Raw genomic sequence first — 72,089 nt, 5'->3', positions numbered from 1 at the left:
ACAGGAAAGGCCTCAGGGTCTAGTCCTGTGACAGTTGACCCTACCCAGGCAACTTCTGGATATGACAAACTAACCCGCAGAGACTTGATTGTCTTGTGCAAAGCAAGAGGGTTAAAAAGGGGCAGAAGCCCCACCTGCCTAACCCTGATAGGACTCCTAGAACAGGATGACTTAGAGAGGGCAAAAGCAGCTTCCCTAGATACAGGAACTGAAGGGAACCCCCCTGCAGTTGATCCCCCTGAAGAGGAGGATGATGATGACTTGGATGAGGACTCAGAGGTTGAGGACTTAGAAGTACAGGATCAGGGTAGCCAGGTTCCAGTTGGTAGGCTTAGCCAGGCCAACTTGGACCTACTGGGGAATGGAGAGGGCCAGCACCTCCCCAGAACCCAACATGTGATTCTCCCAGGCAACAGAAGAGTGAGATCTCCCTCAGGGGACTCTCATCTTTCTAGTGCCTCCAGAGAATCAGAGAGAGGCATGAGTGCTTCTCAGAAAGCTGAGCATAGGGCTAGAATGAGGGCTGTCAGACTCCAGATAGAGAGAGAGGAGGTAGCCCTGAGTCAAGCTAAGCTTACCTTAGCTCAAGCTAAACTTGCCTTGGCAAGAGAGCAGAAATTAAGTGGCTTAGATGTCACTGGTGGCAGCAATTTTCCAAGAGAAAAAGACAGGGCCTATGATAATAGAAACCTGACCAAAATTGTGCCCCCCTTTAAAGAAGGGGATGACATCCACAAATGGATGACTGCTCTTGAGAGAGCCTGCATGGTACAGCAGGTTCCTGAGAACCAGTGGGCTGCAATTTTGTGGTACTCCTTTTCTGAGAAAGGGAGGGACAGGCTCCTCACAGTTAGACCTGAGGATGCCAAAAACTACTCTGTTTTGAAGAGTGCTCTCATTGAAGGGTATGGCCTAACCACTGAGCAATACAGGTTGTTGTTCAGAGACACCCAGAAAGCACAGACTCAAGACTGGACTGATTTTGTGGAGTGTGCCACTAAGGCTTTGGAGGGTTGGTTACAGGGAAGTAAAGTTTCAGACTATACAGGATTGTACAATCTTATGATGAGAGAACAGATCCTTAATAACTGTACAAACCAGCTGTTGCATCAATACCTTATTGACTCTGATCTGACCTCTCCCCAAGAATTGGGAAAGAAGGCAGACAAATGGGTCAGAACAAGGATTAAGCAGAAACCCCAGAACCAAGGTGGTGACCAGAAGAAAACAGACCAGAAGGGTGGTAATCAGAATCAGAAAGATAAAGAAAAAGACCAGAAGTCTTCAGGCCCCCAAACTAATAGTAAGGAGGGTGGTTCCCAAAATGGTAACAAGAAGAAGAAGAACAAAGGTCCAAAGACACCTTGGTGTAATACCTGCAAATCAGTTTCACACTGGGGCAGTGAGTGCACCAAGGCAAATCCAGTTCCCACCACTACAGCTCCTAAAGCAACTGCAACCCCAAGTACAGTAAGCAGTGGTGGAACACAGTCCAAGGGTGTAGCTGGGTTGACCCTGGGTATTGAAGTAGGATCTGGCCTAGTCAGAGTCCCTACACAGGCAGTTCTCCTGTATGATGTGGACATTGAGTTGCCCACTGCAGTAAGCCCCACTAACCTGGGCAAATACAGGCAGACTCCCTTAATAAATGAGAAACTGGCTCAAGCTTACAGGGACACATGTGCTAGTGTCACCATGGTGACCCCTGGCTTTGTGGACCCTGGACAGATTGTACTAGGAGAGAGCTACCTAGTAACCAATGCAAGCAACTCCACTACCTCCCATAGTGTGGCAGTTGTGAACTTCTCCTGGGGAGGGGTTGATGGCCTAAAGAAAGTTGTGGTGAGTGCAGACCTACCAGTAGACTGTCTGTTAGGCAATGACCTTGAAAGCTCAGCATGGTCAGAAGTGGAGTACAGGACTCATGCAGAAATGCTAGGGATTTCAGAGCATGTCCTTGCCATGACAAGGGCTCAGGCTAAGAAGTGCCTTCCTGAACCAGTGGTGGATCTTGAGACAATAGACCAGCCACAACCCAAGAGAAGGAGCAAGAGAGGAAAGGCCTCGCCTTCCACCTTGCCCCAGGTTGAGGATCAGGTTTCAGAGGAAACTGATTCTGCAGTCCAAGAGGAGACTGTCTCTGAGGAGCTTGAACCTGACCAGGTTGAGTTTCTGGGGACAGGGGGACCCTCAAGGGCAGACCTGAGGCAGGCTCAATTAGATTGCCCTTCCCTTGAACCCCTCAGACAGCAGGCTGCTGCTGAGGCTGCTGGGGATGCCCAAGGTACCCATACAGTGTATTGGGATGAGGGACTCCTTTACTCAGAGGCTAGAACCCCCAAGCCTGGCATGACCAGGAGGTTGGTGATACCTCTGCAGTTTAGGGGATTCCTCCTTACCTTGGCCCATGATATTCCCCTTGCAGGACACTTAGGCCAGAACAAGACGTGGGACAGGCTTGTTCCACACTTTCACTGGCCTCACATGTCAGAGGATGTCAAGGAGTTTTGTCGCTCCTGTGTCACTTGCCAAGCCAGTGGTAAGTCAGGTGGCACAACAAAGGCCCCCCTAATACCACTACCTGTGGTGGGGGTCCCCTTTGAGAGAGTTGGAATTGATATTGTGGGTCCAATGGACCCCCAAACAGCATCTGGGAACAGATTCATACTGGTGGTAGTGGATCATGCCACCAGGTACCCAGAGGCTATTCCCCTAAGGACCACCACAGCACCTGTGGTGGCAAAAGCCCTCATTGCAGTTTTCTCAAGAGTGGGCTTCCCTAAGGAGGTACTATCAGATAGAGGGACAAATTTTATGTCCAGCTATCTAAAAGCAATGTGGAAGGAATGTGGAGTAAACTATAAGTTTACCACCCCATATCATCCACAATGCAATGGGCTTGTGGAGAGATTTAACAAGACCCTTAAAGGCATGATAAAAGGACTACCAGAGAAGCTCAGGCGGAAATGGGACATTCTTTTACCCTGCCTGCTCTTTGCTTACAGAGAGGTCCCACAGAAGGGGGTTGGCTACAGCCCTTTTGAACTTTTGTTTGGCCACCCTGTGAGAGGTCCATTGTGTTTGGTGAAGGAAGGATGGGAGTTACCTCTCAAAAAGCCCAAACTAGACATAGTGGACTATGTACTTGGTCTCCGCTCCAGGATGGCTGAGTACATGGAAAGAGCATCCAAAAACCTGGAGGCCAGCCAAGAATTGCAGAAAGCTTGGCATGACCAAAAGGCTGTACTGGTAGAGTTCCAACCAGGACAGAAGGTATGGGTACTGGAGCCAGTGGCTCCAGCAGCACTCCAAGACAAATGGAGTGGACCCTATCCTATTATTGAGAAGAAAGGGGAAGTCACCTACTTGGTAGACTTTGGAACACCCAGGAGCCCTCACAGGGTAATCCATGTGAATCGCTTGAAAGCATTTGTAGACAGGGAGGACATGAGCTTGCTCATGGCCACAGATGGGGAACAGGAGGAAGAGAGTGACCCTCTCCCAGACCTGCTTTCCCAGAACCCTGATGATGGTTCAGTTGATGGAGTAGCCTTGGCAGGCAGCCTCACTGACCAGCAACAGAGGGACTGCAGACAAGTTTTGCAGGCTCACAGGCAAATGTTTTCACTCACACCCAGCCAAACTGACTGGTGTACCCATGTTGTGGACACTGGTGACAGTCTGCCTGTCAAGAATAAGATCTACAGGCAACCTGATCATGTCAGGGATTGCATCAAGGCTGAGGTGCAAAAGATGTTGGAGCTTGGAATGATTGAGCCATCAGAGAGCCCATGGGCCAGCCCAGTAGTCCTGGTGCCAAAACCTCATACCCAAGATGGTAAGAGAGAAATGAGGTTTTGCGTGGATTACAGGGGTCTCAATGCTGTCACTAGGACAGATGCTCACCCCATTCCAAGAGCAGATGAGCTCATTGACAGATTGGCTTCTGCCAAGTTTCTGAGCACATTTGATCTGACAGCTGGCTACTGGCAAATCAGACTAGCTGAGGAGTCAAAAGCCAAAACAGCATTCTCTACCCCTAGTGGACATTATCAGTTTGTGGTAATGCCCTTTGGTTTGAAGAATGCACCTGCCACTTTTCAAAGGTTGGTGAACCAAGTCCTTACTGGGTTGGATGACTTTTGTGCAGCTTATCTGGATGATATTGCTGTCTTTAGCTCCACCTGGGAGGATCACCTGATCCACCTGAAGAAAGTTTTGGAGGCCCTGCAAAAGGCAGGCCTAACTATCAAGGCCACAAAGTGCCAGATAGGGCAGAGTAAGGTTGTATACCTGGGCCACCTAGTAGGTGGAGGCCAGGTTCAGCCACTGGAAAGCAAAATCCAGGCCATACAGGACTGGGCTCCTCCAGTTACCCAGACACAAGTCAGAGCCTTCTTGGGCCTGACTGGGTATTACAGAAAGTTTGTGAAAAACTATGGGTCTATAGTGACACCATTAAATGACTTGACATCCAAGAAGATGCCAAAAAAGGTTCAGTGGACAGTTAGCTGTCAGAAGGCATTTGAAGACCTGAAAAAGGCCATGTGCTCTGCACCTATCCTAAAGAGTCCTGACTACTCCAAACAGTTCATTGTTCAGACAGATGCTTCTGAGTTGGGGGTGGGAGCTGTACTCTCACAACTTAATCAAGATGGTCAAGACCAGCCAATTGCTTTCATTAGCAGGAGGCTAACCCCAAGAGAAAAACGTTGGTCAGCCATTGAGAGGGAGGCCTTTGCTGTGGTTTGGGCATTAAAGAAGTTGAGGTCCTACTTGTTTGGAACTCACTTCCTGGTGCAAACAGACCATAAGCCCCTCTTATGGCTTAATCAGATGAAGGGTGAAAATCCCAAACTGCTCAGGTGGTCCATTTCCCTACAGGGGATGGACTTTACAGTGGAGCACCGCCCAGGGACTGACCATGGTAATGCAGATGGTCTCTCCAGGTACTTCCACTTAGAACATGAAGACTTATCTGGTCAAGGTTAGTTTAATGTCCCTGCGTTTGGGGGGGGGTTGTGTAGGAGAGTAGGGTCTGCTATCCTATGGTCACCCCAAATTTTTGCTTTTTGCTTCACTGGTTTTCGACTACTGAGGCTGTGGGCCTGCTGATCAGACCCCCAGCCTGCTGTTCTCTCACTAAATTAATGACACATGTGCTATAGGCACATACCAATTGGAAATGGACTCCTTGTCAGCCCCTGTAGAATGCACTATAGGTGCACAGGGCACAGGAGCCACTAAGGCCTACCAGGGGCTGCAGCATATCTTTTGCCACCCCTGGCTGGTTCTTAAATTGACACAACTGGCTGATCACTCAGCTGGGGTAAGGTGGTGTACACACCCCTTGCTTAGATATAGTATACCTATGTCTAAACCTATATCTGGACACATGTAAACCTGTGAGCCACTCCTATAGACAGGCCTCACCAATCCTGGAGGCTGGGTGCATGGTTTTTATGTGAGATGGAGCTCTAGCATGAGCTGAGCCTGTCTGCAGCCGTCGGGAACAAATCCCTAAGCTGTTTCAGGATAATGCCATACCATATACTATTAAGTGCCTTATAATCCTCGCGGTTATTTAGCAACTCTGGTTTGGCTTTATCAAAACATGTCGTGTAAGGTGTCATACGCTTTGGAATACCATCCCCTCGCCAGTTCTGGCGACGGGGATGGCATTCCACCCCTCTAGAGGGGTAAGACATGTTACTTCACTTTAATGCGGTTGATTTCTCCAAAGGCCTTAAGATCCACAAAATGGATGCCTCTGCCACAGACAAATGTCTGGACCCCTGGAGCTGACCGAAACCCAGTCAAGGGGGTCCTGGACAAAGGGTTTCCTGTCACAGGAGGGTGTCACCGCCCTCCAGACAGGAGATAGTGTATTGTAGCAGGGAGGTTTGAAAGAAACCAGACACTGCCTGGGGCGCACAAGGCTGCCCCTTGCATAATCCGGCCAAACCGGTTCTGGGGCACTCCAGCCCTCGTGCCAGGGCGGCCTGGATCAAAGGAAGGGGGTGTATCCACCCACTTCCTGGGTCCCACCCATAGGAGGGGACCTAGCAGGTAATCACGCCCACCAGATTCGAATAAGAGTGGGAGCAGTGCCAATGCACATCAGATTTCCTGGAAGAAACATTTGAAACGATATTCTGGACCCTTCGCCCTCCATCTCAACGTGGAAGCCCGAAGAATCTCCCTTGTGGTCAAGGAGTGACCACCCTGCAGCAGCAGGCACCATCCAGCCCTCGACGTCTACTTGGTTGCAGTTCCCGCCGGAACTCGAGCGACTGAGATCGACGAGATCAAGCCTGCCCAGCTTCTAACAGCCCGATCCACAGTCCCTGCAAAGCTGAGACCCGTGGAGGCGACCGGAAGCGTGGGGCACGCCATCTTGAAGTGACCACGAGACGCTGACCGTGCAGCCCACGAGTGACCCTCGAAGCTGTACACCGGGGTTTGAGAAGCCCCCACCCTGAGCTACTCCTGAGCCGAAGTTCAGCCCTCCACACTCGACGAGTGCTGCGTGGGGCCCTTTGGCACGATTTGGCTCAACGCGTTGGCCCGGTCACTTGCCAGCTGGCTTGTGGTCCCTGTGCCGACGAACTACAAAAGAAGACTCGTGATTCTGGTTGCTCCAGATCCACACCAGCTCCCCTGAAAGGGAGCCCCGACTCTGACCTTCCTGGTCCGAGTGAGACGCCATCTTCCAATCCCGCGTGGATTGCTCTTACCAAGGCTTGTTTGCTCCAAACCGGAAGCCGACTGCACCGACGGTGAGAGCCTGCGTGGGACAGATCGTGACCTGCTCCTGGACGTCGCAGATGCCCCAGAGCCCACGTGACAGCGAAGAGAAGCGCCTCGACGACCACCCGATTGCGCCCGACATTGCCTGGTTCCGTCCTGGTTCCACCCTGGTCACTGCTGAGTGACCCAGACTCTGTCCCCTCTGCTTTCAGGTACTCTACAACTTGAGTCCACCCTTGGACTCCACCGGACACTTCGTCTTCACCCTGCCTGCAGCCCTTTCAGCTTCAAGCACCAAGAGCCTGCGTGTCAAAACCCGACGCCACTTCGACCCTGTGCACCCACTTCCTGTGGGTGAGGTAACTTTGCTCCGCCGGTGTTCCCACACTGGTGCACACCTCTAGGGTCTGTGTGTTAAGTTTTGTTCCTCTAGGTTCAGCGGAAGTGTCCTTAAACTTTAACTATTTGACTTTTACGCACCATTGGTTAACATTGGTGCATGCGTGCGCTTTCCGCACATCTCCCGAATCCCGAGGGCCATTCCCGACTTCAGCATTGCTTGTCCTGACTGCTCCCAGCGATTCCCTAGGCCCTAGGCCTAACCACTGTTCGAGTGGCCTCTCTTATACCACTTGTTTAGTATATGGTTTGAGTGGCCCCCTGTCCTCATCCATAATTGTGCAACTTTGTATGTTTAAACAGTGCTTTTGATTGAACGCTTGTGCCCCTTTATTCATAAAGAATACTGGGGATTGTTTTTAGTAATAAACACATATATTTTTATAATATATACTTGTGTGGTGTCCTTTCATTTGGTATTACAGGATTGTATGTGGTAAAACAGCTCGCTTAACACGACCTCTTAAGTTAAGCCTTTAGGCTGCTTAGTCCATGCTACCACTAGGATAGCTTGTCTAATAAGGTTGACTTACAACCAGACACCATAAGGGGATTGTTTGGTCAGGTAGTAGGTGGTTCCAGAATTGGAAACATCCCCTACCAGGCCAACTTCTCACAATATACTTGTGTGGTGTCCTTTCATTTGGTATTACAGGATTGTATGTGGTAAAACAGCTCGCTTAACACGACCTCTTAAGTTAAGCCTTTAGGCTGCTTAGTCCATGCTACCACTAGGATAGCTTGTCTAATAAGGTTGACTTACAACCAGACACCATAAGGGGATTGTTTGGTCAGGTAGTAGGTGGTTCCAGAATTGGAAACATTCCCTACCAGGCCAACTTCTCACATTGGTGGCAGCGGTGCGGATTTGAGCTTGCTGTTGTTTTACCATTGCAATCTTTATATCAAATTGAAAGATCACATCAAGTACCTCTAGGTACATATAAAATCAAAAGCTTAGTGTGAGAAGTTGGCCTGGTAGGGGATGTTTCCAATTCTGGAACCACCTACTACCTGACCAAACAATCCCCTTATGGTGTCTGGTTGTAAGTCAACCTTATTAGACAAGCTATCCTAGTGGTAGCATGGACTAAGCAGCCTAAAGGCTTAACTTAAGAGGTCGTGTTAAGCGAGCTGTTTTACCACATACAATCCTGTAATACCAAATGAAAGGACACCACACAAGTATATATTATAAAAATATATGTGTTTATTACTAAAAACAATCCCCAGTATTCTTTATGAATAAAGGGGCACAAGCGTTAAATCAAAAGCACTGTTTAAACATACAAAGTTGCACAATTATGGATGAGGGCAGGGGGCCACTCAAACCATATACTAAACAAGTGGTATAAGAAAGGCCACTCGAACAGTGGTTAGGCCTAGGGCCTAGGGAATCGCTGGGAGCAGTCAGGACAAGCAATGCTGAAGTCGGGAATGGCCCTCGGGATTCGGGAGATGTGCGGAAAGCGCACGCATGCACCAATGTTAACCAATGGTGCGTAAAAGTCAAATAGTTAAAGTTTAAGGACACTTCCGCTGAACCTAGAGGAACAAAACTTAACACACAGACCCTAGAGGTGTGCACCAGTGTGGGAACACCGGCGGAGCAAAGTTACCTCACCCACAGGAAGTGGGTGCACAGGGTCGAAGTGGCGTCGGGTTTTGACACGCAGGCTCTTGGTGCTTGAAGCTGAAAGGGCTGCAGGCAGGGTGAAGACGAAGTGTCCGGTGGAGTCCAAGGGTGGACTCAAGTTGTAGAGTACCTGAAAGCAGAGGGGACAGAGTCTGGGTCACTCAGCAGTGACCAGGGTGGAACCAGGACGGAACCAGGCAATGTCGGGCGCAATCAGGTGGTCGTCGAGGCGCTTCTCTTCGCTGTCACGTGGGCTCTGGGGCATCTGCGACGTCCAGGAGCAGGTCACGATCTGTCCCACGCAGGCTCTCACCGTCGGTGCAGTCGGCTTCCGGTTTGGAGCAAACAAGCCTTGGTAAGAGCAATCCACGCGGGATTGGAAGATGGCGTCTCACTCGGACCAGGAAGGTCAGAGTCGGGGCTCCCTTTCAGGGGAGCTGGTGTGGATCTGGAGCAACCAGAATCACGAGTCTTCTTTTGTAGTTCGTCGGCACAGGGACCACAAGCCAGCTGGCAAGTGACCGGGCCAACGCGTTGAGCCAAATCGTGCCAAAGGGCCCCACGCAGCACTCGTCGAGTGTGGAGGGCTGAACTTCGGCTCAGGAGTAGCTCAGGGTGGGGGCTTCTCAAACCCCGGTGTACAGCTTCGAGGGTCACTCGTGGGCTGCACGGTCAGCGTCTCGTGGTCACTTCAAGATGGCGTGCCCCACGCTTCCGGTCGCCTCCACGGGTCTCAGCTTTGCATGGACTGTGGATCGGGCTGTTAGAAGCTGGGCAGGCTTGATCTCGTCGATCTCAGTCGCTCGAGTTCCGGCGGGAACTGCAACTAAGTAGACGTCGAGGGCTGGATGGTGCCTGCTGCTGCAGGGTGGTCACTCCTTGACCACAAGGGAGATTCTTCGGGCTTCCACGTTGAGATGGAGGGCGAAGGGTCCAGAATATCGTTTCAAATGTTTCTTCCAGGAAATCTGATGTGCATTGGCACTGCTCCCACTCTTATTCGAATCTGGTGGGCGTGATTACCTGCTAGGTCCCCTCCTATGGGTGGGACCCAGGAAGTGGGTGGATACACCCCCTTCCTTTGATCCAGGCCGCCCTGGCACGAGGGCTGGAGTGCCCCAGAACCGGTTTGGCCGGATTATGCAAGGGGCAGCCTTGTGCGCCCCAGGCAGTGTCTGGTTTCTTTCAAACCTCCCTGCTACAATACACTATCTCCTGTCTGGAGGGCGGTGACACCCTCCTGTGACAGGAAACCCTTTGTCCAGGACCCCCTTGACTGGGTTTCGGTCAGCTCCAGGGGTCCAGACATTTGTCTGTGGCAGAGGCATCCATTTTGTGGATCTTAAGGCCTTTGGAGAAATCAACCGTATTAAAGTGAAGTAACATGTCTTACCCCTCTAGAGGGGTGGAATGCCATCCCCGTCGCCAGAACTGGCGAGGGGATGGTATTCCAAAGCGTATGACACCTTACACGACATGTTTTGATAAAGCCAAACCAAAGTTGCTAAATAACCGCGAGGATTATAAGGCACTTAATAGTATATGGTATGGCCTTATCCTGAAACAGCTTAGGGATTTGTTCCCGACGGCTGCAGACAGGCTCAGCTCATGCTAGAGCTCCATCTCACATAAAACCATGCACCCAGCCTCCAGGATTGGTGAGGCCTGACTATAGGAGTGGCTCACAGGTTTACATGTGTCCAGATATAGGTTTAGACATAGGTATACTATGTCTAAGCAAGGGGTGTGTACACCACCTTACCCCAGCTGAGTGATCAGCCAGTTGTGTCAATTTAAGAACCAGCCAGGGGTGGCAAAAGTTATGCTGCAGCCCCTGGTAGGCCTTAGTGGCTCCTGTGCCCTGTGCACCTATAGTGCATTCTACAGGGGCTGACAAGGAGTCCATTTCCAATTGGTATGTGCCTATAGCACATGTGTCATTAATTTAGTGAGAGAACAGCAGGCTGGGGGTCTGATCAGCAGGCCCACAGCCTCAGTAGTCGAAAACCAGTGAAGCAAAAAGCAAAAATTTGGGGTGACCATAGGATAGCAGACCCTACTCTCCTACACAACCCCCCCCCAAACGCAGGGACATTAAACTAACCTTGACCAGATAAGTCTTCATGTTCTAAGTGGAAGTACCTGGAGAGACCATCTGCATTACCATGGTCAGTCCCTGGGCGGTGCTCCACTGTAAAGTCCATCCCCTGTAGGGAAATGGACCACCTGAGCAGTTTGGGATTTTCACCCTTCATCTGATTAAGCCATAAGAGGGGCTTATGGTCTGTTTGCACCAGGAAGTGAGTTCCAAACAAGTAGGACCTCAACTTCTTTAATGCCCAAACCACAGCAAAGGCCTCCCTCTCAATGGCTGACCAACGTTTTTCTCTTGGGGTTAGCCTCCTGCTAATGAAAGCAATTGGCTGGTCTTGACCATCTTGATTAAGTTGTGAGAGTACAGCTCCCACCCCCAACTCAGAAGCATCTGTCTGAACAATGAACTGTTTGGAGTAGTCAGGACTCTTTAGGATAGGTGCAGAGCACATGGCCTTCTTCAGGTCTTCAAATGCCTTCTGACAGCTAACTGTCCACTGAACCTTTTTTGGCATCTTCTTGGATGTCAAGTCATTTAATGGTGTCACTATAGACCCATAGTTTTTCACAAACTTTCTGTAATACCCAGTCAGGCCCAAGAAGGCTCTGACTTGTGTCTGGGTAACTGGAGGAGCCCAGTCCTGTATGGCCTGGATTTTGCTTTCCAGTGGCTGAACCTGGCCTCCACCTACTAGGTGGCCCAGGTATACAACCTTACTCTGCCCTATCTGGCACTTTGTGGCCTTGATAGTTAGGCCTGCCTTTTGCAGGGCCTCCAAAACTTTCTTCAGGTGGATCAGGTGATCCTCCCAGGTGGAGCTAAAGACAGCAATATCATCCAGATAAGCTGCACAAAAGTCATCCAACCCAGTAAGGACTTGGTTCACCAACCTTTGAAAAGTGGCAGGTGCATTCTTCAAACCAAAGGGCATTACCACAAACTGATAATGTCCACTAGGGGTAGAGAATGCTGTTTTGGCTTTTGACTCCTCAGCTAGTCTGATTTGCCAGTAGCCAGCTGTCAGATCAAATGTGCTCAGAAACTTGGCAGAAGCCAATCTGTCAATGAGCTCATCTGCTCTTGGAATGGGGTGAGCATCTGTCCTAGTGACAGCATTGAGACCCCTGTAATCCACGCAAAACCTCATTTCTCTCTTACCATCTTGGGTATGAGGTTTTGGCACCAGGACTACTGGGCTGGCCCATGGGCTCTCTGATGGCTCAATCACTCCAAGCTCCAACATCTTTTGCACCTCAGCCTTGATGCAATCCCTGACATGATCAGGTTGCCTGTAGATCTTATTCTTGACAGGCAGACTGTCACCAGTGTCCACAACATGGGTACACCAGTCAGTTTGGCTGGGTGTGAGTGAAAACATTTGCCTGTGAGCCTGCAAAACTTGTCTGCAGTCCCTCTGTTGCTGGTCAGTGAGGCTGCCTGCCAAGGCTACTCCATCAACTGAACCATCATCAGGGTTCTGGGAAAGCAGGTCTGGGAGAGGGTCACTCTCTTCCTCCTGTTCCCCATCTGTGGCCATGAGCAAGCTCATGTCCTCCCTGTCTACAAATGCTTTCAAGCGATTCACATGGATTACCCTGTGAGGGCTCCTGGGTGTTCCAAAGTCTACCAAGTAGGTGACTTCCCCTTTCTTCTCAATAATAGGATAGGGTCCACTCCATTTGTCTTGGAGTGCTGCTGGAGCCACTGGCTCCAGTACCCATACCTTCTGTCCTGGTTGGAACTCTACCAGTACAGCCTTTTGGTCATGCCAAGCTTTCTGCAATTCTTGGCTGGCCTCCAGGTTTTTGGATGCTCTTTCCATGTACTCAGCCATCCTGGAGCGGAGACCAAGTACATAGTCCACTATGTCTAGTTTGGGCTTTTTGAGAGGTAACTCCCATCCTTCCTTCACCAAACACAATGGACCTCTCACAGGGTGGCCAAACAAAAGTTCAAAAGGGCTGTAGCCAACCCCCTTCTGTGGGACCTCTCTGTAAGCAAAGAGCAGGCAGGGTAAAAGAATGTCCCATTTCCGCCTGAGCTTCTCTGGTAATCCTTTTATCATGCCTTTAAGGGTCTTGTTAAATCTCTCCACAAGCCCATTGCATTGTGGATGATATGGGGTGGTAAACTTATAGTTTACTCCACATTCCTTCCACATTGCTTTTAGATAGCTGGACATAAAATTTGTCCCTCTATCTGATAGTACCTCCTTAGGAAAGCCCACTCTTGAGAAAACTGCAATGAGGGCTTTTGCCACCACAGGTGCTGTGGTGGTCCTTAGGGGAATAGCCTCTGGGTACCTGGTGGCATGATCCACTACCACCAGTATGAATCTGTTCCCAGATGCTGTTTGGGGGTCCATTGGACCCACAATATCAATTCCAACTCTCTCAAAGGGGACCCCCACCACAGGTAGTGGTATTAGGGGGGCCTTTGTTGTGCCACCTGACTTACCACTGGCTTGGCAAGTGACACAGGAGCGACAAAACTCCTTGACATCCTCTGACATGTGAGGCCAGTGAAAGTGTGGAACAAGCCTGTCCCACGTCTTGTTCTGGCCTAAGTGTCCTGCAAGGGGAATATCATGGGCCAAGGTAAGGAGGAATCCCCTAAACTGCAGAGGTATCACCAACCTCCTGGTCATGCCAGGCTTGGGGGCTCTAGCCTCTGAGTAAAGGAGTCCCTCATCCCAATACACAGTATGGGTACCTTGGGCATCCCCAGCAGCCTCAGCAGCAGCCTGCTGTCTGAGGGGTTCAAGGGAAGGGCAATCTAATTGAGCCTGCCTCAGGTCTGCCCTTGAGGGTCCCCCTGTCCCCAGAAACTCAACCTGGTCAGGTTCAAGCTCCTCAGAGACAGTCTCCTCTTGGACTGCAGAATCAGTTTCCTCTGAAACCTGATCCTCAACCTGGGGCAAGGTGGAAGGCGAGGCCTTTCCTCTCTTGCTCCTTCTCTTGGGTTGTGGCTGGTCTATTGTCTCAAGATCCACCACTGGTTCAGGAAGGCACTTCTTAGCCTGAGCCCTTGTCATGGCAAGGACATGCTCTGAAATCCCTAGCATTTCTGCATGAGTCCTGTACTCCACTTCTGACCATGCTGAGCTTTCAAGGTCATTGCCTAACAGACAGTCTACTGGTAGGTCTGCACTCACCACAACTTTCTTTAGGCCATCAACCCCTCCCCAGGAGAAGTTCACAACTGCCACACTATGGGAGGTAGTGGAGTTGCTTGCATTGGTTACTAGGTAGCTCTCTCCTAGTACAATCTGTCCAGGGTCCACAAAGCCAGGGGTCACCATGGTGACACTAGCACATGTGTCCCTGTAAGCTTGAGCCAGTTTCTCATTTATTAAGGGAGTCTGCCTGTATTTGCCCAGGTTAGTGGGGCTTACTGCAGTGGGCAACTCAATGTCCACATCATACAGGAGAACTGCCTGTGTAGGGACTCTGACTAGGCCAGATCCTACTTCAATACCCAGGGTCAACCCAGCTACACCCTTGGACTGTGTTCCACCACTGCTTACTGTACTTGGGGTTGCAGTTGCTTTAGGAGCTGTAGTGGTGGGAACTGGATTTGCCTTGGTGCACTCACTGCCCCAGTGTGAAACTGATTTGCAGGTATTACACCAAGGTGTCTTTGGACCTTTGTTCTTCTTCTTCTTGTTACCATTTTGGGAACCACCCTCCTTACTATTAGTTTGGGGGCCTGAAGACTTCTGGTCTTTTTCTTTATCTTTCTGATTCTGATTACCACCCTTCTGGTCTGTTTTCTTCTGGTCACCACCTAGGTTCTGGGGTTTCTGCTTAATCCTTGTTCTGACCCATTTGTCTGCCTTCTTTCCCAATTCTTGGGGAGAGGTCAGATCAGAGTCAATAAGGTATTGATGCAACAGCTGGTTTGTACAGTTATTAAGGATCTGTTCTCTCATCATAAGATTGTACAATCCTGTATAGTCTGAAACTTTACTTCCCTGTAACCAACCCTCCAAAGCCTTAGTGGCACACTCCACAAAATCAGTCCAGTCTTGAGTCTGTGCTTTCTGGGTGTCTCTGAACAACAACCTGTATTGCTCAGTGGTTAGGCCATACCCTTCAATGAGAGCACTCTTCAAAACAGAGTAGTTTTTGGCATCCTCAGGTCTAACTGTGAGGAGCCTGTCCCTCCCTTTCTCAGAAAAGGAGTACCACAAAATTGCAGCCCACTGATTCTCAGGAACCTGCTGTACCATGCAGGCTCTCTCAAGAGCAGTCATCCATTTGTGGATGTCATCCCCTTCTTTAAAGGGGGGCACAATTTTGGTCAGGTTTCTATTATCATAGGCCCTGTCTTTTTCTCTTGGAAAATTGCTGCCACCAGTGACATCTAAGCCACTTAATTTCTGCTCTCTTGCCAAGGCAAGTCTAGCTTGAGCCAAGGCTACCTCCTCCCTCTCTATCTGGAGTTTGACAGCCCTCATTCTGGCCCTATGCTCTAACTTTTGAGAAGCATTCATGCCTCTCTGTGATTCCCTGGAGGCACTAGAAAGATGAGAGTCCCCTGAGGGAGATCTCACTCTTCTGTTGCCTGGGGGAATCATATGTTGGGTTCTGGGGAGGTGCTGGCCCTCTCCATTCCCCAGTAGGTCCAAGTTGGCCTGGCTAAGCCTACCAACTGGAACCTGGCTACCCTGATCCTGTACTCCTAAGTCCTCAACATCTGAGTCCTCATCCAAGTCATCATCATCCTCCTCTTCAAGGGGATCAACTGCAGGGGGGTTCCCTCCAGTTCCTGTATCTAGGGAAGCTGCTTTTGCCTTCTCTAAGTCATCCTGTTCTAGGATTTCTACCAGGATTAGGCAGGTGGGGCTTCTGCCCCTTTTTAACCCTCTTGCTTTGCACAAGGCAATCAAGTCTCTGCGGGTTAGTTTGTCATATCCAAAAGTTGCCTGGGTAGGGTCAACTGTCACAGGAGCAGACCCTGAGGCTTTTCCTGTGTCAGACATGGTTACTAGTGAGGTGTAAGTGGTGCACTTACCTACACTAAGTGTTTTCCTACTGGACCTTGCTAGTGAGTTGTAGTCAGGGGTGTGCTACTCCCTTCAACCTACAACTACTAAGTTCAGTAGAACTTAATATGCTAAGCTTTTGATTTTATATGTACCTAGAGGTACTTGATGTGATCTTTCAATTTGATATAAAGATTGCAATGGTAAAACAACAGCAAGCTCAAATCCGCACCGCTGCTCACCAATGTGAGAAGTTGGCCTGGTAGGGGATGTTTCCAATTCTGGAACCACCTACTACCTGACCAAACAATCCCCTTATGGTGTCTGGTTGTAAGTCAACCTTATTAGACAAGCTATCCTAGTGGTAGCATGGACTAAGCAGCCTAAAGGCTTAACTTAAGAGGTCGTGTTAAGCGAGCTGTTTTACCACATACAATCCTGTAATACCAAATGAAAGGACACCACACAAGTATATATTATAAAAATATATGTGTTTATTACTAAAAACAATCCCCAGTATTCTTTATGAATAAAGGGGCACAAGCGTTAAATCAAAAGCACTGTTTAAACATACAAAGTTGCACAATTATGGATGAGGGCAGGGGGCCACTCAAACCATATACTAAACAAGTGGTATAAGAAAGGCCACTCGAACAGTGGTTAGGCCTAGGGCCTAGGGAATCGCTGGGAGCAGTCAGGACAAGCAATGCTGAAGTCGGGAATGGCCCTCGGGATTCGGGAGATGTGCGGAAAGCGCACGCATGCACCAATGTTAACCAATGGTGCGTAAAAGTCAAATAGTTAAAGTTTAAGGACACTTCCGCTGAACCTAGAGGAACAAAACTTAACACACAGACCCTAGAGGTGTGCACCAGTGTGGGAACACCGGCGGAGCAAAGTTACCTCACCCACAGGAAGTGGGTGCACAGGGTCGAAGTGGCGTCGGGTTTTGACACGCAGGCTCTTGGTGCTTGAAGCTGAAAGGGCTGCAGGCAGGGTGAAGACGAAGTGTCCGGTGGAGTCCAAGGGTGGACTCAAGTTGTAGAGTACCTGAAAGCAGAGGGGACAGAGTCTGGGTCACTCAGCAGTGACCAGGGTGGAACCAGGACGGAACCAGGCAATGTCGGGCGCAATCAGGTGGTCGTCGAGGCGCTTCTCTTCGCTGTCACGTGGGCTCTGGGGCATCTGCGACGTCCAGGAGCAGGTCACGATCTGTCCCACGCAGGCTCTCACTGTCGGTGCAGTCGGCTTCCGGTTTGGAGCAAACAAGCCTTGGTAAGAGCAATCCACGCGGGATTGGAAGATGGCGTCTCACTCGGACCAGGAAGGTCAGAGTCGGGGCTCCCTTTCAGGGGAGCTGGTGTGGATCTGGAGCAAACAGAATCACGAGTCTTCTTTTGTAGTTCGTCGGCACAGGGACCACAAGCCAGCTGGCAAGTGACCGGGCCAACGCGTTGAGCCAAATCGTGCCAAAGGGCCCCACGCAGCACTCGTCGAGTGTGGAGGGCTGAACTTCGGCTCAGGAGTAGCTCAGGGTGGGGGCTTCTCAAACCCCGGTGTACAGCTTCGAGGGTCACTCGTGGGCTGCACGGTCAGCGTCTCGTGGTCACTTCAAGATGGCGTGCCCCACGCTTCCGGTCGCCTCCACGGGTCTCAGCTTTGCATGGACTGTGGATCGGGCTGTTAGAAGCTGGGCAGGCTTGATCTCGTCGATCTCAGTCGCTCGAGTTCCGGCGGGAACTGCAACTAAGTAGACGTCGAGGGCTGGATGGTGCCTGCTGCTGCAGGGTGGTCACTCCTTGACCACAAGGGAGATTCTTCGGGCTTCCACGTTGAGATGGAGGGCGAAGGGTCCAGAATATCGTTTCAAATGTTTCTTCCAGGAAATCTGATGTGCATTGGCACTGCTCCCACTCTTATTCGAATCTGGTGGGCGTGATTACCTGCTAGGTCCCCTCCTATGGGTGGGACCCAGGAAGTGGGTGGATACACCCCCTTCCTTTGATCCAGGCCGCCCTGGCACGAGGGCTGGAGTGCCCCAGAACCGGTTTGGCCGGATTATGCAAGGGGCAGCCTTGTGCGCCCCAGGCAGTGTCTGGTTTCTTTCAAACCTCCCTGCTACAATACACTATCTCCTGTCTGGAGGGCGGTGACACCCTCCTGTGACAGGAAACCCTTTGTCCAGGACCCCCTTGACTGGGTTTCGGTCAGCTCCAGGGGTCCAGACATTTGTCTGTGGCAGAGGCATCCATTTTGTGGATCTTAAGGCCTTTGGAGAAATCAACCGTATTAAAGTGAAGTAACATGTCTTACCCCTCTAGAGGGGTGGAATGCCATCCCCGTCGCCAGAACTGGCGAGGGGATGGTATTCCAAAGCGTATGACACCTTACACGACATGTTTTGATAAAGCCAAACCAAAGTTGCTAAATAACCGCGAGGATTATAAGGCACTTAATAGTATATGGTATGGCCTTATCCTGAAACAGCTTAGGGATTTGTTCCCGACGGCTGCAGACAGGCTCAGCTCATGCTAGAGCTCCATCTCACATAAAACCATGCACCCAGCCTCCAGGATTGGTGAGGCCTGACTATAGGAGTGGCTCACAGGTTTACATGTGTCCAGATATAGGTTTAGACATAGGTATACTATGTCTAAGCAAGGGGTGTGTACACCACCTTACCCCAGCTGAGTGATCAGCCAGTTGTGTCAATTTAAGAACCAGCCAGGGGTGGCAAAAGTTATGCTGCAGCCCCTGGTAGGCCTTAGTGGCTCCTGTGCCCTGTGCACCTATAGTGCATTCTACAGGGGCTGACAAGGAGTCCATTTCCAATTGGTATGTGCCTATAGCACATGTGTCATTAATTTAGTGAGAGAACAGCAGGCTGGGGGTCTGATCAGCAGGCCCACAGCCTCAGTAGTCGAAAACCAGTGAAGCAAAAAGCAAAAATTTGGGGTGACCATAGGATAGCAGACCCTACTCTCCTACACTTAGCATATTAAGTTCTACTGAACTTAGTAGTTGTAGGTTGAAGGGAGTAGCACACCCCTGACTACAACTCACTAGCAAGGTCCAGTAGGAAAACACTTAGTGTAGGTAAGTGCACCACTTACACCTCACTAGTAACCATGTCTGACACAGGAAAAGCCTCAGGGTCTGCTCCTGTGACAGTTGACCCTACCCAGGCAACTTTTGGATATGACAAACTAACCCGCAGAGACTTGATTGCCTTGTGCAAAGCAAGAGGGTTAAAAAGGGGCAGAAGCCCCACCTGCCTAATCCTGGTAGAAATCCTAGAACAGGATGACTTAGAGAAGGCAAAAGCAGCTTCCCTAGATACAGGAACTGGAGGGAACCCCCCTGTAGTTGATCCCCCTGAAGAGGAGGATGATGATGACTTGGATGAGGACTCAGATGGTGGGGACTCACAAGTACAGGATCAGGGTAGCCAGGTTCCAGTTGGTAGGCTTAGCCAGGCCAACTTGGACCTACTGGGGAATGGAGAGGGCCAGCACCTCCCCAGAACCCAACATGTGATTCTCCCAGGCAACAGAAGAGTGAGATCTCCCTCAGGGGACTCTCATCTTTCTAGTGCCTCCAGAGAATCAGAGAGAGGCATGAGTGCTTCTCAGAAAGCTGAGCATAGGGCTAGAATGAGGGCTGTCAGACTCCAGATAGAGAGAGAGGAGGTAGCCCTGAGTCAAGCTAAGCTTACCTTAGCTCAAGCTAAACTTGCCTTGGCAAGAGAGCAGAAATTAAGTGGCTTAGATGTCACTGGTGGCAGCAATTTTCCAAGAGAAAAAGACAGGGCCTATGATAATAGAAACCTGACCAAAATTGTGCCCCCCTTTAAAGAAGGGGATGACATCCACAAATGGATGACTGCTCTTGAGAGAGCCTGCATGGTACAGCAGGTTCCTGAGAATCAGTGGGCTGCAATTTTGTGGTACTCCTTTTCTGAGAAAGGGAGGGACAGGCTCCTCACAGTTAGACCTGAGGATGCCAAAAACTACTCTGTTTTGAAGAGTGCTCTCATTGAAGGGTATGGCCTAACCACTGAGCAATACAGGTTGTTGTTCAGAGACACCCAGAAAGCACAGACTCAAGACTGGACTGATTTTGTGGAGTGTGCCACTAAGGCTTTGGAGGGTTGGTTACAGGGAAGTAAAGTTTCAGACTATACAGGATTGTACAATCTTATGATGAGAGAACAGATCCTTAATAACTGTACAAACCAGCTGTTGCATCAATACCTTATTGACTCTGATCTGACCTCTCCCCAAGAATTGGGAAAGAAGGCAGACAAATGGGTCAGAACAAGGATTAAGCAGAAACCCCAGAACCAAGGTGGTGACCAGAAGAAAACAGACCAGAAGGGTGGTAATCAGAATCAGAAAGATAAAGAAAAAGACCAGAAGTCTTCAGGCCCCCAAACTAATAGTAAGGAGGGTGGTTCCCAAAATGGTAACAAGAAGAAGAAGAACAAAGGTCCAAAGACACCTTGGTGTAATACCTGCAAATCAGTTTCACACTGGGGCAGTGAGTGCACCAAGGCAAATCCAGTTCCCACCACTACAGCTCCTAAAGCAACTGCAACCCCAAGTACAGTAAGCAGTGGTGGAACACAGTCCAAGGGTGTAGCTGGGTTGACCCTGGGTATTGAAGTAGGATCTGGCCTAGTCAGAGTCCCTACACAGGCAGTTCTCCTGTATGATGTGGACATTGAGTTGCCCACTGCAGTAAGCCCCACTAACCTGGGCAAATACAGGCAGACTCCCTTAATAAATGAGAAACTGGCTCAAGCTTACAGGGACACATGTGCTAGTGTCACCATGGTGACCCCTGGCTTTGTGGACCCTGGACAGATTGTACTAGGAGAGAGCTACCTAGTAACCAATGCAAGCAACTCCACTACCTCCCATAGTGTGGCAGTTGTGAACTTCTCCTGGGGAGGGGTTGATGGCCTAAAGAAAGTTGTGGTGAGTGCAGACCTACCAGTAGACTGTCTGTTAGGCAATGACCTTGAAAGCTCAGCATGGTCAGAAGTGGAGTACAGGACTCATGCAGAAATGCTAGGGATTTCAGAGCATGTCCTTGCCATGACAAGGGCTCAGGCTAAGAAGTGCCTTCCTGAACCAGTGGTGGATCTTGAGACAATAGACCAGCCACAACCCAAGAGAAGGAGCAAGAGAGGAAAGGCCTCGCCTTCCACCTTGCCCCAGGTTGAGGATCAGGTTTCAGAGGAAACTGATTCTGCAGTCCAAGAGGAGACTGTCTCTGAGGAGCTTGAACCTGACCAGGTTGAGTTTCTGGGGACAGGGGGACCCTCAAGGGCAGACCTGAGGCAGGCTCAATTAGATTGCCCTTCCCTTGAACCCCTCAGACAGCAGGCTGCTGCTGAGGCTGCTGGGGATGCCCAAGGTACCCATACTGTGTATTGGGATGAGGGACTCCTTTACTCAGAGGCTAGAGCCCCCAAGCCTGGCATGACCAGGAGGTTGGTGATACCTCTGCAGTTTAGGGGATTCCTCCTTACCTTGGCCCATGATATTCCCCTTGCAGGACACTTAGGCCAGAACAAGACGTGGGACAGGCTTGTTCCACACTTTCACTGGCCTCACATGTCAGAGGATGTCAAGGAGTTTTGTCGCTCCTGTGTCACTTGCCAAGCCAGTGGTAAGTCAGGTGGCACAACAAAGGCCCCCCTAATACCACTACCTGTGGTGGGGGTCCCCTTTGAGAGAGTTGGAATTGATATTGTGGGTCCAATGGACCCCCAAACAGCATCTGGGAACAGGTTCATACTGGTGGTAGTGGATCATGCCACCAGGTACCCAGAGGCTATTCCCCTAAGGACCACCACAGCACCTGTGGTGGCAAAAGCCCTCATTGCAGTTTTCTCAAGAGTGGGCTTTCCTAAGGAGGTACAATCAGATAGAGGGACAAATTTTATGTCCAGCTATCTAAAAGCAATGTGGAAGGAATGTGGAGTAAACTATAAGTTTACCACCCCATATCATCCACAATGCAATGGGCTTGTGGAGAGATTTAACAAGACCCTTAAAGGCATGATAAAGGGATTACCAGAGAAGCTCAGGCGGAAATGGGACATTCTTTTACCCTGCCTGCTCTTTGCTTACAGAGAGGTCCCACAGAAGGGGGTTGGCTACAGCCCTTTTGAACTTTTGTTTGGCCACCCTGTGAGAGGTCCCTTGTGTTTGGTGAAGGAAGGATGGGAGTTACCTCTCAAAAAGCCCAAACTAGACATAGTGGACTATGTACTTGGTCTCCGCTCCAGGATGGCTGAGTACATGGAAAGAGCATCCAAAAACCTGGAGGCCAGCCAAGAATTGCAGAAAGCTTGGCATGACCAAAAGGCTGTACTGGTAGAGTTCCAACCAGGACAGAAGGTATGGGTACTGGAGCCAGTGGCTCCAGCAGCACTCCAAGACAAATGGAGTGGACCCTATCCTATTATTGAGAAGAAAGGGGAAGTCACCTACTTGGTAGACTTTGGAACACCCAGGAGCCCTCACAGGGTAATCCATGTGAATCGCTTGAAAGCATTTGTAGACAGGGAGGACATGAGCTTGCTCATGGCCACAGATGGGGAACAGGAGGAAGAGAGTGACCCTCTCCCAGACCTGCTTTCCCAGAACCCTGATGATGGTTCAGTTGATGGAGTAGCCTTGGCAGGCAGCCTCACTGACCAGCAACAGAGGGACTGCAGACAAGTTTTGCAGGCTCACAGGCAAATGTTTTCACTCACACCCAGCCAAACTGACTGGTGTACCCATGTTGTGGACACTGGTGACAGTCTGCCTGTCAAGAATAAGATCTACAGGCAACCTGATCATGTCAGGGATTGCATCAAGGCTGAGGTGCAAAAGATGTTGGAGCTTGGAGTGATTGAGCCATCAGAGAGCCCATGGGCCAGCCCAGTAGTCCTGGTGCCAAAACCTCATACCCAAGATGGTAAGAGAGAAATGAGGTTTTGCGTGGATTACAGGGGTCTCAATGCTGTCACTAGGACAGATGCTCACCCCATTCCAAGAGCAGATGAGCTCATTGACAGATTGGCTTCTGCCAAGTTTCTGAGCACATTTGATCTGACAGCTGGCTACTGGCAAATCAGACTAGCTGAGGAGTCAAAAGCCAAAACAGCATTCTCTACCCCTAGTGGACATTATCAGTTTGTGGTAATGCCCTTTGGTTTGAAGAATGCACCTGCCACTTTTCAAAGGTTGGTGAACCAAGTCCTTACTGGGTTGGATGACTTTTGTGCAGCTTATCTGGATGATATTGCTGTCTTTAGCTCCACCTGGGAGGATCACCTGATCCACCTGAAGAAAGTTTTGGAGGCCCTGCAAAAGGCAGGCCTAACTATCAAGGCCACAAAGTGCCAGATAGGGCAGAGTAAGGTTGTATACCTGGGCCACCTAGTAGGTGGAGGCCAGGTTCAGCCACTGGAAAGCAAAATCCAGGCCATACAGGACTGGGCTCCTCCAGCTACCCAGACACAAGTCAGAGCCTTCTTGGGCCTGACTGGGTATTACAGAAAGTTTGTGAAAAACTATGGGTCTATAGTGACACCATTAAATGACTTGACATCCAAGAAGATGCCAAAAAAGGTTCAGTGGACAGTTAGCTGTCAGAAGGCATTTGAAGACCTGAAGAAGGCCATGTGCTCTGCACCTATCCTAAAGAGTCCTGACTACTCCAAACAGTTCATTGTTCAGACAGATGCTTCTGAGTTGGGGGTGGGAGCTGTACTCTCACAACTTAATCAAGATGGTCAAGACCAGCCAATTGCTTTCATTAGCAGGAGGCTAACCCCAAGAGAAAAACGTTGGTCAGCCATTGAGAGGGAGGCCTTTGCTGTGGTTTGGGCATTAAAGAAGTTGAGGTCCTACTTGTTTGGAACTCACTTCCTGGTGCAAACAGACCATAAGCCCCTCTTATGGCTTAATCAGATGAAGGGTGAAAATCCCAAACTGCTCAGGTGGTCCATTTCCCTACAGGGGATGGACTTTACAGTGGAGCACCGCCCAGGGACTGACCATGGTAATGCAGATGGTCTCTCCAGGTACTTCCACTTAGAACATGAAGACTTATCTGGTCAAGGTTAGTTTAATGTCCCTGCGTTTGGGGGGGGGTTGTGTAGGAGAGTAGGGTCTGCTATCCTATGGTCACCCCAAATTTTTGCTTTTTGCTTCACTGGTTTTCGACTACTGAGGCTGTGGGCCTGCTGATCAGACCCCCAGCCTGCTGTTCTCTCACTAAATTAATGACACATGTGCTATAGGCACATACCAATTGGAAATGGACTCCTTGTCAGCCCCTGTAGAATGCACTATAGGTGCACAGGGCACAGGAGCCACTAAGGCCTACCAGGGGCTGCAGCATATCTTTTGCCACCCCTGGCTGGTTCTTAAATTGACACAACTGGCTGATCACTCAGCTGGGGTAAGGTGGTGTACACACCCCTTGCTTAGATATAGTATACCTATGTCTAAACCTATATCTGGACACATGTAAACCTGTGAGCCACTCCTATAGACAGGCCTCACCAATCCTGGAGGCTGGGTGCTTGGTTTTTATGTGAGATGGAGCTCTAGCATGAGCTGAGCCTGTCTGCAGCCGTCGGGAACAAATCCCTAAGCTGTTTCAGGATAATGCCATACCATATACTATCAAGTGCCTTATAATCCTCGCGGTTATTTAGCAACTCTGGTTTGGCTTTATCAAAACATGTCGTGTAAGGTGTCATACGCTTTGGAATACCATCCCCTCGCCAGTTCTGGCGACGGGGATGGCATTCCACCCCTCTAGAGGGGTAAGACATGTTACTTCACTTTAATGCGGTTGATTTCTCCAAAGGCCTTAAGATCCACAAAATGGATGCCTCTGCCACAGACAAATGTCTGGACCCCTGGAGCTGACCGAAACCCAGTCAAGGGGGTCCTGGACAAAGGGTTTCCTGTCACAGGAGGGTGTCACCGCCCTCCAGACAGGAGATAGTGTATTGTAGCAGGGAGGTTTGAAAGAAACCAGACACTGCCTGGGGCGCACAAGGCTGCCCCTTGCATAATCCGGCCAAACCGGTTCTGGGGCACTCCAGCCCTCGTGCCAGGGCGGCCTGGATCAAAGGAAGGGGGTGTATCCACCCACTTCCTGGGTCCCACCCATAGGAGGGGACCTAGCAGGTAATCACGCCCACCAGATTCGAATAAGAGTGGGAGCAGTGCCAATGCACATCAGATTTCCTGGAAGAAACATTTGAAACGATATTCTGGACCCTTCGCCCTCCATCTCAACGTGGAAGCCCGAAGAATCTCCCTTGTGGTCAAGGAGTGACCACCCTGCAGCAGCAGGCACCATCCAGCCCTCGACGTCTACTTAGTTGCAGTTCCCGCCGGAACTCGAGCGACTGAGATCGACGAGATCAAGCCTGCCCAGCTTCTAACAGCCCGATCCACAGCCCATGCAAAGCTGAGACCCGTGGAGGCGACCGGAAGCGTGGGGCACGCCATCTTGAAGTGACCACGAGACGCTGACCGTGCAGCCCACGAGTGACCCTCGAAGCTGTACACCGGGGTTTGAGAAGCCCCCACCCTGAGCTACTCCTGAGCCGAAGTTCAGCCCTCCACACTCGACGAGTGCTGCGTGGGGCCCTTTGGCACGATTTGGCTCAACGCGTTGGCCCGGTCACTTGCCAGCTGGCTTGTGGTCCCTGTGCCGACGAACTACAAAAGAAGACTCGTGATTCTGGTTGCTCCAGATCCACACCAGCTCCCCTGAAAGGGAGCCCCGACTCTGACCTTCCTGGTCCGAGTGAGACGCCATCTTCCAATCCCGCGTGGATTGCTCTTACCAAGGCTTGTTTGCTCCAAACCGGAAGCCGACTGCACCGACGGTGAGAGCCTGCGTGGGACAGATCGTGACCTGCTCCTGGACGTCGCAGATGCCCCAGAGCCCACGTGACAGCGAAGAGAAGCGCCTCGACGACCACCTGATTGCGCCCGACATTGCCTGGTTCCGTCCTGGTTCCACCCTGGTCACTGCTGAGTGACCCAGACTCTGTCCCCTCTGCTTTCAGGTACTCTACAACTTGAGTCCACCCTTGGACTCCACCGGACACTTCGTCTTCACCCTGCCTGCAGCCCTTTCAGCTTCAAGCACCAAGAGCCTGCGTGTCAAAACCCGACGCCACTTCGACCCTGTGCACCCACTTCCTGTGGGTGAGGTAACTTTGCTCCGCCGGTGTTCCCACACTGGTGCACACCTCTAGGGTCTGTGTGTTAAGTTTTGTTCCTCTAGGTTCAGCGGAAGTGTCCTTAAACTTTAACTATTTGACTTTTACGCACCATTGGTTAACATTGGTGCATGCGTGCGCTTTCCGCACATCTCCCGAATCCCGAGGGCCATTCCCGACTTCAGCATTGCTTGTCCTGACTGCTCCCAGCGATTCCCTAGGCCCTAGGCCTAACCACTGTTCGAGTGGCCTTTCTTATACCACTTGTTTAGTATATGGTTTGAGTGGCCCCCTGCCCTCATCCATAATTGTGCAACTTTGTATGTTTAAACAGTGCTTTTGATTTAACGCTTGTGCCCCTTTATTCATAAAGAATACTGGGGATTGTTTTTAGTAATAAACACATATATTTTTATAATATATACTTGTGTGGTGTCCTTTCATTTGGTATTACAGGATTGTATGTGGTAAAACAGCTCGCTTAACACGACCTCTTAAGTTAAGCCTTTAGGCTGCTTAGTCCATGCTACCACTAGGATAGCTTGTCTAATAAGGTTGACTTACAACCAGACACCATAAGGGGATTGTTTGGTCAGGTAGTAGGTGGTTCCAGAATTGGAAACATTCCCTACCAGGCCAACTTCTCACAAAGAGCAACCAGGGGGACCAAGCACAGCCTGGGGGACCAAGCACAGCCTGTGGGACCAAGCACAGCCTGGGGGACCAAGAGCAACCAGGGGGACCAAGCACAGCCTGGGGGACCAAGCACAGCCTGGGGGACCAAGAGCAACCAGGGGGACCAAGCACAGCCTGGGGGACCAAGCACAGCCTGGGAGACCAAGAGCAACCAGGGGGACCAAGCACAGCCAGGGGGACCAAGAGCAACCAGGGGGACCAAGCACAGCCTGGGGGACCAAGTACAGTCTGGGGGACCAAGCACAGTCTGGGGGACCAAGAGCAACCAGGGGGACCAAGCAGAGCCTGGGGGACCAAGCACAGCCTGGGGTACCAAGCACAGCCTGGGGGACTAAGAGCAACTAGGGGGACCAAGCACAGCCTGGGGGACCAAGCACAGCCTTGGGGACCAAGAGCAACCAGGGGGGCCAAGCACAGCCAGGGGTACCAAGCACAGCCAGGGGGACCAAGAGCAACCAGGGGGACCAAGCACAGCCTGGGGACCAAGCACAGCCTGGGGGACCAAGCACAGCCTTGGGGACCAAGAGCAACCAGGGGGACCAAGCACAGCCTGGGGGACCAAGCACAGCCTGGGGGACCAAGAGCAACCAGGGGGACCAAGCACAGCCTGGGGGACCAAGCAGCCTGTGGGACCAAGCACAGCCTGGGGGACCAAGAGCAACCAGGGTGTAGGAGAGTAGGGTCTGCTATCCTATGGTCACCCCAAATTTTTGCTTTTTGCTTCACTGGTTTTCGACTACTGAGGCTGTGGGCCTGCTGATCAGACCCCCAGCCTGCTGTTCTCTCACTAAATTAATGACACATGTGCTATAGGCACATACCAATTGGAAATGGACTCCTTGTCAGCCCCTGTAGAATGCACTATAGGTGCACAGGGCACAGGAGCCACTAAGGCCTACCAGGGGCTGCAGCATATCTTTTGCCACCCCTGGCTGGTTCTTAAATTGACACAACTGGCTGATCACTCAGCTGGGGTAAGGTGGTGTACACACCCCTTGCTTAGATATAGTATACCTATGTCTAAACCTATATCTGGACACATGTAAACCTGTGAGCCACTCCTATAGACAGGCCTCACCAATCCTGGAGGCTGGGTGCATGGTTTTTATGTGAGATGGAGCTCTAGCATGAGCTGAGCCTGTCTGCAGCCGTCGGGAACAAATCCCTAAGCTGTTTCAGGATAATGCCATACCATATACTATTAAGTGCCTTATAATCCTCGCGGTTATTTAGCAACTCTGGTTTGGCTTTATCAAAACATGTCGTGTAAGGTGTCATACGCTTTGGAATACCATCCCCTCGCCAGTTCTGGCGACGGGGATGGCATTCCACCCCTCTAGAGGGGTAAGACATGTTACTTCACTTTAATGCGGTTGATTTCTCCAAAGGCCTTAAGATCCACAAAATGGATGCCTCTGCCACAGACAAATGTCTGGACCCCTGGAGCTGACCGAAACCCAGTCAAGGGGGTCCTGGACAAAGGGTTTCCTGTCACAGGAGGGTGTCACCGCCCTCCAGACAGGAGATAGTGTATTGTAGCAGGGAGGTTTGAAAGAAACCAGACACTGCCTGGGGCGCACAAGGCTGCCCCTTGCATAATCCGGCCAAACCGGTTCTGGGGCACTCCAGCCCTCGTGCCAGGGCGGCCTGGATCAAAGGAAGGGGGTGTATCCACCCACTTCCTGGGTCCCACCCATAGGAGGGGACCTAGCAGGTAATCACGCCCACCAGATTCGAATAAGAGTGGGAGCAGTGCCAATGCACATCAGATTTCCTGGAAGAAACATTTGAAACGATATTCTGGACCCTTCGCCCTCCATCTCAACGTGGAAGCCCGAAGAATCTCCCTTGTGGTCAAGGAGTGACCACCCTGCAGCAGCAGGCACCATCCAGCCCTCGACGTCTACTTAGTTGCAGTTCCCGCCGGAACTCGAGCGACTGAGATCGACGAGATCAAGCCTGCCCAGCTTCTAACAGCCCGATCCACAGTCCATGCAAAGCTGAGACCCGTGGAGGCGACCGGAAGCGTGGGGCACGCCATCTTGAAGTGACCACGAGACGCTGACCGTGCAGCCCACGAGTGACCCTCGAAGCTGTACACCGGGGTTTGAGAAGCCCCCACCCTGAGCTACTCCTGAGCCGAAGTTCAGCCCTCCACACTCGACGAGTGCTGCGTGGGGCCCTTTGGCACGATTTGGCTCAACGCGTTGGCCCGGTCACTTGCCAGCTGGCTTGTGGTCCCTGTGCCGACGAACTACAAAAGAAGACTCGTGATTCTGGTTGCTCCAGATCCACACCAGCTCCCCTGAAAGGGAGCCCCGACTCTGACCTTCCTGGTCCGAGTGAGACGCCATCTTCCAATCCCGCGTGGATTGCTCTTACCAAGGCTTGTTTGCTCCAAACCGGAAGCCGACTGCACCGACGGTGAGAGCCTGCGTGGGACAGATCGTGACCTGCTCCTGGACGTCGCAGATGCCCCAGAGCCCACGTGACAGCGAAGAGAAGCGCCTCGACGACCACCTGATTGCGCCCGACATTGCCTGGTTCCGTCCTGGTTCCACCCTGGTCACTGCTGAGTGACCCAGACTCTGTCCCCTCTGCTTTCAGGTACTCTACAACTTGAGTCCACCCTTGGACTCCACCGGACACTTCGTCTTCACCCTGCCTGCAGCCCTTTCAGCTTCAAGCACCAAGAGCCTGCGTGTCAAAACCCGACGCCACTTCGACCCTGTGCACCCACTTCCTGTGGGTGAGGTAACTTTGCTCCGCCGGTGTTCCCACACTGGTGCACACCTCTAGGGTCTGTGTGTTAAGTTTTGTTCCTCTAGGTTCAGCGGAAGTGTCCTTAAACTTTAACTATTTGACTTTTACGCACCATTGGTTAACATTGGTGCATGCGTGCGCTTTCCGCACATCTCCCGAATCCCGAGGGCCATTCCCGACTTCAGCATTGCTTGTCCTGACTGCTCCCAGCGATTCCCTAGGCCCTAGGCCTAACCACTGTTCGAGTGGCCTCTCTTATACCACTTGTTTAGTATATGGTTTGAGTGGCCCCCTGCCCTCATCCATAATTGTGCAACTTTGTATGTTTAAACAGTGCTTTTGATTTAACGCTTGTGCCCCTTTATTCATAAAGAATACTGGGGATTGTTTTTAGTAATAAACACATATATTTTTATAATATATACTTGTGTGGTGTCCTTTCATTTGGTATTACAGGATTGTATGTGGTAAAACAGCTCGCTTAACACGACCTCTTAAGTTAAGCCTTTAGGCTGCTTAGTCCATGCTACCACTAGGATAGCTTGTCTAATAAGGTTGACTTACAACCAGACACCATAAGGGGATTGTTTGGTCAGGTAGTAGGTGGTTCCAGAATTGGAAACATCCCCTACCAGGCCAACTTCTCACATTGGTGAGCAGCGGTGCGGATTTGAGCTTGCTGTTGTTTTACCATTGCAATCTTTATATCAAATTGAAAGATCACATCAAGTACCTCTAGGTACATATAAAATCAAAAGCTTAGCATATTAAGTTCTACTGAACTTAGTAGTTGTAGGTTGAAGGGAGTAGCACACCCCTGACTACAACTCACTAGCAAGGTCCAGTAGGAAAACACTTAGTGTAGGTAAGTGCACCACTTACACCTCACTAGTAACCATGTCTGACACAGGAAAGGCCTCAGGGTCTAGTCCTGTGACAGTTGACCCTACCCAGGCAACTTTTGGATATGACAAACTAACCCGCAGAGACTTGATTGCCTTGTGCAAAGCAAGAGGGTTAAAAAGGGGCAGAAGCCCCACCTGCCTAATCCTGGTAGAAATCCTAGAACAGGATGACTTAGAGAAGGCAAAAGCAGCTTCCCTAGATACAGGAACTGGAGGGAACCCCCCTGCAGTTGATCCCCTTGAAGAGGAGGATGATGATGACTTGGATGAGGACTCAGATGTTGAGGACTTAGGAGTACAGGATCAGGGTAGCCAGGTTCCAGTTGGTAGGCTTAGCCAGGCCAACTTGGACCTACTGGGGAATGGAGAGGGCCAGCACCTCCCCAGAACCCAACATATGATTCCCCCAGGCAACAGAAGAGTGAGATCTCCCTCAGGGGACTCTCATCTTTCTAGTGCCTCCAGGGAATCACAGAGAGGCATGAATGCTTCTCAAAAGTTAGAGCATAGGGCCAGAATGAGGGCTGTCAAACTCCAGATAGAGAGGGAGGAGGTAGCCTTGGCTCAAGCTAGACTTGCCTTGGCAAGAGAGCAGAAATTAAGTGGCTTAGATGTCACTGGTGGCAGCAATTTTCCAAGAGAAAAAGACAGGGCCTATGATAATAGAAACCTGACCAAAATTGTGCCCCCCTTTAAAGAAGGGGATGACATCCACAAATGGATGACTGCTCTTGAGAGAGCCTGCATGGTACAGCAGGTTCCTGAGAATCAGTGGGCTGCAATTTTGTGGTACTCCTTTTCTGAGAAAGGGAGGGACAGGCTCCTCACAGTTAGACCTGAGGATGCCAAAAACTACTCTGTTTTGAAGAGTGCTCTCATTGAAGGGTATGGCCTAACCACTGAGCAATACAGGTTGTTGTTCAGAGACACCCAGAAAGCACAGACTCAAGACTGGACTGATTTTGTGGAGTGTGCCACTAAGGCTTTGGAGGGTTGGTTACAGGGAAGTAAAGTTTCAGACTATACCGGATTGTACAATCTTATGATGAGAGAACAGATCCTTAATAACTGTACAAACCAGCTGTTGCATCAATACCTTATTGACTCTGATCTGACCTCTCCCCAAGAATTGGGAAAGAAGGCAGACAAATGGGTCAGAACAAGGATTAAGCAGAAACCCCAGAACCAAGGTGGTGACCAGAAGAAAACAGACCAGAAGGGTGGTAATCAGAATCAGAAAGATAAAGAAAAAGACCAGAAGTCTTCAGGCCCCCAAACTAATAGTAAGGAGGGTGGTTCCCAAAATGGTAACAAGAAGAAGAAGAACAAAGGTCCAAAGACACCTTGGTGCAATACCTGCAAATCAGTTTCACACTGGGGCAGTGAGTGCACCAAGGCAAATCCAGTTCCCACCACTACAGCTCCTAAAGCAACTGCAACCCCAAGTACAGTAAGCAGTGGTGGAACACAGTCCAAGGGTGTAGCTGGGTTGACCCTGGGTATTGAAGTAGGATCTGGCCTAGTCAGAGTCCCTACACAGGCAGTTCTCCTGTATGATGTGGACATTGAGTTGCCCACTGCAGTAAGCCCCACTAACCTGGGCAAATACAGGCAGACTCCCTTAATAAATGAGAAACTGGCTCAAGCTTACAGGGACACATGTGCTAGTGTCACCATGGTGACCCCTGGCTTTGTGGACCCTGGACAGATTGTACTAGGAGAGAGCTACCTAGTAACCAATGCAAGCAACTCCACTACCTCCCATAGTGTGGCAGTTGTGAACTTCTCCTGGGGAGGGGTTGATGGCCTAAAGAAAGTTGTGGTGAGTGCAGACCTACCAGTAGACTGTCTGTTAGGCAATGACCTTGAAAGCTCAGCATGGTCAGAAGTGGAGTACAGGACTCATGCAGAAATGCTAGGGATTTCAGAGCATGTCCTTGCCATGACAAGGGCTCAGGCTAAGAAGTGCCTTCCTGAACCAGTGGTGGATCTTGAGACAATAGACCAGCCACAACCCAAGAGAAGGAGCAAGAGAGGAAAGGCCTCGCCTTCCACCTTGCCCCAGGTTGAGGATCAGGTTTCAGAGGAAACTGATTCTGCAGTCCAAGAGGAGACTGTCTCTGAGGAGCTTGAACCTGACCAGGTTGAGTTTCTGGGGACAGGGGGACCCTCAAGGGCAGACCTGAGGCAGGCTCAATTAGATTGCCCTTCCCTTGAACCCCTCAGACAGCAGGCTGCTGCTGAGGCTGCTGGGGATGCCCAAGGTACCCATACTGTGTATTGGGATGAGGGACTCCTTTACTCAGAGGCTAGAGCCCCCAAGCCTGGCATGACCAGGAGGTTGGTGATACCTCTGCAGTTTAGGGGATTCCTCCTTACCTTGGCCCATGATATTCCCCTTGCAGGACACTTAGGCCAGAACAAGACGTGGGACAGGCTTGTTCCACACTTTCACTGGCCTCACATGTCAGAGGATGTCAAGGAGTTTTGTCGCTCCTGTGTCACTTGCCAAGCCAGTGGTAAGTCAGGTGGCACAACAAAGGCCCCCCTAATACCACTACCTGTGGTGGGGGTCCCCTTTGAGAGAGTTGGAATTGATATTGTGGGTCCAATGGACCCCCAAACAGCATCTGGGAACAGATTCATACTGGTGGTAGTGGATCATGCCACCAGGTACCCAGAGGCTATTCCCCTAAGGACCACCACAGCACCTGTGGTGGCAAAAGCCCTCATTGCAGTTTTCTCAAGAGTGGGCTTTCCTAAGGAGGTACTATCAGATAGAGGGACAAATTTTATGTCCAGCTATCTAAAAGCAATGTGGAAGGAATGTGGAGTAAACTATAAGTTTACCACCCCATATCATCCACAATGCAATGGGCTTGTGGAGAGATTTAACAAGACCCTTAAAGGCATGATAAAAGGATTACCAGAGAAGCTCAGGCGGAAATGGGACATTCTTTTACCCTGCCTGCTCTTTGCTTACAGAGAGGTCCCACAGAAGGGGGTTGGCTACAGCCCTTTTGAACTTTTGTTTGGCCACCCTGTGAGAGGTCCATTGTGTTTGGTGAAGGAAGGATGGGAGTTACCTCTCAAAAAGCCCAAACTAGACATAGTGGACTATGTACTTGGTCTCCGCTCCAGGATGGCTGAGTACATGGAAAGAGCATCCAAAAACCTGGAGGCCAGCCAAGAGTTGCAGAAGGCTTGGCATGACCAAAAGGCTGTACTGGTAGAGTTCCAACCAGGACAGAAGGTATGGGTACTGGAGCCAGTGGCTCCAGCAGCACTTCAAGACAAATGGAGTGGACCCTATCCTATTATTGAGAAGAAAGGGGAAGTCACCTACTTGGTAGACTTTGGAACACCCAGGAGCCCTCACAGGGTAATCCATGTGAATCGCTTGAAAGCATTTGTAGACAGGGAGGACATGAGCTTGCTCATGGCCACAGATGGGGAACAGGAGGAAGAGAGTGACCCTCTCCCAGACCTGCTTTCCCAGAACCCTGATGATGGTTCAGTTGATGGAGTAGCCTTGGCAGGCAGCCTCACTGACCAGCAACAGAGGGACTGCAGACAAGTTTTGCAGGCTCACAGGCAAATGTTTTCACTCACACCCAGCCAAACTGACTGGTGTACCCATGTTGTGGACACTGGTGACAGTCTGCCTGTCAAGAATAAGATCTACAGGCAACCTGATCATGTCAGGGATTGCATCAAGGCTGAGGTGCAAAAGATGTTGGAGCTTGGAGTGATTGAGCCATCAGAGAGCCCATGGGCCAGCCCAGTAGTCCTGGTGCCAAAACCTCATACCCAAGATGGTAAGAGAGAAATGAGGTTTTGCGTGGATTACAGGGGTCTCAATGCTGTCACTAGGACAGATGCTCACCCCATTCCAAGAGCAGATGAGCTCATTGACAGATTGGCTTCTGCCAAGTTTCTGAGCACATTTGATCTGACAGCTGGCTACTGGCAAATCAGACTAGCTGAGGAGTCAAAGGCCAAGACAGCATTCTCTACCCCTAGTGGGCATTATCAGTTTGTGGTAATGCCCTTTGGTTTGAAGAATGCACCTGCCACTTTTCAAAGGTTGGTGAACCAAGTCCTTACTGGGTTGGATGACTTTTGTGCAGCTTATCTGGATGATATTGCTGTCTTTAGCTCCACCTGGGAGGATCACCTGATCCACCTGAAGAAAGTTTTGGAGGCCCTGCAAAAGGCAGGCCTAACTATCAAGGCCACAAAGTGCCAGATAGGGCAGAGTAAGGTTGTATACCTGGGCCACCTAGTAGGTGGAGGCCAGGTTCAGCCACTGGAAAGCAAAATCCAGGCCATACAGGACTGGGCTCCTCCAGTTACCCAGACACAAGTCAGAGCCTTCTTGGGCCTGACTGGGTATTACAGAAAGTTTGTGAAAAACTATGGGTCTATAGTGACACCATTAAATGACTTGACATCCAAGAAGATGCCAAAAAAGGTTCAGTGGACAGTTAGCTGTCAGAAGGCATTTGAAGACCTGAAAAAGGCCATGTGCTCTGCACCTATCCTAAAGAGTCCTGACTACTCCAAACAGTTCATTGTTCAGACAGATGCTTCTGAGTTGGGGGTGGGAGCTGTACTCTCACAACTTAATCAAGATGGTCAAGACCAGCCAATTGCTTTCATTAGCAGGATGCTAACCCCAAGAGAAAAACGTTGGTCAGCCATTGAGAGGGAGGCCTTTGCTGTGGTTTGGGCATTGAAGAAGTTGAGGTCCTACTTGTTTGGAACTCACTTCCTGGTGCAAACAGACCATAAGCCCCTCTTATGGCTTAATCAGATGAAGGGTGAAAATCCCAAACTGCTCAGGTGGTCCATTTCCCTACAGGGGATGGACTTTACAGTGGAGCACCGCCCAGGGACTGACCATGGTAATGCAGATGGTCTCTCCAGGTACTTCCACTTAGAACATGAAGACTTATCTGGTCAAGGTTAGTTTAATGTCCCTGCGTTTGGGGGGGGGTTGTGTAGGAGAGTAGGGTCTGCTATCCTATGGTCACCCCAAATTTTTGCTTTTTGCTTCACTGGTTTTCGACTACTGAGGCTGTGGGCCTGCTGATCAGACCCCCAGCCTGCTGTTCTCTCACTAAATTAATGACACATGTGCTATAGGCACATACCAATTGGAAATGGACTCCTTGTCAGCCCCTGTAGAATGCACTATAGGTGCACAGGGCACAGGAGCCACTAAGGCCTACCAGGGGCTGCAGCATATCTTTTGCCACCCCTGGCTGGTTCTTAAATTGACACAACTGGCTGATCACTCAGCTGGGGTAAGGTGGTGTACACACCCCTTGCTTAGATATAGTATACCTATGTCTAAACCTATATCTGGACACATGTAAACCTGTGAGCCACTCCTATAGACAGGCCTCACCAATCCTGGAGGCTGGGTGCATGGTTTTTATGTGAGATGGAGCTCTAGCATGAGCTGAGCCTGTCTGCAGCCGTCGGGAACAAATCCCTAAGCTGTTTCAGGATAATGCCATACCATATACTATTAAGTGCCTTATAATCCTCGCGGTTATTTAGCAACTCTGGTTTGGCTTTATCAAAACATGTCGTGTAAGGTGTCATACGCTTTGGAATACCATCCCCTCGCCAGTTCTGGCGACGGGGATGGCATTCCACCCCTCTAGAGGGGTAAGACATGTTACTTCACTTTAATGCGGTTGATTTCTCCAAAGGCCTTAAGATCCACAAAATGGATGCCTCTGCCACAGACAAATGTCTGGACCCCTGGAGCTGACCGAAACCCAGTCAAGGGGGTCCTGGACAAAGGGTTTCCTGTCACAGGAGGGTGTCACCGCCCTCCAGACAGGAGATAGTGTATTGTAGCAGGGAGGTTTGAAAGAAACCAGACACTGCCTGGGGCGCACAAGGCTGCCCCTTGCATAATCCGGCCAAACCGGTTCTGGGGCACTCCAGCCCTCGTGCCAGGGCGGCCTGGATCAAAGGAAGGGGGTGTATCCACCCACTTCCTGGGTCCCACCCATAGGAGGGGACCTAGCAGGTAATCACGCCCACCAGATTCGAATAAGAGTGGGAGCAGTGCCAATGCACATCAGATTTCCTGGAAGAAACATTTGAAACGATATTCTGGACCCTTCGCCCTCCATCTCAACGTGGAAGCCCGAAGAATCTCCCTTGTGGTCAAGGAGTGACCACCCTGCAGCAGCAGGCACCATCCAGCCCTCGACGTCTACTTAGTTGCAGTTCCCGCCGGAACTCGAGCGACTGAGATCGACGAGATCAAGCCTGCCCAGCTTCTAACAGCCCGATCCACAGTCCATGCAAAGCTGAGACCCGTGGAGGCGACCGGAAGCGTGGGGCACGCCATCTTGAAGTGACCACGAGACGCTGACCGTGCAGCCCACGAGTGACCCTCGAAGCTGTACACCGGGGTTTGAGAAGCCCCCACCCTGAGCTACTCCTGAGCCGAAGTTCAGCCCTCCACACTCGACGAGTGCTGCGTGGGGCCCTTTGGCACGATTTGGCTCAACGCGTTGGCCCGGTCACTTGCCAGCTGGCTTGTGGTCCCTGTGCCGACGAACTACAAAAGAAGACTCGTGATTCTGGTTGCTCCAGATCCACACCAGCTCCCCTGAAAGGGAGCCCCGACTCTGACCTTCCTGGTCCGAGTGAGACGCCATCTTCCAATCCCGCGTGGATTGCTCTTACCAAGGCTTGTTTGCTCCAAACCGGAAGCCGACTGCACCGACGGTGAGAGCCTGCGTGGGACAGATCGTGACCTGCTCCTGGACGTCGCAGATGCCCCAGAGCCCACGTGACAGCGAAGAGAAGCGCCTCAACGACCACCTGATTGCGCCCGACATTGCCTGGTTCCGTCCTGGTTCCACCCTGGTCACTGCTGAGTGACCCAGACTCTGTCCCCTCTGCTTTCAGGTACTCTACAACTTGAGTCCACCCTTGGACTCCACCGGACACTTCGTCTTCACCCTGCCTGCAGCCCTTTCAGCTTCAAGCACCAAGAGCCTGCGTGTCAAAACCCGACGCCACTTCGACCCTGTGCACCCACTTCCTGTGGGTGAGGTAACTTTGCTCCGCCGGTGTTCCCACACTGGTGCACACCTCTAGGGTCTGTGTGTTAAGTTTTGTTCCTCTAGGTTCAGCGGAAGTGTCCTTAAACTTTAACTATTTGACTTTTACGCACCATTGGTTAACATTGGTGCATGCGTGCGCTTTCCGCACATCTCCCGAATCCCGAGGGCCATTCCCGACTTCAGCATTGCTTGTCCTGACTGCTCCCAGCGATTCCCTAGGCCCTAGGCCTAACCACTGTTCGAGTGGCCTCTCTTATACCACTTGTTTAGTATATGGTTTGAGTGGCCCCCTGCCCTCATCCATAATTGTGCAACTTTGTATGTTTAAACAGTGCTTTTGATTTAACGCTTGTGCCCCTTTATTCATAAAGAATACTGGGGATTGTTTTTAGTAATAAACACATATATTTTTATAATATATACTTGTGTGGTGTCCTTTCATTTGGTATTACAGGATTGTATGTGGTAAAACAGCTCGCTTAACACGACCTCTTAAGTTAAGCCTTTAGGCTGCTGTAGGAAGGTGGCTACCTGACTATGGTTACCCCAGATTTTTTGCCTGTGTTTAGCTGGTTTTTTGACTTAGTTGACCTGGTTCCCTGCTAATCAGGGCCCCAGGCCATCTGCTCTCTCTGTAAAATGGATTCCATGTACCCTAGGTACATACCAATTGGAAATGGACTCCTTGTCAGCCCCTGTAGAATGCACTATAGGTGCACAGGGCACAGGAGCCACTAAGGCCTACCAGGGGCTGCAGCATATCTTTTGCCACCCCTGGCTGGTTCTTAAATTGACACAACTGGCTGATCACTCAGCTGGGGTAAGGTGGTGTACACACCCCTTGCTTAGATATAGTATACCTATGTCTAAACCTATATCTGGACACATGTAAACCTGTGAGCCACTCCTATAGACAGGCCTCACCAATCCTGGAGGCTGGGTGCATGGTTTTTATGTGAGATGGAGCTCTAGCATGAGCTGAGCCTGTCTGCAGCCGTCGGGAACAAATCCCTAAGCTGTTTCAGGATAATGCCATACCATATACTATTAAGTGCCTTATAATCCTCGCGGTTATTTAGCAACTCTGGTTTGGCTTTATCAAAACATGTCGTGTAAGGTGTCATACGCTTTGGAATACCATCCCCTCGCCAGTTCTGGCGACGGGGATGGCATTCCACCCCTCTAGAGGGGTAAGACATGTTACTTCACTTTAATGCGGTTGATTTCTCCAAAGGCCTTAAGATCCACAAAATGGATGCCTCTGCCACAGACAAATGTCTGGACCCCTGGAGCTGACCGAAACCCAGTCAAGGGGGTCCTGGACAAAGGGTTTCCTGTCACAGGAGGGTGTCACCGCCCTCCAGACAGGAGATAGTGTATTGTAGCAGGGAGGTTTGAAAGAAACCAGACACTGCCTGGGGCGCACAAGGCTGCCCCTGGCATAATCCGGCCAAACCGGTTCTGGGGCACTCCAGCCCTCGTGCCAGGGCGGCCTGGATCAAAGGAAGGGGGTGTATCCACCCACTTCCTGGGTCCCACCCATAGGAGGGGACCTAGCAGGTAATCACGCCCACCAGATTCGAATAAGAGTGGGAGCAGTGCCAATGCACATCAGATCTCCTGGAAGAAACATTTGAAACGATATTCTGGACCCTTCGCCCTCCATCTCAACGTGGAAGCCCGAAGAATCTCCCTTGTGGTCAAGGAGTGACCACCCTGCAGCAGCAGGCACCATCCAGCCCTCAACGTCTACTTAGTTGCAGTTCCCGCCGGAACTCGAGCGACTGAGATCGACGAGATCAAGCCTGCCCAGCTTCTAACAGCCCGATCCACAGTCCATGCAAAGCTGAGACCCGTGGAGGCGACCGGAAGCGTGGGGCACGCCATCTTGAAGTGACCACGAGACGCTGACCGTGCAGCCCACGAGTGACCCTCGAAGCTGTACACCGGGGTTTGAGAAGCCCCCACCCTGAGCTACTCCTGAGCCGAAGTTCAGCCCTCCACACTCGACGAGTGCTGCGTGGGGCCCTTTGGCACGATTTGGCTCAATGCGTTGGCCCGGTCACTTGCCAGCTGGCTTGTGGTCCCTGTGCCGACGAACTACAAAAGAAGACTCGTGATTCTGGTTGCTCCAGATCCACACCAGCTCCCCTGAAAGGGAGCCCCGACTCTAACCTTCCTGGTCCGAGTGAGACGCCATCTTCCAATCCCGCGTGGATTGCTCTTACCAAGGCTTGTTTGCTCCAAACCGGAAGCCGACTGCACCGACGGTGAGAGCCTGCGTGGGACAGATCGTGACCTGCTCCTGGACGTCGCAGATGCCCCAGAGCCCACGTGACAGCGAAGAGAAGCGCCTCGACGACCACCTGATTGCGCCCGACATTGCCTGGTTCCGTCCTGGTTCCACCCTGGTCACTGCTGAGTGACCCAGACTCTGTCCCCTCTGCTTTCAGGTACTCTACAACTTGAGTCCACCCTTGGACTCCACCGGACACTTCGTCTTCACCCTGCCTGCAGCCCTTTCAGCTTCAAGCACCAAGAGCCTGCGTGTCAAAACCCGACGCCACTTCGACCCTGCGCACCCACTTCCTGTGGGTGAGGTAACTTTGCTCCGCCGGTGTTCCCACACTGGTGCACACCTCTAGGGTCTGTGTGTTAAGTTTTGTTCCTCTAGGTTCAGCGGAAGTGTCCTTAAACTTTAACTATTTGACTTTTACGCACCATTGGTTAACATTGGTGCATGCGTGCGCTTTCCGCACATCTCCCGAATCCCGAGGGCCATTCCCGACTTCAGCATTGCTTGTCCTGACTGCTCCCAGCGATTCCCTAGGCCCTAGGCCTAACCACTGTTCGAGTGGCCTCTCTTATACCACTTGTTTAGTATATGGTTTGAGTGGCCCCCTGCCCTCATCCATAATTGTGCAACTTTGTATGTTTAAACAGTGCTTTTGATTTAACGCTTGTGCCCCTTTATTCATAAAGAATACTGGGGATTGTTTTTAGTAATAAACACATATATTTTTATAATATATACTTGTGTGGTGTCCTTTCATTTGGTATTACAGGATTGTATGTGGTAAAACAGCTCGCTTAACACGACCTCTTAAGTTAAGCCTTTAGGCTGCTTAGTCCATGCTACCACTAGGATAGCTTGTCTAATAAGGTTGACTTACAACCAGACACCATAAGGGGATTGTTTGGTCAGGTAGTAGGTGGTTCCAGAATTGGAAACATCCCCTACCAGGCCAACTTCTCACATTGGTGAGCAGCGGTGCGGATTTGAGCTTGCTGTTGTTTTACCATTGCAATCTTTATATCAAATTGAAAGATCACATCAAGTACCTCTAGGTACATATAAAATCAAAAGCTTAGCATATTAAGTTCTACTGAACTTAGTAGTTGTAGGTTGAAGGGATTAGCACACCCTGACTACAACTAACTAGCAAGGTACAGTAGGAAAACACTTAGTGTAGGTAAGTGCACCACTTACACCTCACTAGTAACCATGTCTGACACAGGAAAAGCCTCAGGGTCTGCTCCTGTGACAGTTGACCCTACCCAGGCAACTTTTGGATATGACAAACTAACCCGCAGAGACTTGATTGCCTTGTGCAAAGCAAGAGGGTTAAAAAGGGGCAGAAGCCCCACCTGCCTAATCCTGGTAGAAATCCTAGAACAGGATGACTTAGAGAAGGCTAAAGCAGCTTCCCTAGACACAGGAAATGGAGGGAACCCCCCTGTAGTTGATCCCCCTGAAGAGGAGGATGATGATGACTCAGATGTTGAGGACTTAGAAGTACAGGATCAGGGTAGCCAGGTTCCAGTTGGTAGGCTTAGCCAGGCCAACCTGGACCTACTGGGGAATGGAGAGGGCCAGCACCTCCCCAGAACCCAACATGTTATTCTCCCAGGCAACAGAAGAGTGAGATCTCCCTCAGGGGACTCTCATGTTTCTAGTGCCTCCAGAGAATCACAGAGAGGCATGAGTGCTTCTCAAAAGCTAGAGCATAGGGCCAGAATGAGGGCTGTCAAACTCCAGATAGAGAGGGAGGAGGTAGCCTTGGCTCAATCTAAACTTGCCTTGGCAAGAGAGCAAAAATTGTGTGGCTTAGATGCCACTGGTGGCAGCAATATTCCTAAAGAGAAACCCAGGTCCTATGATAGTAGAAACCTGACAAAGATTGTGCCCCCCTACAAGGAAGGGGATGACATCCACAAGTGGATAACTGCTCTTGAGAGAGCCTGCATGGTACAGCAGGTTCCTGAGGAACAGTGGGCAGCAATCTTATGGTACTCCTTTTCAGAGAAAGGGAGAGATAAGCTCCTCACTGTCAGACATGAGGATGCAAACAATTACAAAGTCCTGAAGAGTGTCCTAATAGATGGGTTTGGCTTAACCACTGAACAGTACAGGTTGAAGTTCAGAGACACCCAGAAGACACAGACTCAGGACTGGACTGATTTTGTAGATTGTGCAACTAAGGCTCTGGAGGGTTGGCTACATGGCAGCAAAGTACATGACTTTACAGGATTGTATAATTTGATTATGAGGGAGCAGATCCTAAGTAATTGTCAGAACCAGCTCTTACACCAGCACCTGGTAGACTCTGATCTGACCTCTCCCCAAGAATTGGGAAAGAAGGCAGACAAATGGGTCAGAACCAGGATTAGGCCTAAGAATCAGGACAGTAACCAGAAGAAGGAGTCTACCAAGCCTCAAGATAAGGGTGGGGATAAAAATAAAGAAAAGACTTCCCCAGGGCCCCAAAACTCCAAGAATGGGGGTGGGTCCCAAGACACTTCTTCAACTGAGAAAAAGCCTTATTGTTATGCCTGTAAACAGGTGGGGCATTACAAAACAGACAACTGTTGTCCCAAGAATAACAATAAAGAAAATATACCTCCCAAGCCAGCTTCCACACCTCCTGTTACTGTCAGCAGTAATCCCCCAGGAAGTGGAAGCACACCCAGGAATCTGGGTGGGTTTACTGTTGGAGCTCAGGTGGACCCTGGCCTATCCAGGTCCCCATCACCCAATGATCTTGTTTATGAGACTGGCATGGGGTTTGCCAACTTCTCCGCTTGCCCAAATACTTTGAGCAAGTATAGACAAGAACCCATCATCAATGGTTTAAGAGTTGAAGCTTTTAGAGACACAGGGGCTAGCATCACCATGGTGGCTGATGGCATAGTCCCCTCTAAGCAACTTTTACCTGGTGCCACATACCAGGTAATAAACATTGATGGCATCCAAACAAATCATCCCATGGCAGTAGTAAGTCTCAGCTGGGGAGGTGTCACTGGCCCAAAGAGAGTGGCAGTGTCACCAAACTTGCCTGTGGACTGTCTACTGGGTAATGATTTAGAAATCTCAGCCTGGGCTGAGGTTGAACAGGACACCCATTCTAGAATGGTGAATTCCCATGGAAAGGTTAGTGAGGCTGTACTGGCTACAGCCCCAATCCAAGATGTCCTTCCTGAAAAGGTTGGTAGGGCTGAGAAACTCTCTGCCCCATCTTTAGTAAAAGCTCTTCCTGAACAGAATAGCAAAGCTGTTATGATAACAGCAGAAACCCAAACTGAGTCTCCTCCTGAAAAGGTTGGTGGGGCTGTGATGGCCACAGCCCAAACTCAAACTGATATGTGTGTTGTGAAACCTGAAATGATGGATAACTCCACACAAACTGAGAGCATGGAGGAGGAAGAGAAATCTCCCCCTCACCAGACTTTAGGACAGGATCAGCCTCCTCAGGGAACTGATCTTACCCCTGATGAAGGAACTGCCCCAGAGGTTGTTAGGCCTGGCCTGACAGAGCCTCTGATGGCGGGGGACCCTTCTCAGGTGGAACCCAGTCTGGAGCAGGTAACCTGCCCCTCTCTCCCTTGCCTTAGCCAGCCCAGGGCTGCAGAGGACAAGAAGGACAGTGAGACCCAGAGGGCCCCCTGTCAAATAAAGCACCCCCATCAAAAGATTAGGTGCACCAAAACTAGTAGCCCTAGTAAGGTGAAAACTTTAAAAACTCCTGAGGGAGCCCCCTTAAAAACAGTTAGGGACCTCCCACAGATGGATTCTGTTGGGCACAGCCAAACCTGGGACCCAAAGGGCCCAAACCTGAACTGTCCCTCCAGCAAGCCAAACAGAGGGACCCAGCCTCCAGCTTTAGGTAGCCAGAGGTTGACCCTGAGAGCACAGTGCAACTCAGTTAAAGAGAGAAAGGCACACATGGTGGAAGATAATTGGAGGAAGCTAAGCCCTAAATTAGTAGAGCCTCGCTTCAATACTCCATATCCAAACCAGCCTTTAACTTTGCCTAAACACACCCAAGGTAGTGATTCCCTATGGTGGAGACCCTCTAATACCCAAAGGGTGAGGGACTGCTTAGTGGACCATGAGACAGGGGGTACCCATGCTAGTGCAGGTACTTCCTTATATGGCCACTCAGGCAATATAGGCTTACCTGGCCAAGGATAGCCTTATCTCCTTTCGTTTGGGGGGGGGTTATGTAGGAAGGTGGCTACCTGACTATGGTTACCCCAGATTTTTTGCCTGTGTTTAGCTGGTTTTTTGACTTAGTTGACCTGGTTCCCTGCTAATCAGGGCCCCAGGCCATCTGCTCTCTCTGTAAAATGGATTCCATGTACCCTAGGTACATACCAATTGGAAATGGACTCCTTGTCAGCCCCTGTAGAATGCACTATAGGTGCACAGGGCACAGGAGCCACTAAGGCCTACCAGGGGCTGCAGCATATCTTTTGCCACCCCTGGCTGGTTCTTAAATTGACACAACTGGCTGATCACTCAGCTGGGGTAAGGTGGTGTACACACCCCTTGCTTAGATATAGTATACCTATGTCTAAACCTATATCTGGACACATGTAAACCTGTGAGCCACTCCTATAGACAGGCCTCACCAATCCTGGAGGCTGGGTGCATGGTTTTTATGTGAGATGGAGCTCTAGCATGAGCTGAGCCTGTCTGCAGCCGTCGGGAACAAATCCCTAAGCTGTTTCAGGATAATGCCATACCATATACTATTAAGTGCCTTATAATCCTCGCGGTTATTTAGCAACTCTGGTTTGGCTTTATCAAAACATGTCGTGTAAGGTGTCATACGCTTTGGAATACCATCCCCTCGCCAGTTCTGGCGACGGGGATGGCATTCCACCCCTCTAGAGGGGTAAGACATGTTACTTCACTTTAATGCGGTTGATTTCTCCAAAGGCCTTAAGATCCACAAAATGGATGCCTCTGCCACAGACAAATGTCTGGACCCCTGGAGCTGACCGAAACCCAGTCAAGGGGGTCCTGGACAAAGGGTTTCCTGTCACAGGAGGGTGTCACCGCCCTCCAGACAGGAGATAGTGTATTGTAGCAGGGAGGTTTGAAAGAAACCAGACACTGCCTGGGGCGCACAAGGCTGCCCCTGGCATAATCCGGCCAAACCGGTTCTGGGGCACTCCAGCCCTCGTGCCAGGGCGGCCTGGATCAAAGGAAGGGGGTGTATCCACCCACTTCCTGGGTCCCACCCATAGGAGGGGACCTAGCAGGTAATCACGCCCACCAGATTCGAATAAGAGTGGGAGCAGTGCCAATGCACATCAGATTTCCTGGAAGAAACATTTGAAACGATATTCTGGACCCTTCGCCCTCCATCTCAACGTGGAAGCCCGAAGAATCTCCCTTGTGGTCAAGGAGTGACCACCCTGCAGCAGCAGGCACCATCCAGCCCTCGACGTCTACTTAGTTGCAGTTCCCGCCGGAACTCGAGCGACTGAGATCGACGAGATCAAGCCTGCCCAGCTTCTAACAGCCCGATCCACAGTCCATGCAAAGCTGAGACCCGTGGAGGCGACCGGAAGCGTGGGGCACGCCATCTTGAAGTGACCACGAGACGCTGACCGTGCAGCCCACGAGTGACCCTCGAAGCTGTACACCGGGGTTTGAGAAGCCCCCACCCTGAGCTACTCCTGAGCCGAAGTTCAGCCCTCCACACTCGACGAGTGCTGCGTGGGGCCCTTTGGCACGATTTGGCTCAACGCGTTGGCCCGGTCACTTGCCAGCTGGCTTGTGGTCCCTGTGCCGACGAACTACAAAAGAAGACTCGTGATTCTGGTTGCTCCAGATCCACACCAGCTCCCCTGAAAGGGAGCCCCGACTCTGACCTTCCTGGTCCGAGTGAGACGCCATCTTCCAATCCCACGTGGATTGCTCTTACCAAGGCTTGTTTGCTCCAAACCGGAAGCCGACTGCACCGACGGTGAGAGCCTGCGTGGGACAGATCGTGACCTGCTCCTGGACGTCGCAGATGCCCCAGAGCCCACGTGACAGCGAAGAGAAGCGCTTTGACGACCACCTGATTGCGCCCGACATTGCCTGGTTCCGTCCTGGTTCCACCCTGGTCACTGCTGAGTGACCCAGACTCTGTCCCCTCTGCTTTCAGGTACTCTACAACTTGAGTCCACCCTTGGACTCCACCGGACACTTCGTCTTCACCCTGCCTGCAGCCCTTTCAGCTTCAAGCACCAAGAGCCTGCGTGTCAAAACCCGACGCCACTTCGACCCTGCGCACCCACTTCCTGTGGGTGAGGTAACTTTGCTCCGCCGGTGTTCCCACACTGGTGCACACCTCTAGGGTCTGTGTGTTAAGTTTTGTTCCTCTAGGTTCAGCGGAAGTGTCCTTAAACTTTAACTATTTGACTTTTACGCACCATTGGTTAACATTGGTGCATGCGTGCGCTTTCCGCACATCTCCCGAATCCCGAGGGCCATTCCCGACTTCAGCATTGCTTGTCCTGACTGCTCCCAGCGATTCCCTAGGCCCTAGGCCTAACCACTGTTCGAGTGGCCTCTCTTATACCACTTGTTTAGTATATGGTTTGAGTGGCCCCCTGCCCTCATCCATAATTGTGCAACTTTGTATGTTTAAACAGTGCTTTTGATTTAACGCTTGTGCCCCTTTATTCATAAAGAATACTGGGGATTGTTTTTAGTAATAAACACATATATTTTTATAATATATACTTGTGTGGTGTCCTTTCATTTGGTATTACAGGATTGTATGTGGTAAAACAGCTCGCTTAACACGACCTCTTAAGTTAAGCCTTTAGGCTGCTTAGTCCATGCTACCACTAGGATAGCTTGTCTAATAAGGTTGACTTACAACCAGACACCATAAGGGGATTGTTTGGTCAGGTAGTAGGTGGTTCCAGAATTGGAAACATCCCCTACCAGGCCAACTTCTCACAGCTGCTTAGTCCATGCTACCACTAGGATAGCTTGTCTAATAAGGTTGACTTACAACCAGACACCATAAGGGGATTGTTTGGTCAGGTAGTAGGTGGTTCCAGAATTGGAAACATCCCCTACCAGGCCAACTTCTCACACAGGGGGACCAAGCACAGCCTGGGGGACCAAGCACAGCCTGGGGGACCAAGAGCAACCAGGGGGACCAAGCACAGCCTGGGGGACCAAGCACAGCCTGGGAGACCAAGAGCAACCAGGGGGACCAAGCACAGCCAGGGGGACCAAGCACAGCCAGGGGGACCAGGAGCAACCAGGGGGACCAAGCACAGCCTGGGGGACCAAGCACAGCCTGGGGGACCAAGCACAGCCTGGGGGGACCAAGAGCAACCAGGGGGTCCAAGCACAGCCTGGGGGACCAAGCACAGCCTGGGGGACCAAGAGCAACCAGAGGGACCAAGCACAGCCTGGGGGACCAAGAGCAACCAGGAGGACCAAGCACAGCCAGGGGGACCAAGCACAGCCTGGGGGACCAAGAGCAACCAGAGGGACCAAGCACAGCCTGGGGGACCAAGAGCAACCAGGAGGACCAAGCACAGCCTGGGGGACCAAGAGCAACCAGGGGGACCAAGCACAGCCTGGGGGACCAAGCACAGCCTGTGGGACCAAGCACAGCCTGGGGGACCAAGAGCAACCAGGGGGACCAAGCACAGCCTGGGGGACCAAGCACAGCCTGGGGGACCAAGAGCAACCAGGGGGACCAAGCACAGCCTGGGGGACCAAGCACAGCCTGGGAGACCAAGAGCAACCAGGGGGACCAAGCACAGCCAGGGGGACCAAGCACAGCCAGGGGGACCAGGAGCAACCAGGGGGACCAAGCACAGCCTGGGGGACCAAGCACAGCCTGGGGGACCAAGCACAGCCTGGGGGACCAAGAGCAACCAGGGGGGCCAAGCACAGCCTGGGGGACCAAGCACAGCCTGGGGGACCAAGAGCAACCAGGGGGAACAAGCACAGCCTGGGGGACCAAGCACAGCCTGGGGGACCAAGAGCAACCAGAGGGACCAAGCACAGCCTGGGGGACCAAGAGCAACCAGGAGGACCAAGCACAGCCAGGGGTACCAAGCACAGCCAGGAGGACCAAGAGCAACCAGGGGGACCAAGCACAGCCTGGGGGACCAAGCACAGCCTGGGGGACCAAGCACAGCCTGGAGGACCAAGAGCAACCAGGGGGTCCAAGCACAGCCTGGGGGACCAAGCACAGCCTGGGGGACCAAGAGCAACCAGGGGGACCAAGCACAGCCTGGGGGACCAAGCACAGCCTGGGGGACCAAGAGCAACCAGGGGGACCAAGCACAGCCTGGGGGACCAAGCACAGCCTGGGGGACCAAGAGCAACCAGGGGGACCAAGCACAGCCAGGGGGACCAAGAGCGACCAGGGGGACCAAGCACAGCCAGGGGGACCAAGAGCACCAGGGGGACCAAGCACAGCCTGGGGGACCAAGAGCAACCAGGGGGACCAAGCACAGCCTGGGGGACCAAGCACAGCCTGGGGACCAAGCACAGCCAGGTGTACCAAGCACAGCCAGGGGGACCAAGAGCAACCAGGGAGACCAAGCACAGCCTGGGGGACCAAGCACAGCCAAGGGGACCAAGAGGAACCAGGGAGACCAAGCATAGCCAGGGGGACCAAGAGCATCCAGGGGGACCAAGCACAGCCTGGGGGACCAAGCACAGCCTGGGGGACCAAGAGCAACCAGGGGGACCAAGCACAGCCAGGGGTACCAAGCACAGCCTGGGGGACCAAGAGCAACCAGGTGGACCAAGCACAGCCTGGGGGACCAAGCACAGCCTGGGGGACCAAGAGCAACCAGGGGGACCAAGCACAGCCTGGGGGACCAAGCACAGCCTGGGGGACCAAACACAGCCTGGGGGACCAAGAGCAACCAGGGGGAGCAAGCACAGCCTGGGGGACCAAGCACAGCTTGGGGACCAAGAGCAACCAGGGGGACCAAGCACAGCCTGGGGGACCAAGCAGCCTGGGGGACCAAGCACAGCCAGGGGTACCAAGCACAGCCAGGGGGACCAAGAGCAACCAGGGGGACCAAGCACAGCCTGGGGGACCAAGCACAGCCTGGGGGACCAAGAGCAACCAGGGGGACCAAGCACAGCCTGGGGGACCAAGCACAGCCTGGGGGACTGTAGGAAGGTGGCTACCTGACTATGGTTACCCCAGATTTTTTGCCTGTGTTTAGCTGGTTTTTTGACTTAGTTGACCTGGTTCCCTGCTAATCAGGGCCCCAGGCCATCTGCTCTCTCTGTAAAATGGATTCCATGTACCCTAGGTACATACCACAATTGGAAATGGACTCCTTGTCAGCCCCTGTATAATGCACTATAGGTGCCAAGGGCATAGGAGCCACCAAGGCCTACCAGGGGCTGCAGCATATCTTTTGCCACCCCTGGCTGGTTCTTAAATTGACACAACTGGCTGATCACTCAGCTGGGGTAAGGTGGTGTAACCACCCCTTACTTAGATATAGTATACCTATATCTAAACCTATATCTGGACACATATCAACCTGTGAGCCACTCCTATGGAAGGCCTAATGTGAGAAGTTGGCCTGATAGGTGATGTTTCCAATTCTGGAACCACCTATTATCAGACCAAACAATCCCTTATGGTGTCTGGTTGTAAGTCAACCTTATTAGACAAGCTATCCTAGGGGTAGCATGGACTAAGCAGCCTAAAGGCTTAACTTAAGAGGTCGTGTTAAGCGAGCTGTTTTACCACATACAATCCTGTAATATCAAATGAAAGGACACCACACAAGTATGTATTATAAAAATATATGTGTTTATTACTAAAGACAATCCCCAGTATTCTTTATGAATAAAGGGGCACAAGCGTTAAATCAAAAGCACTGTTTAAACATACAAGTTGCACAATTATGGATGAGGGCGGGTGGCCACTCAAACCATATACTAAACAAGTGGTATAAGAGATGCCACTCGAGCAGTGGTTAGGCCTAGGGCCTAGGGAATCGCTGGGAGCAGTCAGGACAAGCAATGCTGAAGTCGGGAATGGCCCTCGGGCTTCGGCTGCACCAGTGCTGCTTCGGCTGCACTGGTGCAGCTTCTCAGACTTGAGGCGTTGCACCAGTGCAGCATAGAAAAGAAACTTTTTAATAAAAGGATTTAAAACTAATTCAAGATATACATTATCTAAGGAATGTTATAAAAACTCAGATATGGAGAATATTTTTCATTTTCGTCCATTTTTGACCGTTTTGGAGCACTTTGAAGCACTGATGCAGCTTTGGGATTTTTATGGTTATTTTGATCAGAGATGCTCCTAATGTGTTTAAAATTCATGTGGGATGTATCCAAGACACTGCCATCACACCTATATAGTTTTTAAATGATTTTGATGTATTAAAATTTTTACCTCCATAAGGGGGGAAAGGTTGAACTTTTACCCCGCTCGGAGTTCCATGACTTTCGTGACCTTGTCCCCCTGAAATTTAAAATTGCATTTTCAAAGTAATGTGTACAACTATTCATTCTGTGTCATTCATTGTGTGTTTAGCATGCTATTGGGCCACTGTAGCACTTGTTTTTTTTCGTTTTTATGCATTTTTGACCGTTTTTGAACACTTTGATGCTCCAAATGGTCTTTGGACTTTTTGCTTCATGGAGATTTCAAAAGTGTTAGAAATTCATTTTGGAGGCACACAGAACAGTGCAAATGCAGTTACATAGCATTCAGGAGACTGCAATTACACCTTGTGAGAAGTTGGCCTGGTAGGGGATGTTTCCCATTCTGGAACCACCTACTACCTGACCAAACAATCCCCTTATGGTGTCTGGTTGTAAGTCAACCTTATTAGACAAGCTATCCTAGGGGTAGCATGGACTAAGCAGCCTAAAGGCTTAACTTAAGAGGTCGTGTTAAGCGAGCTGTTTTACCACATACAATCCTGTAATACCAAATGAAAGGACACCACACAAGTATATATTATAAAAATATATGTGTTTATTACTAAAAACAATCCCCAGTATTCTTTATGAATAAAGGGGCACAAGCGTTAAATCAAAAGCACTGTTTAAACATACAAGTTGCACAATTATGGATGAGGGCAGGGGGCCACTCAAACCATATACTAAACAAGTGGTATAAGAGAGGCCACTCGAACAGTGGTTAGGCCTAGGGCCTAGGGAATCGCTGGGAGCAGTCAGGACAAGCAATGCTGAAGTCGGGAATGGCCCTCGGGATTCGGGAGATGTGCGGAAAGCGCACGCATGCACCAATGTTAACCAATGGTGCGTAAAAGTCAAATAGTTAAAGTTTAAGGACACTTCCGCTGAACCTAGAGGAACAAAACTTAACACACAGACCCTAGAGGTGTGCACCAGTGTGGGAACACCGGCGGAGCAAAGTTACCTCACCCACAGGAAGTGGGTGCACAGGGTCGAAGTGGCGTCGGGTTTTGACACGCAGGCTCTTGGTGCTTGAAGCTGAAAGGGCTGCAGGCAGGGTGAAGACGAAGTGTCCGGTGGAGTCCAAGGGTGGACTCAAGTTGTAGAGTACCTGAAAGCAGAGGGGACAGAGTCTGGGTCACTCAGCAGTGACCAGGGTGGAACCAGGACGGAACCAGGCAATGTCGGGCGCAATCAGGTGGTCGTCGAGGCGCTTCTCTTCGCGGTCACGTGGGCTCTGGGGCATCTGCGACGTCCAGGAGCAGGTCACGATCTGTCCCACGCAGGCTCTCACCGTCGGTGCAGTCGGCTTCCGGTTTGGAGCAAACAAGCCTTGGTAAGAGCAATCCACGCGGGATTGGAAGATGGCGTCTCACTCGGACCAGGAAGGTCAGAGTCAGGGCTCCCTTTCAGGGGAGCTGGTGTGGATCTGGAGCAACCAGAATCACGAGTCTTCTTTTGTAGTTCGTCGGCACAGGGACCACAAGCCAGCTGGCAAGTGACCGGGCCAACGCGTTGAGCCAAATCGTGCCAAAGGGCCCCACGCAGCACTCGTCGAGTGTGGAGGGCTGAACTTCGGCTCAGAAGTAGCTCAGGGTGGGGGCTTCTCAAACCCCGGTGTACAGCTTCGAGGGTCACTCGTGGGCTGCACGGTCAGCGTCTCGTGGTCACTTCAAGATGGCGTGCCCCACGCTTCCGGTCGCCTCCACGGGTCTCAGCTTTGCAGGGACTGTGGATCGGGCTGTTAGAAGCTGGGCAGGCTTGATCTCGTTGATCTCAGTCGCTCGAGTTCCGGCGGGAACTGCAACTAAGTAGACGTCGAGGGCTGGATGGTGCCTGCTGCTGCAGGGTGGTCACTCCTTGACCACAAGGGAGATTCTTCGGGCTTCCACGTTGAGATGGAGGGCGAAGGGTCCAGAATATCGTTTCAAATGTTTCTTCCAGGAAATCTGATGTGCATTGGCACTGCTCCCACTCTTATTCGAATCTGGTGGGCGTGATTACCTGCTAGGTCCCCTCCTATGGGTGGGACCCAGGAAGTGGGTGGATACACCCCCTTCCTTTGATCCAGGCCGCCCTGGCACGAGGGCTGGAGTGCCCCAGAACCGGTTTGGCCGGATTATGCAAGGGGCAGCCTTGTGCGCCCCAGGCAGTGTCTGGTTTCTTTCAAACCTCCCTGTTACAATACACTATCTCCTGTCTGGAGGGCGGTGACACCCTCCTGTGACAGGAAACCCTTTGTCCAGGACCCCCTTGACTGGGTTTCGGTCAGCTCCAGGGGTCCAGACATTTGTCTGTGGCAGAGGCATCCATTTTGTGGATCTTAAGGCCTTTGGAGAAATCAACCGCATTAAAGTGAAGTAACATGTCTTACCCCTCTAGAGGGGTGGAATGCCATCCCCGTCGCCAGAACTGGCGAGGGGATGGTATTCCAAAGCGTATGACACCTTACACGACATGTTTTGATAAAGCCAAACCAGAGTTGCTAAATAACCGCGAGGATTATAAGGCACTTAATAGTATATGGTATGGCATTATCCTGAAACAGCTTAGGGATTTGTTCCCGACGGCTGCAGACAGGCTCAGCTCATGCTAGAGCTCCATCTCACATAAAAACCATGCACCCAGCCTCCAGGATTGGTGAGGCCTGTCTATAGGAGTGGCTCATAGGTTTACATGTGTCCAGATATAGGTTTAGACATAGGTATACTATATCTAAGCAAGGGGTGTGTACACCACCTTACCCCAGCTGAGTGATCAGCCAGTTGTGTCAATTTAAGAACCAGCCAGGGGTGGCAAAAGATATGCTGCAGCCCCTGGTAGGCCTTAGTGGCTCCTGTGCCCTGTGCACCTATAGTGCATTCTACAGGGGCTGACAAGGAGTCCATTTCCAATTGGTATGTGCCTATAGCACATGTGTCATTAATTTAGTGAGAGAACAGCAGGCTGGGGGTCTGATCAGCAGGCCCACAGCCTCAGTAGTCGAAAACCAGTGAAGCAAAAAGCAAAAATTTGGGGTGACCATAGGATAGCAGACCCTACTCTCCTACACAACCCCCCCCCAAACGCAGGGACATTAAACTAACCTTGACCAGATAAGTCTTCATGTTCTAAGTGGAAGTACCTGGAGAGACCATCTGCATTACCATGGTCAGTCCCTGGGCGGTGCTCCACTGTAAAGTCCATCCCCTGTAGGGAAATGGACCACCTGAGCAGTTTGGGATTTTCACCCTTCATCTGATTAAGCCATAAGAGGGGCTTATGGTCTGTTTGCACCAGGAAGTGAGTTCCAAACAAGTAGGACCTCAACTTCTTTAATGCCCAAACCACAGCAAAGGCCTCCCTCTCAATGGCTGACCAACGTTTTTCTCTTGGGGTTAGCCTCCTGCTAATGAAAGCAATTGGCTGGTCTTGACCATCTTGATTAAGTTGTGAGAGTACAGCTCCCACCCCCAACTCAGAAGCATCTGTCTGAACAATGAACTGTTTGGAGTAGTCAGGACTCTTTAGGATAGGTGCAGAGCACATGGCCTTCTTCAGGTCTTCAAATGCCTTCTGACAGCTAACTGTCCACTGAACCTTTTTTGGCATCTTCTTGGATGTCAAGTCATTTAATGGTGTCACTATAGACCCATAGTTTTTCACAAACTTTCTGTAATACCCAGTCAGGCCCAAGAAGGCTCTGACTTGTGTCTGGGTAACTGGAGGAGCCCAGTCCTGTATGGCCTGGATTTTGCTTTCCAGTGGCTGAACCTGGCCTCCACCTACTAGGTGGCCCAGGTATACAACCTTACTCTGCCCTATCTGGCACTTTGTGGCCTTGATAGTTAGGCCTGCCTTTTGCAGGGCCTCCAAAACTTTCTTCAGGTGGATCAGGTGATCCTCCCAGGTGGAGCTAAAGACAGCAATATCATCTAGATAAGCTGCACAAAAGTCATCCAACCCAGTAAGGACTTGGTTCACCAACCTTTGAAAAGTGGCAGGTGCATTCTTCAAACCAAAGGGCATTACCACAAACTGATAATGCCCACTAGGGGTAGAGAATGCTGTCTTGGCCTTTGACTCCTCAGCTAGTCTGATTTGCCAGTAGCCAGCTGTCAGATCAAATGTGCTCAGAAACTTGGCAGAAGCCAATCTGTCAATGAGCTCATCTGCTCTTGGAATGGGGTGAGCATCTGTCCTAGTGACAGCATTGAGACCCCTGTAATCCACGCAAAACCTCATTTCTCTCTTACCATCTTGGGTATGAGGTTTTGGCACCAGGACTACTGGGCTGGCCCATGGGCTCTCTGATGGCTCAATCACTCCAAGCTCCAACATCTTTTGCACCTCAGCCTTGATGCAATCCCTGACATGATCAGGTTGCCTGTAGATCTTATTCTTGACAGGCAGACTGTCACCAGTGTCCACAACATGGGTACACCAGTCAGTTTGGCTGGGTGTGAGTGAAAACATTTGCCTGTGAGCCTGCAAAACTTGTCTGCAGTCCCTCTGTTGCTGGTCAGTGAGGCTGCCTGCCAAGGCTACTCCATCAACTGAACCATCATCAGGGTTCTGGGAAAGCAGGTCTGGGAGAGGGTCACTCTCTTCCTCCTGTTCCCCATCTGTGGCCATGAGCAAGCTCATGTCCTCCCTGTCTACAAATGCTTTCAAGCGATTCACATGGATTACCCTGTGAGGGCTCCTGGGTGTTCCAAAGTCTACCAAGTAGGTGACTTCCCCTTTCTTCTCAATAATAGGATAGGGTCCACTCCATTTGTCTTGGAGTGCTGCTGGAGCCACTGGTTCCAGTACCCATACCTTCTGTCCTGGTTGGAACTCTACCAGTACAGCCTTTTGGTCATGCCAAGCTTTCTGCAATTCTTGGCTGGCCTCCAGGTTTTTGGATGCTCTTTCCATGTACTCCGCCATCCTGGAGCGGAGACCAAGTACATAGTCCACTATGTCCAGTTTGGGCTTTTTGAGAGGTAACTCCCATCCTTCCTTCACCAAACACAATGGACCTCTCACAGGGTGGCCAAACAAAAGTTCAAAAGGGCTGTAGCCAACCCCCTTCTGTGGGACCTCTCTGTAAGCAAAGAGCAGGCAGGGTAAAAGAATGTCCCATTTCCGCCTGAGCTTCTCTGGTAATCCTTTTATCATGCCTTTAAGGGTCTTGTTAAATCTCTCCACAAGCCCATTGCATTGTGGATGATATGGGGTGGTAAACTTATAGTTTACTCCACATTCCTTCCACATTGCTTTTAGATAGCTGGACATAAAATTTGTCCCTCTATCTGATAGTACCTCCTTAGGAAAGCCCACTCTTGAGAAAACTGCAATGAGGGCTTTTGCCACCACAGGTGCTGTGGTGGTCCTTAGGGGAATAGCCTCTGGGTACCTGGTGGCATGATCCACTACCACCAGTATGAATCTGTTCCCAGATGCTGTTTGGGGGTCCATTGGACCCACAATATCAATTCCAACTCTCTCAAAGGGGACCCCCACCACAGGTAGTGGTATTAGGGGGGCCTTTGTTGTGCCACCTGACTTACCACTGGCTTGGCAAGTGACACAGGAGCGACAAAACTCCTTGACATCCTCTGACATGTGAGGCCAGTGAAAGTGTGGAACAAGCCTGTCCCACGTCTTGTTCTGGCCTAAGTGTCCTGCAAGGGGAATATCATGGGCCAAGGTAAGAAGGAACCCCCTAAACTGCAGAGGTATGACCAACCTCCTGGTCATGCCAGGCTTGGGGTCTCTAGCCTCTGAGTAAAGGAGTCCCTCATCCCAATACACAGTATGGGTACCTTGGGCATCCCCAGCAGCCTCAGCAGCAGCCTGCTGTCTGAGGGGTTCAAGGGAAGGGCAATCTAATTGAGCCTGCCTCAGGTCTGCCCTTGAGGGTCCCCCTGTCCCCAGAAACTCAACCTGGTCAGGTTCAAGCTCCTCAGAGACAGTCTCCTCTTGGACTGCAGAATCAGTTTCCTCTGAAACCTGATCCTCAACCTGGGGCAAGGTGGAAGGCGAGGCCTTTCCTCTCTTGCTCCTTCTCTTGGGTTGTGGCTGGTCTATTGTCTCAAGATCCACCACTGGTTCAGGAAGGCACTTCTTAGCCTGAGCCCTTGTCATGGCAAGGACATGCTCTGAAATCCCTAGCATTTCTGCATGAGTCCTGTACTCCACTTCTGACCATGCTGAGCTTTCAAGGTCATTGCCTAACAGACAGTCTACTGGTAGGTCTGCACTCACCACAACTTTCTTTAGGCCATCAACCCCTCCCCAGGAGAAGTTCACAACTGCCACACTATGGGAGGTAGTGGAGTTGCTTGCATTGGTTACTAGGTAGCTCTCTCCTAGTACAATCTGTCCAGGGTCCACAAAGCCAGGGGTCACCATGGTGACACTAGCACATGTGTCCCTGTAAGCTTGAGCCAGTTTCTCATTTATTAAGGGAGTCTGCCTGTATTTGCCCAGGTTAGTGGGGCTTACTGCAGTGGGCAACTCAATGTCCACATCATACAGGAGAACTGCCTGTGTAGGGACTCTGACTAGGCCAGATCCTACTTCAATACCCAGGGTCAACCCAGCTACACCCTTGGACTGTGTTCCACCACTGCTTACTGTACTTGGGGTTGCAGTTGCTTTAGGAGCTGTAGTGGTGGGAACTGGATTTGCCTTGGTGCACTCACTGCCCCAGTGTGAAACTGATTTGCAGGTATTACACCAAGGTGTCTTTGGACCTTTGTTCTTCTTCTTCTTGTTACCATTTTGGGAACCACCCTCCTTACTATTAGTTTGGGGGCCTGAAGACTTCTGGTCTTTTTCTTTATCTTTCTGATTCTGATTACCACCCTTCTGGTCTGTTTTCTTCTGGTCACCACCTTGGTTCTGGGGTTTCTGCTTAATCCTTGTTCTGACCCATTTGTCTGCCTTCTTTCCCAATTCTTGGGGAGAGGTCAGATCAGAGTCAATAAGGTATTGATGCAACAGCTGGTTTGTACAGTTATTAAGGATCTGTTCTCTCATCATAAGATTGTACAATCCTGTATAGTCTGAAACTTTACTTCCCTGTAACCAACCCTCCAAAGCCTTAGTGGCACACTCCACAAAATCAGTCCAGTCTTGAGTCTGTGCTTTCTGGGTGTCTCTGAACAACAACCTGTATTGCTCAGTGGTTAGGCCATACCCTTCAATGAGAGCACTCTTCAAAACAGAGTAGTTTTTGGCATCCTCAGGTCTAACTGTGAGGAGCCTGTCCCTCCCTTTCTCAGAAAAGGAGTACCACAAAATTGCAGCCCACTGATTCTCAGGAACCTGCTGTACCATGCAGGCTCTCTCAAGAGCAGTCATCCATTTGTGGATGTCATCCCCTTCTTTAAAGGGGGGCACAATCTTGGTCAGGTTTCTATTGTCATAGGCCCTGTCTTTTTCTCTTGGAAAATTGCTGCCACCAGTGACATCTAAGCCACTTAATTTCTGCTCTCTTGCCAAGGCAAGTTTAGCTTGAGCTAAGGTAAGCTTAACTTGACTCAGGGCTACCTCCTCTCTCTCTATCTGGAGTCTGACAGCCCTCATTCTAGCCCTATGCTCAGCTTTCTGAGAAGCACTCATGCCTCTCTCTGATTCTCTGGAGGCACTAGAAAGATGAGAGTCCCCTGAGGGAGATCTCACTCTTCTGTTGCCTGGGAGAATCACATGTTGGGTTCTGGGGAGGTGCTGGCCCTCTCCATTCCCCAGTAGGTCCAAGTTGGCCTGGCTAAGCCTACCAACTGGAACCTGGCTACCCTGATCCTGTACTTCTAAGTCCCCAACATCTGAGTCCTCATCCAAGTCATCATCATCCTCCTCTTCAGGGGGATCAACTACAGGGGGGTTCTCTCCATTTCCTGTGTCTAGGGAAGCTGCTTTAGCCTTCTCTAAGTCATCCTGTTCTAGGATTTCTACCAGGGTTAGGCAGGTGGGGCTTCTGCCCCTTTTTAACCCTCTTGCTTTGCACAAGGCAATCAAGTCTCTGCGGGTTAGTTTGTCATATCCAAAAGTTGCCTGGGTAGGGTCAACTGTCACAGGACTAGACCCTGAGGCCTTTCCTGTGTCAGACATGGTTACTAGTGAGGTGTAAGTGGTGCACTTACCTACACTAAGTGTTTTCCTACTGGACCTTGCTAGTGAGTTGTAGTCAGGGGTGTGCTAATCCCTTCAACCTACAACTACTAAGTTCAGTAGAACTTAATATGCTAAGCTTTTGATTTTATATGTACCTAGAGGTACTTGATGTGATCTTTCAATTTGATATAAAGATTGCAATGGTAAAACAACAGCAAGCTCAAATCCGCACCGCTGCTCACCAATGTGAGAAGTTGGCCTGGTAGGGGATGTTTCCCATTCTGGAACCACCTACTACCTGACCAAACAATCCCCTTATGGTGTCTGGTTGTAAGTCAACCTTATTAGACAAGCTATCCTAGGGGTAGCATGGACTAAGCAGCCTAAAGGCTTAACTTAAGAGGTCGTGTTAAGCGAGCTGTTTTACCACATACAATCCTGTAATACCAAATGAAAGGACACCACACAAGTATATATTATAAAAATATATGTGTTTATTACTAAAAACAATCCCCAGTATTCTTTATGAATAAAGGGGCACAAGCGTTAAATCAAAAGCACTGTTTAAACATACAAGTTGCACAATTATGGATGAGGGCAGGGGGCCACTCAAACCATATACTAAACAAGTGGTATAAGAGAGGCCACTCGAGCAGTGGTTAGGCCTAGGGCCTAGGGAATCGCTGGGAGCAGTCAGGACAAGCAATGCTGAAGTCGGGAATGGCCCTCGGGATTCGGGAGATGTGCGGAAAGCGCACGCATGCACCAATGTTAACCAATGGTGCGTAAAAGTCAAATAGTTAAAGTTTAAGGACACTTCCGCTGAACCTAGAGGAACAAAACTTAACACACAGACCCTAGAGGTGTGCACCAGTGTGGGAACACCGGCGGAGCAAAGTTACCTCACCCACAGGAAGTGGGTGCACAGGGTCGAAGTGGCGTCGGGTTTTGACACGCAGGCTCTTGGTGCTTGAAGCTGAAAGGGCTGCAGGCAGGGTGAAGACGAAGTGTCCGGTGGAGTCCAAGGGTGGACTCAAGTTGTAGAGTACCTGAAAGCAGAGGGGACAGAGTCTGGGTCACTCAGCAGTGACCAGGGTGGAACCAGGACGGAACCAGGCAATGTCGGGCGCAATCAGGTGGTCGTCGAGGCGCTTCTCTTCGCGGTCACGTGGGCTCTGGGGCATCTGCGACGTCCAGGAGCAGGTCACGATCTGTCCCACGCAGGCTCTCACCGTCGGTGCAGTCGGCTTCCGGTTTGGAGCAAACAAGCCTTGGTAAGAGCAATCCACGCGGGATTGGAAGATGGCGTCTCACTCGGACCAGGAAGGTCAGAGTCGGGGCTCCCTTTCAGGGGAGCTGGTGTGGATCTGGAGCAACCAGAATCACGAGTCTTCTTTTGTAGTTCGTCGGCACAGGGACCACAAGCCAGCTGGCAAGTGACCGGGCCAACGCGTTGAGCCAAATCGTGCCAAAGGGCCCCACGCAGCACTCGTCGAGTGTGGAGGGCTGAACTTCGGCTCAGGAGTAGCTCAGGGTGGGGCTTCTCAAACCCCGGTGTACAGCTTCGAGGGTCACTCGTGGGCTGCACGGTCAGCGTCTCGTGGTCACTTCAAGATGGCGTGCCCCACGCTTCCGGTCGCCTCCACGGGTCTCAGCTTTGCAGGGACTGTGGATCGGGCTGTTAGAAGCTGGGCAGGCTTGATCTCGTTGATCTCAGTCGCTCGAGTTCCGGCGGGAACTGCAACTAAGTAGACGTCGAGGGCTGGATGGTGCCTGCTGCTGCAGGGTGGTCACTCCTTGACCACAAGGGAGATTCTTCGGGCTTCCACGTTGAGATGGAGGGCGAAGGGTCCAGAATATCGTTTCAAATGTTTCTTCCAGGAAATCTGATGTGCATTGGCACTGCTCCCACTCTTATTCGAATCTGGTGGGCGTGATTACCTGCTAGGTCCCCTCCTATGGGTGGGACCCAGGAAGTGGGTGGATACACCCCCTTCCTTTGATCCAGGCCGCCCTGGCACGAGGGCTGGAGTGCCCCAGAACCGGTTTGGCCGGATTATGCAAGGGGCAGCCTTGTGCGCCCCAGGCAGTGTCTGGTTTCTTTCAAACCTCCCTGTTACAATACACTATCTCCTGTCTGGAGGGCGGTGACACCCTCCTGTGACAGGAAAACCTTTGTCCAGGACCCCCTTGACTGGGTTTCGGTCAGCTCCAGGGGTCCAGACATTTGTCTGTGGCAGAGGCATCCATTTTGTGGATCTTAAGGCCTTTGGAGAAATCAACCGCATTAAAGTGAAGTAACATGTCTTACCCCTCTAGAGGGGTGGAATGCCATCCCCGTCGCCAGAACTGGCGAGGGGATGGTATTCCAAAGCGTATGACACCTTACACGACATGTTTTGATAAAGCCAAACCAGAGTTGCTAAATAACCGCGAGGATTATAAGGCACTTAATAGTATATGGTATGGCATTATCCTGAAACAGCTTAGGGATTTGTTCCCGACGGCTGCAGACAGGCTCAGCTCATGCTAGAGCTCCATCTCACATAAAAACCATGCACCCAGCCTCCAGGATTGGTGAGGCCTGTCTATAGGAGTGGCTCATAGGTTTACATGTGTCCAGATATAGGTTTAGACATAGGTATACTATATCTAAGCAAGGGGTGTGTACACCACCTTACCCCAGCTGAGTGATCAGCCAGTTGTGTCAATTTAAGAACCAGCCAGGGGTGGCAAAAGATATGCTGCAGCCCCTGGTAGGCCTTAGTGGCTCCTGTGCCCTGTGCACCTATAGTGCATTCTACAGGGGCTGACAAGGAGTCCATTTCCAATTGGTATGTGCCTATAGCACATGTGTCATTAATTTAGTGAGAGAACAGCAGGCTGGGGGTCTGATCAGCAGGCCCACAGCCTCAGTAGTCGAAAACCAGTGAAGCAAAAAGCAAAAATTTGGGGTGACCATAGGATAGCAGACCCTACTCTCCTACACACCTATATAGTTTTTAAAAGATTTTGATGTAATAACATTTTTGACCTCCATGGGGAGGGCCCTTAAGCTGAACTTTTACCCAGCTCGGAGTTCCATGACCTTGTCCCCCTGAAATTGAAAATCGAATTTTCAAAGTGTTTAGTAAAACTGTTCATTCTGTGTCATTCATTATGTCTTTAGCCTGCTATTGGACCACTGCAGCACTATGTTTTGTTAATTTTAACCCAATGTTGACCTTTTTTGACCACTTTGATGCACCAGTGAAGTTTTTGGACTTAGTCATTTTTCACTTTATGGTGACTTCAAAAGTGTTAGAAATTCATTTTGTAAATACCTAGAACGGTGCAAATGCAGCCATATAGCATTCAGGGCACAACAATTACACCTATATAGTTTTTAAATGATTTTGATGCAATAACATTTTTGACCTCCATGGGGAGGGCACTCAAGCTAAACTTTTACCTAGCTCCGAGTTCCACGACCTCGGGTGGAAAAAGTGACTTTGCCCCCTTAAACCCAAAAACTTCAAAAAGTCACCCCTGGAGGCCAGAAATGGGTCTTAGACACTCTTGGTATGTCATCTGAGGTATACTATGGTGTTCTTGGGTCCAGAACTAGAAATGTGATGTGACTCTGATATCTAGGGCCTATAATGGAAAAAATGAATTTGACACCAAACACCTCAAAATGTCTGAAATAGGACTCAGACATGTACCTGGAGGCTGGAAATGAGCCCTAGACACTCTTGCTATATCACCTGAGATATAATATAGGGTCCTGGTGGCCACAGGGACCCAAAAACAGTCAGGTGGGTTGATACTGAAAATTAGCAAAAATCGTCCCAAAAATTTTTTTGACAAGATTTGCTAATTTTCCAAATAGCTCAGAATGGATATCAGAGACACTGTCTGAGTGCGCAAGATATGAATACACTTGTCAGAAAGGTCAGCTCTGATGCTTTCATGTGATATATATAACTTTGATATTATATAAAGTTTTTTTTCCGCTACCAACCAAGGGAAACACCTGATATCGTACCCGATTTTGAGAACATTGGGCTGGGTGGAAAAAGTCACTTTGCCCCCTTAAACCCAAAAACTTCAAAAGGTCACCCCTGGAGGCCAGAAATGGGTCTTAGACACTCTTGGTATGTCATCTGAGGTATACTATGGTCTTCTTGGGTCCAGAACTAGAAATCTGATGTGACTCTGATATCTAGGAGCTATAATGGAAAAAAATGAATTTGACACCAAACACCTCAAAATGTCACAAATAGGAGTCAGACATGTACCTGGAGGCTGGAAATGAGCCCTAGCCACTCTTGTTATATAATCTGAGATATATTATGGGGTCCTGGTGGCTACAGGGACCTGAAAACAGTCATGAGGGTTGATACCGAAAATTAGCAAAAATCGTCAAAAAAAGTTTTTTTGACAAGATTTGCTAATTTTCCAAATAGCTCAGAATGGATATCACAGTCACTTTGTGAGTACCCAGGACCTAAATATACTTGTTAGAAAGCTCAGATCTGATGCTTTCATTTGATCTATCTACCTTTGCTATTATCTGAAGTTTTTTTTTCAGCTTCCAGCCATGGGAAAAACCTGACATTGTACCCGATTTTGAGCACCTTAGGCTGGATGGAAGAAGTGACTTTGCCCCCTTAAACCCCAAAACTTCAAAAAGTCATCCCTGGAGGCCAGAAATGGGTCTTAGACACTCCTGGTATGTCATCTGAGGTATACTAAGGGGTCCTTAGGTCCAGAACTAGAAATTTGATGTGACTCTGAGCTCAATGTGATGTGACTCTGAGCTATATGGCCTATAATGGAAAAAATGAGTTTGACCCCAAACACCTCGAAATGTCACAAATAGGAGTCAGACATGTACCTGGAGGCTGGAAATGAGCCCTAGCCACTCTTGTTATATCATCTGAGATATATTATGGGGTCCTGGTGGCTACAGGGACCCGAAAACAGTCATGAGGGTTGATACCGAAAATTAGCAAAAATCGTCAAAAAAAGTTTTTTTGACAAGATTTGCTAATTTTCCAAATAGCTCAGAATGGATATCACAGTCACTTTGTGAGTACCCATGACCTAAATATACTTGTTAGAAAGCTCAGATCTGATGCTTTCATTTGATCTATCTACCTTTGCTATTATCTGAAGGTTTTTTTTCAGCTTCCAGCCAAGGGAAGAACCTGACATCGTACCCGATTTTGAGCAACGTAGCCTGGATGGAAGAAGTGACTATGCCCCCTTAAACCCCAAAACTTCAAAAAGTCATCCCTGGAGGCCAGAAATGGGTCTTAGACACTCCTGGTATGTCATCTGAGGTATACTAAGGGGTCCTTAGGTCCAGAACTAGAAATTTGATGTGACTCTGAGCTCAATGTGATGTGACTCTGAGCTCTATGGCCTATATTGGGAAAAATGAGTTTGATCCCAAACACCTCGAAATGTCACAAATAGGAGTCAGACATGTACCTGGAGGCTGGAAATGAGCCCTAGCCACTCTTGTTATATCATCTGAGATATATTATGGGGTCCTGGTGGCTACAGGGACCTGAAAACAGTCATACAAAGCAATTTGAATCCATACGAGGCAATTTTTAATTTGCGGCCATCTGGTCACCCTTTGAAATGGATAGGATATACTACAGAGGATGTAGTGCACTCTATTTCTTGAAGCATATTGTGAGAAGTTGGCCTGGTAGGGGATGTTTCCAATTCTGGAACCACCTACTACCTGACCAAACAATCCCTTATGGTGTCTGGTTGTAAGTCAACCTTATTAGACAAGCTATCCTAGGGGTAGCATGGACTAAGCAGCCTAAAGGCTTAACTTAAGAGGTCGTGTTAAGCGAGCTGTTTTACCACATACAATCCTGTAATACCAAATGAAAGGACACCACACAAGTATATATTATAAAAATATATGTGTTTATTACTAAAAACAATCCCTAGTATTCTTTATGAATAAAGGGGCACAAGCGTTAAATCAAAAGCACTGTTTAAACATACAAAGTTGCACAATTATGGATGAGGGCAGGGGGCCACTCAAACCATATACTAAACAAGTGGTATAAGAGATGCCACTCGAGCAGTGGTTAGGCCTAGGGCCTAGGGAATCGCTGGGAGCAGTCAGGACAAGCAATGCTGAAGTCGGGAATGGCCCTCGGGATTCGGGAGATGTGCGGAAAGCGCACGCATGCACCAATGTTAACCAATGGTGCGTAAAAGTTGCAAAGTTAAAGTTTAAGGACACTTCCGCTGAACCTAGAGGAACAAAACTTAAGACACAGACCCTAGAGATGTGTACCAGTGTGGGAACACCGGCGGAGCAAAGTTACCTCACCCACAGGAAGCGGGTGCACAGGGTCGAAGTGGCGTCGGGTTTTGACACGCAGGTTCTTGGCGCTTGAAACTGAAGACGCTGCAGGCGATGTGAAGGAGAAGTGTCCGGTGGATCCAAGGGTGGATCTGAAGTGGTGAAGACCTGAAAGCAGAGGGGACAGTGTTCAAAGTCACTGGCCAGTGACCACCGTGGAACCAGATTGGAACCAGGCAAAGTCGGGTGCAAACAGGTGATGAGGGGTTGCTTCTCTCTGCAGCCACGTGGACACGAAGAGGTCAAGGACGTCCAGGAGTCGATCACGAGCTGTCCCTCAAAGGCTCTAGCTGATGGCGGTGTCGGCAACTCAATTGAAGCAAACAAGCCTTGGCTAATGCAAGCCACGGGGAAAGTGAAAAAGGCTTATTACTCGGATCAACAAGGTCAGAGCGGGTACTCCTTTCTACAGGAGCGAGGGCAGGTCTGGAGCAAAAAGACCCACAGTGTAAATCGTAGGTTTCGTCGCCAAGATGGCCGCTGACCACGTGACAAGCGGCCGGGATGGCGAGTCGAGTGGCACAAAGCAAAAGGGCCCCACGCAGATCGTGGAGATGCTGGAGGGCTGATCTTTGGTGCAAATGCTGCTCGATTGTGGGGCTTCTCAAACCCCAAAGCACAGAGTCGAGGGTGCCTCGGGTGCTGCGCAGTCAGCGTCTCGGGGGTCTTTCAAGATGTCCGCTCCCACGTCTCTCGGTGCCTCCACGGGTCCCTTCTTTGTAGGGACTGTGGATCGGGCTGGGAGAAGTCTGGGAAGCTGGGTCTTGTCAGGCTCTGCACTCGGGCTCCGGCGAAAGGCGGCGGCAAAGCAGACGTCGAGGTGCTGGGTGGTGCCTGTGTTCACAGGGTGGCCCCTCCTAGGCCACAAGGGAGATTCTCTTCAGTCTTCTATCATCAGAATGTCGAAGTCCAGTCGTCTTCTTAGTTTAAAGGTGATTTCAGGATGATCTGCTGTGCTAGGGCACTGCTCCCACTCTTATTCCAATCTGAGGGGTGGATCTCCTGCTAGGTCCCTCCCTATGGGTGGGACCAGGAAGGGGGGTGGTTACACCCCCTTTCCTTTGTCCAGGTCTCACTGGAGCTGGGGCTGGGCTGCCCCAGAACCGGTTTGACCGGATTATGCAAGGGGAAGCCTTGTGCTCCCCAGGCACTGTCTGGTTTCTTTCAAACCTCCCTGCTACAATACACTATCTCCTGTCTGGAGGGCGGTGACACCCTCCTGTGACAGGAAACCCTTTGTCCAGGACCCCTTTGGCTGAGTTTCGGTCAACTGCAGGGGTCCAGACATTTGTCTGTGGCAGAGGCATCCATTTTGTGGATCTTAAGGTCTTTGGAGAAATCAACCGCATTAAAGTAAAGTAACATGTCTTACCCCTCTAGAGGGGTGGAATGCCATCCCCGTCGCCAGAACTGGCGAGGGGATGGTATTCCAAATCGTATGACACCTTACACGACATGTTTTGATAAAGCCAAACCAAAGTTGCTAAATAACCGCGAGGATTATAGTATATGGTATGGCATTATCCTGAAACAGCTTAGGGACTTGTTCCCGACGGCTGCAGACAGGCTCAGCTCATGCTAGAGCTCCATCTCACATAAAACCACGCACTCAGCCTCCAGGATTGATGAGGCCTACTATAGGAGTGGCTCACAGGTTTACATGTGTCCAGATATAGGTTTAGATATAGATATACTATACCTAAGCAAGGGGTGTTTACACCACCTTACCCCAGCTGAGTGAACAGCCAGTTGTGTCAATTTAAGAACCAGCCAGGGGTGGCAAAAGATATGCTGCAGCCCCTGGTAGGCCTTGGTGGCCCCTATGCCCCGTGCACCTATAGTGCATTATACAGGGGCTGACAAGGAGTCCATTTCCAATTGTGGTATGTACCTAGGGTACATGGAATCCATTTTACAGAGAGAGCAGATGGCCTGGGGCCCTGATTAGCAGGGAACCAGGTCAACTAAGTCAAAAAACCAGCTAAACACAGGCAAAAAATCTGGGGTAACCATAGTCAGGTAGCCACCTTCCTACATAACCCCCCCCCAAACGAAAGGAGATAAGGCTATCCTTGGCCAGGTAAGCCTATATTGCCTGAGTGGCCATATAAGGAAGTACCTGCACTAGCATGGGTACCCCCTGTCTCATGGTCCACTAAGCAGTCCCTCACCCTTTGGGTATTAGAGGGTCTCCACCATAGGGAATCACTACCTTGGGTGTGTTTATGCAAAGTTAAAGGCTGGTTTGGATATGGAGTATTGAAGCGAGGCTCTACTAATTTAGGGCTTCGCTTCCTCCAATTATCTTCCACCATGTGTGCCTTTCTCTCTTTAACTGAGTTGCACTGTGCTCTCAGGGTCAACCTCTGGCTACCTAAAGCTGGAGGCTGGGTCCCTCTGTTTGGCTTGCTGGAGGGACAGTTCAGGTTTGGGCCCCTTGGGTCCCAGGTTTGGCTGTGCCCAACAGAATCCATCTGTGGGAGGTCCCTAACTGTTTTTAAGGGGGCTCCCTCAGGAGTTTTTAAAGTTTTCACCTTACTAGGGCTACTAGTTTTGGTGCACCTAATCTTTTGATGGGGGTGCTTTATTTGACAGGGGGCCCTCTGGGTCTCACTGTCCTTCTTGTCCTCTGCAGCCCTGGGCTGGCTAAGGCAAGGGAGAGAGGGGCAGGTTACCTGCTCCAGACTGGGTCCCACCTGAGAAGGGTCCACCGCCATCAGAGGCTCTGTCAGGCCAGGCCTAACAACCTCTGGGGCAGTTCCTTCATCAGGGGTAAGATCAGTTCCCTGAGGAGGCTGATCCTGTCCTAAAGTCTGGTGAGGGGGAGATTTCTCTTCCTCCTCCATGCTCTCAGTTTGTGTGGAGTTATCCATCATTTCAGGCTTCACAACACACATATCAGTTTGAGTTTGGGCTGTGGCCATCACAGCCCCACCAACCTTTTCAGGAGGAGACTCAGTTTGGGTTTCTGCTGTTATCATAACAGCTTTGCTATTCTGTTCAGGAAGAGCTTTTGCTAAAGATGGGGCAGAGAGTTTCTCAGCCCTACCAACCTTTTCAGGAAGGACATCTTGAATTGGGGCTGTAGCCATTACAGCCCCACTAACCTTTCCATTGGAATTCACCATTCTAGAATGGGTTTCCTGTTCAACCTCAGCCCAGGCTGAGATCTCCAAATCATTACCAAGTAGGCAGTCTACAGGCAAGTTTGGTGACACTGCCACTCTCTTTGGGCCAATGACACCTCCCCAGCTGAGACTTACTACTGCCATGGGATGATTTGTTTGGATTCCATCAATGTTTGTAACCTGGTATGTGGCACCAGGTAAAAGTTGCTTAGAGGGGACTATGCCATCAGCCACCATGGTGATGCTAGCCCCTGTGTCTCTAAAAGCTTCAACTTTCAAACCATTGATGATGGGTTCTTGTCTATACTTGCTCAAAGTATTTGGGCAAGCAGAGAAGTTGGCAAACCCCATGCCAGCCTCATAAACAAGATCATTGGGTGATGGGGACCTGGATAGGCCAGGGTCCACCTGATTTCCAAAAGTAAACCCACCCAGATTCCTGGGTGTGCTTCCACTTCCTGGGGGATTACTGCTGACAGTAACAGGAGGTGTGGAAGCTGGCTTTGGAGGTATATTTTCTTTATTGTTATTCTTGGGACAACAGCTGTCTGTTTTGTAATGCCCAACCTGTTTACAGGCATAACAATAAGGCTTTTTCTCTGTTGAAGAAGTGTCTTGGGACCCACCCCCATTCTTGGAGTTTTGGGGCCCTGGGGAAGTCTTTTCTTTATTTTTTATCCCCACCCTTATCTTGAGGCTTGGTAGACTCCTTCTTCTGGTTACTGTCCTGATTCTTAGGCCTAATCCTGGTTCTGACCCACTTGTCTGCCTTCTTTCCCAATTCTTGGGGAGAGGTCAGATCAGAGTCCACCAGGTGCTGGTGTAAGAGCTGGTTCTGACAATTACTTAGGATCTGCTCCCTCATAATCAAATTATACAATCCTGTAAAGTCATGTACTTTGCTGCCATGTAGCCAACCCTCCAGAGCCTTAGTAGCACAATCTACAAAATCAGTCCAGTCTATTGTCTCAAGATCCACCACTGGTTCAGGAAGGCACTTCTTAGCCTGAGCCCTTGTCATGGCAAGGACATGCTCTGAAATCCCTAGCATTTCTGCATGAGTCCTGTACTCCACTTCTGACCATGCTGAGCTTTCAAGGTCATTGCCTAACAGACAGTCTACTGGTAGGTCTGCACTCACCACAACTTTCTTTAGGCCATCAACCCCTCCCCAGGAGAAGTTCACAACTGCCACACTATGGGAGGTAGTGGAGTTGCTTGCATTGGTTACTAGGTAGCTCTCTCCTAGTACAATCTGCCCAGGGTCCACAAAGCCAGGGGTCACCATGGTGACACTAGCACATGTGTCCCTGTAAGCTTGAGCCAGTTTCTCATTTATTAAGGGAGTCTGCCTGTATTTGCCCAGGTTAGTGGGGCTTACTGCAGTGGGCAACTCAATGTCCACATCATACAAGAGAACTGCCTGTGTAGGGACTCTGACTAGGCCAGATCCTACTTCAATACCCAGGGTCAACCCAGCTACACCCTTGGACTGTGTTCCACCACTGCTTACTGTACTTGGGGTTGCAGTTGCTTTAGGAGCTGTAGTGGTGGGAACTGGATTTGCCTTGGTGCACTCACTGCCCCAGTGTGAAACTGATTTGCAGGTATTACACCAAGGTGTCTTTGGACCTTTGTTCTTCTTCTTCTTGTTACCAGTTTGGGAACCACCCTCCTTACTATTAGTTTGGGGGCCTGAAGACTTCTGGTCTTTTTCTTTATCTTTCTGATTCTGATTACCACCCTTCTGGTCTGTTTTCTTCTGGTCACCACCTTGGTTCTGGGGTTTCTGCTTAATCCTTGTTCTGACCCATTTGTCTGCCTTCTTTCCCAATTCTTGGGGAGAGGTCAGATCAGAGTCAATAAGGTATTGATGCAACAGCTGGTTTGTACAGTTATTAAGGATCTGTTCTCTCATCATAAGATTGTACAATCCTGTATAGTCTGAAACTTTACTTCCCTGCAACCAACCCTCCAAAGCCTTAGTGGCACACTCCACAAAATCAGTCCAGTCTTGAGTCTGTGCTTTCTGGGTGTCTCTGAACAACAACCTGTATTGCTCAGTGGTTAGGCCATACCCTTCAATGAGAGCACTCTTCAAAACAGAGTAGTTTTTGGCATCCTCAGGTCTAACTGTGAGGAGCCTGTCCCTCCCTTTCTCAGAAAAGGAGTACCACAAAATTGCAGCCCACTGATTCTCAGGAACCTGCTGTACCATGCAGGCTCTCTCAAGAGCAGTCATCCATTTGTGGATGTCATCCCCTTCTTTAAAGGGGGGCACAATTTTGGTCAGGTTTCTATTATCATAGGCCCTGTCTTTTTCTCTTGGAAAATTGCTGCCACCAGTGACATCTAAGCCACTTAATTTCTGCTCTCTTGCCAAGGCAAGTCTAGCTTGAGCCAAGGCTACCTCCTCCCTCTCTATCTGGAGTTTGACAGCCCTCATTCTGGCCCTATGCTCTAACTTTTGAGAAGCATTCATGCCTCTCTGTGATTCTCTGGAGGCACTAGAAAGATGAGAGTCCCCTGAGGGAGATCTCACTCTTCTGTTGCCTGGGGGAATCATATGTTGGGTTCTGGGGAGGTGCTGGCCCTCTCCATTCCCCAGTAGGTCCAAGTTGGCCTGGCTAAGCCTACCAACTGGAACCTGGCTACCCTGATCCTGTACTCCTAAGTCCTCAACATCTGAGTCCTCATCCAAGTCATCATCATCCTCCTCTTCAAGGGGATCAACTGCAGGGGGGTTCCCTCCAGTTCCTGTATCTAGGGAAGCTGCTTTTGCCTTCTCTAAGTCATCCTGTTCTAGGATTTCTACCAGGATTAGGCAGGTGGGGCTTCTGCCCCTTTTTAACCCTCTTGCTTTGCACAAGGCAATCAAGTCTCTGCGGGTTAGTTTGTCATATCCAAAAGTTGCCTGGGTAGGGTCAACTGTCACAGGACTAGACCCTGAGGCCTTTCCTGTGTCAGACATGGTTACTAGTGAGGTGTAAGTGGTGCACTTACCTACACTAAGTGTTTTCCTACTGGACCTTGCTAGTGAGTTGTAGTCAGGGGTGTGCTACTCCCTTCAACCTACAACTACTAAGTTCAGTAGAACTTAATATGCTAAGCTTTTGATTTTATATGTACCTAGAGGTACTTGATGTGATCTTTCAATTTGATATAAAGATTGCAATGGTAAAACAACAGCAAGCTCAAATCCGCACCGCTGCTCACCAATGTGAGAAGTTGGCCTGGTAGGGGATGTTTCCAATTCTGGAACCACCTACTACCTGACCAAACAATCCCCTTATGGTGTCTGGTTGTAAGTCAACCTTATTAGACAAGCTATCCTAGGGGTAGCATGGACTAAGCAGCCTAAAGGCTTAACTTAAGAGGTCGTGTTAAGCGAGCTGTTTTACCACATACAATCCTGTAATACCAAATGAAAGGACACCACACAAGTATATATTATAAAAATATATGTGTTTATTACTAAAAACAATCCCCAGTATTCTTTATGAATAAAGGGGCACAAGCGTTAAATCAAAAGCACTGTTTAAACATACAAGTTGCACAATTATGGATGAGGGCGGGTGGCCACTCAAACCATATACTAAACAAGTGGTATAAGAAAGGCCACTCGAGCAGTGGTTAGGCCTAGGGCCTAGGGAATCGCTGGGAGCAGTCAGGACGAGCAATGCTGAAGTCGGGAATGGCCCTCGGGATTCGGGAGATGTGCGGAAAGCGCACGCATGCACCAATGTTAACCAATGGTGCGTAAAAGTCAAAGAGTTAAAGTTTAAGGACACTTCCGCTGAACCTAGAGGAACAAAACTTAACACACAGACCCTAGAGGTGTGCACCAGTGTGGGAACACCGGCGGAGCAAAGTTACCTCACCCACAGGAAGTGGGTGCACAGGGTCGAAGTGGCGTCGGGTTTTGACACGCAGGCTCTTGGTGCTTGAAGCTGAAAGGGCTGCAGGCAGGGTGAAGACGAAGTGTCCGGTGGAGTCCAAGGGTGGACTCAAGTTGTAGAGTACCTGAAAGCAGAGGGGACAGAGTCTGGGTCACTCAGCAGTGACCAGGGTGGAACCAGGACGGAACCAGGCAATGTCGGGCGCAATCAGGTGGTCGTCGAGGAGCTTCTCTCCGCTGTCACGTGGGCTCTGGGGCATCTGCGACGTCCAGGAGCAGGTCACGATCT

The sequence above is a fragment of the Lissotriton helveticus genome (assembly GCF_964261635.1).
Source record: "Lissotriton helveticus chromosome 1_1 unlocalized genomic scaffold, aLisHel1.1 SUPER_1_unloc_23, whole genome shotgun sequence".
Classification (NCBI taxonomy): domain Eukaryota; kingdom Metazoa; phylum Chordata; class Amphibia; order Caudata; family Salamandridae; genus Lissotriton; species Lissotriton helveticus.
This window is presented reverse-complemented; position numbering follows the sequence as displayed.